The sequence below is a fragment of the Miscanthus floridulus genome, chromosome 3 (genome assembly GCF_019320115.1).
Source record: "Miscanthus floridulus cultivar M001 chromosome 3, ASM1932011v1, whole genome shotgun sequence".
Lineage (NCBI taxonomy): Eukaryota > Viridiplantae > Streptophyta > Magnoliopsida > Poales > Poaceae > Miscanthus > Miscanthus floridulus.
Genome location: NC_089582.1, coordinates 51,792,670 through 51,864,758, shown reverse-complemented (window position 1 = coordinate 51,864,758; position 72,089 = coordinate 51,792,670). Strand labels below are relative to the sequence as shown.

The window sequence follows — 72,089 nt, the reverse complement described above, 5'->3', positions numbered from 1 at the left end:
CAACATGATTTTGATGCAATAAGCTATTGCATCTCTTAGTTTTGATGCAAGAGACAATGGACAGCCGATGCAATAGCTGCTTCTCACATCAGCCACAAGAAGCCGATGCAAAAGGCTATTGCATCAAGACCACTTGCATCGGCTCGCATCAAACGAGAAATTGATGCGATATCAAGCTATCGCATCTATTTTAGACCTATAACATCAAAAATTGGCCGATGCAATAGGGTACAAATTTAGTAGTGCCATCACGAATGACGAGCGTGGATCTTGATCAGACATATCCGATAGGAGCTCCTGAAAGGTCCTTATGTGGTTTTGGTAATTGAGTGACAACCCTAGGTGGACTAATTATGTTTATATGAGATACACAGGTGATTAGCCCACAAGTACATGTGTGTGAGCAACATATGCCGTGAAGGTGAAAATGGTTTGGAGATGTTGCAAAGCTCACACATGTGATGATGAAGGAGCTTATTGCACATGAGACATGACATTGAGTCATGTGATCAAGGTGGAGAAGATCAAGACAAGACTTGGCTTGATGGACCGGTTGCAAGTGTGAAGGGCAAGTCAGAGGCTTTGGAGCGATGGACCACGTGGCGGTGAAGCTTGAGCAAGACTTGGTGCCGATGGATGAAGGCAACAGTGAAAAGCAAGTGAAGTCAAGATCGATGAACCAATATGATCATGTGATGATATAAAGTGGATCATATCATTGTTGATCATGTTGGTGCATGTGTTGCATCGATATTGGAGGAGATGGAATGAAATGTGCAAGGCAAAGGTATAACCTAGGATATTTCATTTCACCGGTCATAGGTGTGTAGAGAAGTTGATGACCGGGTTTAGGATAGATGGCCATACTATTAAGAGGGGCAAACTTGTTTGCATATCGGTCATCTAGTGCCACTCGAGTGATCTAACTTTGCATCATCGCTAGGATCGAGCGGCATGGCAAGTTGAAAAGGTTTGTGAAAAGCTAACACACATACACATGGTTGTGCACACTTGGTGGTGTTGGCACATTTGCAAAGGAGAAGAAGTTCGAGTTGTTGTGAATCAACTTAGAGAAGAGAAAAAGCTTTTTCGGTGTACTCCAAACTATAGGATGGTCCTTGGATTGGAATACTACTTTGATCCATTGTGATTTGGATCAAGTATACATGTGGGATGTGTAGCCCTCTAAGTAAGCTTTTCAAAATGTCCAAGATCATCAAAATCAGAGTTCGAAGCTAAGAGTTATAGCCGTTTTAGCGCTGAAAGGTCTGTGACCGGACGCTCAGGGTTTGCGTCCGGTCAGCACTTGTGAGTCCGGTCACAGCATTCGGTCTGTGTTTTTAGCATGTCTAGAAGCGACCGGGCGCTGGGAGAGTCCAGTCAGTGATGATCGGACGCGTTCGGTCGCTGAAAAATGGCTCTAGAACCTCTCTGTAAGTGATCGGACGCTGGGGTCCAGCGTCCAGTCAGTACGCGTTTTGCCCAGTGAAGGGGTAATGGCTATTTTAGCCCTTGGGGCTATAAAAGGAGTGTGTGGCCAGCCTTGGGCTGGTAGCTGAGCACCCTCACGCCTATGTGGCTTGTGTAGGAGTGCTTAGATGCCCTCTAACTCACTTGTGCTTGCAAGAGTGCGAATCGATTGCGAGTGAGTGTGATTCTAGTGCGTTGCATTGTGAGATTACATCAAGTGGCACTAGGTAATCGAGTTACAAGTCAGTGGTGCTTGTTACTCTTGGAGGTTACCATCTCCTAGATGGCTTGGTGGTGGTCTCTGTCGAAGCCCGCAAGAAGCTTGTGCGATGCTCTAGAGAAGAGCTTTGTGAGGGACATTGTGCTCGCCCCGCGGGAGCCGTGATGAGCAACTCTAGTAAAGCGTGTCATTGAGCTACCCTCACTTTTGGGGTAGGTTCTTATGGTGCCTGACGTGCGGGCTTGGCGGGTGATGGCAATTAGCCGCCGAACCACCAAGTGAGCGGTCGACACAACGGGGACTAGCATGTTGGCAAGCACGTGAACCTCGGGAGAAAAATCACCATGTCAACTTTATTCTTCCCGTTGGTTTACATCCTCGTTACACAAGCTTATGATTACTTTTATATACATTGTGCTTGTGTAGTTGCTCTTGTAATTAGTTAGCTTGTTTAGCTCACTAGTTACCTTCTTGCTTGTGTAGCATAGAAGTAGCTCCCTTGCATGGCTAATTTGGTTTGTGTAACCTTGTTAGTCACATTGCTTAGTTTGTGTAGCTAAGTATTTGCGCTCTCTAATTTGGCATTGGTTGCCTTGTTATTGAGCATTGCTAGTGAGCTTAGGTGGCTTTGTGCTTTTGCTTACTAGCATGTGTAGGAGCTCCCTTGTTGCTTAAAGTACTAGTGGCATAGGTTTGTGTGACCTTGCTTCTAGAATTGGTTAGGTGTGCTCTAGCTAGCCTGGCACCTTTGTTGCTTAATTAGTATCTTTGGAAGGTGCTAGAGAACATAAATAGAGGGGTGTAGTCTTGGCTAGACCGATAGTTTTAATTATGCACTTATTTCGGTTAGCCGACGTGATTAATTTTAGAAAGGACTATTCACCCCCCTCTAGTCCGCCATCTCGACTCTACAGCTCCTCAAACCCCATCACTCGAGTCATCAAGGTAACATTACCAACCCCCACTATTTCTTTATATAAACATTCATTCATCCATGCACACATTCATTCATTCCATACATCCAAAGCATTGCATATGCGGTCAAATGCATCACAACGCTCCATGTTGCGTCACGAAGCGGTAGTTGCCTCATTCAACATGAGCAACGACCGATCGGGGTTCGAAGGCCAGCCCACAAAGGGCTTGAGGCCGCCTCGCATCAAATAGAGCTAGGGGAGAAAACGCAGATAAGCCCTGAATGGCCCTCTCCCAGTCTGCCCCAAAGCAGACAGGGTCATCTCAACCTTCTCATTCGATCCTCACCTCGCCAAACTCATAGAATCTCCATCGAGGGGAGGCCAGCGGGCCACCCGGGTCGGTCTCCGAAACAATCTAGGCATCTGTCAGGTTGCAGGTTAAGGAGCAGTGGAGTGCCACATGAGGGCTATGCCGACCCCGTCAGGAATGATGGACCCAGACTTCACTCGAACGTGCCCGTTAGCGAGCTCACCGAGCACGTCACTCGAGCCATCGAGGCAAGCGACGTTAGCTCAGCCCCTCCGGTTGTGAGAAACCACGGATGGGGTAACGCACAAAACTCAAACCGACCCCAACCAAGCCTAATGGGGCTCAAGGGCTCAAGACACCCAAAAGCCTCGGCTGCGCCTAGGTCCATAGCTCTGACTTGCCCGATCCCTCGGCGCACCTGATGCCTGGATCCGCGACTCTGACTTGCCCGATCCCACGATGCGCCCGATGCCTAGATCCGTGAGTCCATCTCGTCTGATCCCTTGGCACGCCCGATGCCTGGATTCGTAAGTCCGTCTCATCCAATCCCTTGGCACGCTTGACACCTTGGTTAGTGACTCCAACTCGAATGATCCCTGGATCCGCGACTCTGATTCACCCTGTCCCTTGGCCGCAACCAAATGCCTAGGACCACACTCTTGGAAACGATGGGCTAGAAACTGAAAAGCGAGGCTACACCCACCAAAGTGCACACGCTCACGCCCGCTAACAAAACCCCCCAGGCGATTCCACCTGAATTGCCCGGGGGCTCAGGGGCTACACCTGCGGGTGCGCTCGCGTGCACCCACTGATGAAACACAAACTTCCCCTGCTGGCAAACACGAAAAAACCCCCAGACGATTCTCCTCGAATCACCCGGGGCTTGGGGGCTACACCCACGGGTGCGCTCGCGCGCACCCGCCGTTAAGACAAAAATCCCCTAGATGGTTCTATCCGAATCGCCCAGGGGCTTAGGGGCTCCTGTTGGGTTCATAAACCTAGGGTCCCTTATGGACTGACTTCCCAACAAAGGCTCGGCCCAGTAGATAATGTTGCGAACGACGCACAACTCATGGGCCGGCCCAAAAACCTAAACAACAGGCCATAAGGGCAATCCAATCTCCGATCAGAAGGCCTGGCCGAGGAGGAACGATACCTGCTTTTGACTCCGACCCGCCTCTCCGACCAGAAGGCCTCACTGAGGAGGAACATCACTCGCTTTCCAACTCTGGCCTGCCTCTGGATGGCCTCTCCGACCGGAAGGCCTGGCCTAACACCACTTTCGACTCCAACCCGAGTCTTCGACTGAGGATGCGTCGAACCCCTACTTACAACTCTTCTCCAACTGGCGCAATCAGAGCTGACTGGGACCAACCGACTGGGGATGCTCGCTCGGTGAGAACTAGGAAACGAATGGAGATAGTAAGGCAGGGCATTCAAGTCAACCGCAATACTAAGGACTGTACCCTATACACCTGCAGGACAATACCAACAAGGCATGTTAGAAAGGTGCCCTGCAACCTTCCTAACATGTCAGGACCCAAGTAGTGTTGTGGGCACCAACATTTTCAATACAGTGTTGTGGGCGCCATCAACTCCCATTCTAGACAAACACGGTAAGGCTCCCCCCACATGCCTCTGGGCATCAATAGTGTTGTGGGTGCCAGCATTTACCATACCAGGCGAACATGGTAAAACTCCCTGCATACCTCTAGGCATCAACAATATGGCAAGCACCGATGTCTGCCATACCAGAAGAAGACAATGCAACCTCCCACATGCATCTAACATTAATAGTGTTATGGGCGCCTACAATCATCTTGTATCCGATGGCGTGGGCAACAAGCCTTAGCATACGCACACTCTCTCCCTCTCGCTTGTAAGGCCATCCTCTTCATCTATAAAAGGGGGTGCGCTCTCTCCTAGCAAAAGAGATCGATCAGTCCAAAACAACTCGAACAACACACACAACAGGAGAACCACTAGGTTCAAACCGCGAGCACACGCTCAAACACTTAGCACATAGCGGACCTCCCGTCACTCTCAGACCTTTAGACCGGAGTCCGATTGGACCTCTTGTACCCCCGTCTTTCTCCCTTCCGTTTGTAACCCCACATCAAACTTCGAGCACCTAGGCTCAGGAATAAAGTCACCGACCGACTAAAACTGGACATAGGGCATGTTGCCTGAACCAGTATCAACCCTGCGTCATTAAGTGCTAGGCCACCTCCGATCGTAATGTACAGCAAAACTACAAATATTTACGTATTGGTCACTTTCTGCACCGACAAGTTCCTTAAAAGAACTAATACACAGAAGTAATAATCCTTACCTACACCGTAATGTCCATCCGACAATAAGGTAGGGCTTTCATGCAAATAAAAATAAACATCCCAATCTCATGCAAGAAGTTTCTCAAGTGTCAGAATTTCCGTCCATCACCATCTTAAAGAAACAACAGACATTATGAAAAATGTCATAATTTTTAGCTCTGAATTTCGATCTTGATTTTTTCAAAAACTTATTTCGAGGGCTATCTGTCCCAATCAAGAACAAGCCTCACAATCAACAAATGCAAGTGTTATGCCATGTGTTTCTATCATGTTAGAACTTAGGGTGGGCGGGCTACGATATTTGCCAAATTGATGTAAGTTTGTTACATATGCAATTTGTCGGGGTTGTAACCCCGGGCGTCTCAAGGCACCGACTAGTTAGCGGGCCACGTGGCCCACAACAAATTAGCTAGCAAAGGACCCAAACAACCGAGGTCTAGCTGAGTCAAGCGAACCAGTGTAGGGTCGAGATGGTGGACTAGAGGAGGGAGAATAGTCCTTTCTAAAATTAAACGCGTCGGCTAACCGAGATAAACGCGGAATTAAAACTAACAGTCTAGCCAAGACTACACCCCTCTATCTAAGTTCACAAGCCTCTTGTAAAGATCCTAATTAGGCAACAAAGGTGTCGGGCTAGTTAGAGCTCACTTAATCAATTCATGTAGCAAAAGCACAAAGCTCCTAAGCTCACTAACAATGCTCAATAACAAGGCTACACAAGCCAAATTAGAGAACTCAAATCACTTAGCTATACAAACTAAGCAAAGTGACTAATATGGTTACTCAAACCAAATTAGTCACACAAGAGAGCTACTTCTATACTACACAAGCAAGAAGATAACTAGCAAACTACACAAGTCAACTAATTACAAGACCAACTACACAAGTGAAAGGTCCTAATATGGCTAGAGGGGGGGGTGAATAGCCTATTTAAATTCTACAAATCAACTAGAGCAATTTGATTAGTATGACAAATGGTGAAATGCAAACTTGCTCTAGCTCTACAAGGGTTGCAAGCCACCTATCCAACAATTCAAGTAGCAATGATCACTTGACACACAACTTGCAATCTTACTAGCTAGATGAACTAGAGTAACAATGCAAGCTCTCAATTCTAATTACACTAAAGAGCTTGCTACAACTAGTTTGCAAGAATGTAAGTGAGTGAGTAGGATGATTATACCGCCGTGTAGAGAAATAAACCAATCACAAGATGAAGATTACGCCAATCACTAGGAGAATACAAATGACAAGAGACAACCGATTTTCTCCCGAGGTTCATATGCTTGCCAACACGCTAGTCCCCGTTGTGTCGACCAACACTTAGTGGTTCGGTGGCTAAGAGGTGTTTCACAAACCTCGTCCACACAATTGGACACCGCAAGAACCTACCCACAAGTGAGGTAACTCAATGACACGAGCAATTCACTAAAGTTACCTTTTGGCACTCTGCCAGGGAAGGTACAACTCCCCTCACAATCACCGAAGGTGGCCATGAACAATCACCAACTTGTGCCGATCCTCCACCGCTGCACCAAGCCGTCTAGGTGGTGGCAACCACCAAGAGTAACAAGTGAAATCCGTAGTGCAATACGAATACCAAGTGCCTCTAGATGCAATCACTCAAGCAATGCACTTGGATTCTCTCCCAATCTCACAAAGATGATGGATCAATGATGGAGATGAGTGGGAGTGCTTTGGCTAAGCTCATAAGGTTGTTATGTCAATGAAAATGTGCAAGAGAGTGAGCTTGAGCTGGCCATGGGGCTTAAATAGAAGCCCCCATGAAATAGAGTCGTTGTACCCCTTCACTGGGCACTGATCGGGGTGACCGGACGCTCCGGTCCTACTGACCGAACGTAGGGCTCAGCGTCCGGTCGCCTAATGGTGGCCACATGTCATCCTGTGTTCAACAGGAGCCAATGAATCTTAATGGTCATAACATGACCAGATGCTCTGGCACAGGTGATCGGATGCTGAACACCCAGAGTTCGGTCATTTCTAGTAAGCACCCAGAGAGCTTTTCTTCGACCGGACACGTCCGGTCGCACTTGACCGGACACAGCCAATGTCCAGTCAGTCACCCTGACTTCTGTGTAGCTACATCAGCTCTGACCAAACGCAGCCTTCTAGCATCTGGTCAGTCAGAGGCCCAGCGTCCGGTCGCATGACCGACACCAGGTTTTCATTGCCACGCCTGACCGGACGCACTGGCCCCCCTAAGACTAGCGTCCGGTCAGTTGTAAAATATCAAGACTGACCCTCTATCATCTCTATCTCCTTCACCCTTGCTCAAATGTGCCAACCACCAAGTGTATCACCTTGTGCACATGTGTTAGCATATTTTCACAAATATTTTCAAGGGTGTTAGCACTCCACTAGATCCTAAATGCATGTGCAATGAATTAGAGCATCTAGTGGCACTTTGATAACCGCATTTCGATACAAGTTTCACTCCTCTTAATAGTATGACTATCTATCCTAAATGTGATCACACTCACTAAGTGTCTTGATCACCAAAACAAAATAGCTCCTACAATTTATACCTTTGCCTTGAGCTTTTTGTTTTTCTCTTTCTTCTTTCCAAGTCCAAGCCCTTGAGCATCATCATGCTATGATCTTCATTTGCTTCACCACTTGGAATGTGCTACCTATCTCATGATCACTTGATAAACTAGGTTAGCACTTAGGGTTTCATCAATTCACCAAAACCAAACTAGAGCTTTCAACAAGCACAATATATGAAATGTAAATACAAGCTTATGTCGCAGAACCAACCAATTTATAAGAGTACAAGTACAATGGCAGCCCGCAAGCGGTCGCACTGTCATACTTGAACCCATATAAACCCGGTAGTCCGTCGAGTACCACGATGGGTCTTGATAAACAATTTACAACAACCAAGATCGTACAGGATTCAACATACATGCCACAATTACATAAAGTTCACAGATACATTTCATCATTAGAGTACGAATAAAAGTTATTACAAACCGAGTTTGATAAATAAAGCGGAAGCAATTAAGTTCGAAAATAAAGTTTCCAACATAGTTTGATACAGTGCCAAATCGGATCACGGTCCACAAAAGCAAGGGTAGGAATTAATAAAGAAGCCTGCCCAAGGCTTACTCCTCATCCATGGCGGGATAGAAGCAACTCTTGCAATAACCATGATACACAATGCCATCTGCAACAATGGGAAATAAAACCCTGAGTACGAGAAGGTACTCAGCTAGACTTACCCGTCATGAACCAGAAATAAAATGACTCCAAGGATTATGCAAGGCTGTATAAGTGGACGTAACTTGACAACATTTTGCGTAAAAGGCAATTGACCCATTGTACAATTATGATTCCTTTATCAAGTTAATTATAACTATCCATTTCTAGATTAGCAACTATCCTATGCCAAACATGTGGTATATCATTTAGAAGCATACAATAGTAACCATAGCAGGTATTGTAATTCCATATTCATCCGAACCATCATGTTTCATAACACAGTTACTACGATGTCGGAGCTAGTCAAGTTTCTCACTATCCGGGAGAGACAGCGATTCGAATCGATTTCAACCAGCTAGGAATTTATTCCTAACACAAACCCAGGTCTACCAGCCACGATAGCCTTAGGTCACCTTTAGTACAACTCAGGTACACATTTCGCGGTCCGTACCATGCCGCACAATCTAGAACACCAGATGCCAGGATGCTCAGGCCAAGCCTACCCTTGGGCTCAGTCTGATCGTTCCCCGGAAGGAGCGCACAACAAAATGGGTCCTGGCCTGAGTTGAATTACTCGGCTTCACGGTCAGAACGAGTTATCCGGCCAGCTAAGTGAGAGGCATGCGTTCAATCTTGTCAGAAGTTCCAACAATGGTACGGTCCTTGATTGACATAGACGGGAATAGATCCACACCCAAGACCTCCATGTCTTGTTGCTTCTCTATCGACCTCCCGTCCGGTCTTGATTTACTTTTACCTCATGGTTCTGTTCCACGATGGCAGATATAGCCAACCGTGCTCTGGTATCCACCTATATCCCGCAGGTGACAGGATATCACTCGACTTCTACCGGTCTAAGCATGGCTAAGCATATATTCGATCCTGGACCTATACTGGTTAAAGGTGTAATATCTAGACAAGGAATGTACATGCATCAAGTGGTTCCATTCAACTCTTATAACCTAATGCATCAATCATAAGTACTTAAGTAAACAGTTGTAAATTACTGGGAGACTTAGAATGCTCCGGGGCTTGCCTCGCAGAAAGGAAGTAGGGCAGTGGTCAGGACACTCCGGAAGCTCTTCAGGATTCTGCTCCACGCCTTCGGGAGCTGCGGCTTGCGGATTCTCCTGCTGGTCCTCTTCCTCTGCTTCTTCGAATACCAGCAACGTTATCTCTTCCTCCGATCCTAGATGCATGAATATGGCATAAGTATTATGAATGCATATATGTTAACAAGTGCATCATGTTTATTGAGTAGGTGCATATCTCTTCTCGATTATTTAATTATCTACTTCCATAATGCATCGATTATACCACAAAATAGCAGCTACTTGTTTCACTCATAATTAGAGTTCTACTAAACCAACTATAGTGATCCTAGACTTTCTGGAAAGCTTATCAAATTCTCTACAACTTTGTTATTAACCATTTTTACAGTACACATAATTTTCAACATGCAACTCATCAAACTACAGAATCTATCCGAAACCCTTTTAATTTTGCATTTTAAAGCAACGATACTACTACTTCATGTAATCACTCAAAATTTGACAACATAAAGCTTACCAACAGTTTAAGCATGCCAAATACATTCAAGACAATATAATGGTGAAGCCCAAACTATTTATTTAAATGCCTTTATTATTTTACTTAGATTTTTAGGTTAAATAATAAACATATACCAGATGTGCTTCATAAATTCTCAAAAATTTACAGTGCCTTACTAATGCTATCAAAGGACTACTATAAAAATTTCATGTCATTTTACTAGGTAGAACATCCTATACAAAAATGACAAGGAAGCAAGGCTTGAAAGAGCATAAATGGAAAACCCTATTGAAAAGTGTCAAGCAACAGATTTCCTATTTTTATTAGCATCCATATGGTACTAGGATAACCTCCAACAAATTTCATGAATTTTGGATTCCTAAATAATTTATAAAAATTCATGCAAGGATTAACTATTCATAAAAGAAAAATCTATAACTATAAATCTACACATGCACTGGTCCTCAAATTTTTACCAGAGTTCATATATGCTAATACTAGCTTACCACAAAAATTTCATAAATTTTGGAGCACAGGAACTCTAGATATAAAATAAACAAATTTGAATGCATTCAAAAGCACATTTCAAATCTCTATTTAAAACTCCAAAAATTTCTACTGTAAATGTCAAGACCATATTTTTCCTAAATACTACACTTCCCAAGGAGCACTACCAAATTTATTTCATAATTTTTGAAGCTACCAAACTGAAGATACAAAATTTACAAAACAACACTAGATCTGGATTTAAATGAACTAGCCTATTCTACTCCTGTCGCTGACCGGTGGGACCCGCCTGACAGGGGACCCCACATGCCAGTGAGACACGAACAGAGCAGCGGCGCTGCTCAGCACTGCATGGCTACGGCTCATCGACGGTGAGCTTTGCCGGCGATGACGTCTACACTACATGACACTCGTGACCTAGCGCACCAATTGAGATACTTGGTGGGGCCTCTCGCCGGCGCTAACTATGACGGTGGCGGCCATGGTGGCTCGGAGGAGCAGGACGGTGACGCTATGCCAGTGGAGGCCACGACGAAGTCAAGCGATGCACTCTATAGGACTACGGAGACTCTATGATGGTGGCTACGCGACCTAAACGGCTAGAGCTGCTCCGACGAAGCACAGCCACGGCAGCGGCCATGGCGGAGCTCCAGCGAGGCATCCCTGCGGTGGCGCAAGGCGAACATAGCTTACCAACGGAATTGCTATGGATGCTGCTATGAGGGAAGGATAGAGCAGAGGGAGGCGAAGCTTTAGGCGTGACTGATTAAAGAATGGGACGACGATGATCTCAGGCGGGCTCGGCGGAGCGGTGCTGTGCTCGGCTGCTGCTGCGGCGAGGAATGAGGCCGAGGAAATGAAAATGGTGAGCACGGGAGGGAGCAGGCGGACGCTAGGGAGTTGAAGGCGCGCGTCTGCCTGCCTTGGCCACGCTGGGTAGAGCGCCGGCGATGCGCGGCCAGCCTCGCGTCCACGCGGCGGCCAAGGCCTGAACCAGTCGGCCACTGAAGAATTGCGATTCAGTTTGTTCAGTCGAGCGAGTAACAGCCTGACAGCGCGTTTTCGAGTCGATCAAACTCCTAATCCGTGGACTTCTAGCCAAAACTTCCTAAACCAAAGTTGAAGCCTGAAGTACCATCTACAAATCTTGTTCAAAGAACTTGTTCTAATTCGCAACAGAAATGGAGTAAAATCATCCCAAACATCGGCTGTCAGCACGGTTAGGGTACAATACTTAGAAAAATTTCTTAAGTGTTGAAATCTTGATTTTGCTGATTTTTGTGGGACCCATTCAAGCATGCTAGGAGCTGAATCAGTCAATGACCTAAAAATAAAAGTTGTTCCTTATGTCAAATACTACAACTTTGCTTTAGTGATTTCCTCCATGCAAGGTCTCTAACACCTAGTTCAAACTTGGTCAAACAAGCTACATTCAAATGATGATACATACTCAAACTATGACTTAATGACCTAATTAGCCCTAGCCATAAATACCAAAGTTGTTCATGATGATATTCTAAACATGTTTAAGCTATTGGCAAGGTCACACAATCATCTACATGTTTACACTCATGACCATATGCACATACACATGGAAACATGAAATAATACGAATGTTGCATATGTTTCAATCAAATGTTTCAAGTGTTAAAGCTTATATATGAATGCTTTATGATCATGCTCATGCTATGCAAGTCAAGTTATGCAAGGCTAACACCCGAGGTGTTACAGCTTATGTGTAGGGGATGCAAACCAACGAGAAGATAAGGATGACAAGGTGATTTTATCCTGAGGTTCACGTGCTTGCCAACATGTTAGTCCCCATTATGTCGACCGATCACTTGGTGGTTTGGTGGCTAATTGGCAACACCTGCCAAGCCCGCACGTCGGGCACCGTACAATCTTCTTGCAATCAAGCCATCTAGAGGTGGCAACCTCCAAGAGTAACAAGCACCACCGGCTTGCAACTCGAACAGCTAGTTCCACTTGATCCAACCTCATGATGCAATCGTACTATAATCGCTCACTCACTTAATCAGATGAACACTATCAATCTAGAGTGAGTTAGAGGGCTCCCAAGCACCACCACATAAGCCACCAAGGCTCTAGTGTGCTCAGCAAATAGCCCAAGGCCGAGCACCACATCTATTTATAGCCCCAAGGGCTAAAAGAGTCGTTGCCCCTTCACTAGACAAAACACGCACTGACCAAACTCTTAGGTCATAACGACCGAACGCGCAGGTCACATAGTCCAGTCCCTAGGATGATGCCACGTGTCCTCTCCTTTCAAAACCGACCATTGGGCTCCAACGACTAGCTCCTGTGCATGTATACTTCTAACCAAACACGCCTAGGTCCAATGACCGGACGTGCTGAGGCCAAGTCCGGTTACCAACACATCTTTGCACAACTGACCAGACTCACCTTTCTCCTATGACCGAACTCGACTCTCCCAGAGTTCGGTCACTTCCAGAGAGGTTCCAGAGAGCACTTTTGATGACTAGACGCATTAGGTCATCACTGACCGGACTTTCTATGCATCTGGTCGCTCCTGGATGTGTTAAAAACACTGATCGGACACACAGGTCGGAGAGTCCGGTCATAGACTTTTCAACGCAAAAACGGCTATAACTCTTAGCTCCAAACTCCGAATTCGATGATCTTGGACATTTTGGAAAGATTACTCAGAGGGCTACACATCACAATTGCATATTTGATCCAAAGCACAATGGATCAATGTAGAATTACAATCCAAGAGCCATCACATAGTTTGGAGCACATCGAAAAACCTCTCTCTTCTCTAAGTTGATCCAATTCAACTCCAACAACTTCTCCTTAGCAATGTGTCAACACCACCAAGTGTACACCACCATGTGCATGTGTGTTAGCATTTTCATAATCATTTTTTAAAGAATTAGCCACTCAACTTGCCACGCCACTCGATCCTAGCAATGATGCAAAGTTAGATCACTCGAGTGGCACTAGATGACCGATATGCAAACAAGTTTGCCCCTCTTGATAGTATGGCCATCTATTCTAAACCTAGTCATAAACTTCTCTATACACCTATGACCGGTGAAATAAAATGCCCTATAGGTTATACCTTTGCCTTGCGCATTCCATTCTATCTCCTCTAATGTCGATGCAACACATGCACCAACATGATCAACAATGATATGATCCACTTCATATCATCATGTGACCTTATTGGTTCATCGATCTTGACCTCACTTGCTCTTCACCGTTACATCGGTCCATCGGCACCAAGTCTTTGTTCAAGCATCCCGCCGTGCGGTCCAGTGCTTCAAAGCCTCCGACTTGGCCTTCATTCTTGCAATAGGTCCATCAAGCCAAGCCTCATCTTGATCTTCTTCACCTTTGTCACATGACTCCATGTTATGTTTCATATGCAATGAGCGCCTTCATTACATATTTATCTATGGACTAATCTCCTATGTATTCTCACATAACCACATATTAGTCCACCTAGGTTGTCATTCAATTATCGAAACCAAACAAGGTCCTTTCAATCTCTCCCTTTTTGGTAATTGATGACAACTCTACAAAGATATGGAAATTAAGCTCAAATGGATTCATGTTGCTTGTCCAAGCAATTTACCATGTGTAAATGATTTTAGACAAGTACCACAAACCCGAATTGGTAGTATTAGCTCCCCCTACATATGTGCTAGAGTGTTTGGTTTGAAGCTCGCACATATGCATAGATAGGAATTGTGGGAGAGTAATTACTACCAAATGATGCTAAGGTGTAAAGAATAAATCTTTGAAGCGTGATACCAATCAGAGTTGCACTTTTAACACCATCCTTAGCACCATGGTTAGCTAGACATCACTTGGAAACAAAAACACTAGAAACCCCGTGAGATCAACATTATAAGCAAGGTTCTAGTATTACTTGAAAGTATACCAAGTGTCTAGCTATTATCCTATGCATGCTAGTTTCCATTTCATCAATCAAGTTCTATAACTACATACATCACAAAAGCTTGCATATTAAATTTAAAAACTTATGCAATGCAAGCAAGCACATGAATATGCACATATCAAATGCAAACAACCAAGTTCATGAGCTTGCTCCCCCTACTTGTGTGCTTTTCTTGTCCAAGAATTTTTGATCCTCTCACATTCCTCATTGCTCCCTCTTTGTCCATATCCATGTTCAAATCCAACTTCCCATAATATCTTTGTACTAATCTCTCCTCCTTTGTCATCAATTTTCATAAAAGGTATGCATCTCTTGATACAAAGGGTTGCAATAGGGATAGATGGTTAACACTTGAATCTTGCATTTTTTATGGACACCACCTCATATGTTGGAATGACACCATTTATATAGCTCTTGAGATACCACACATAGGATCTTTGACCTTGATACCAATTAGTGGGACACCTCCCCCTATATGATAGCATGGGTCATCCACTTGGTAATCTTGAGCTCTTGTATGAGGGATGCATTCTTCACTTGATGATCACTTAAAGTTGAGGATCACTTGTGGAACCACCATCTTGCATAATTGATACCATGTGTAGAAATGTGATACCACGTGTATGATTGATTTGTCAATAGAAACCATTTCTTGAACATTTGCTATCTTCATGAGTACCACTATGGTTGAAAACGGTCGGGATATATCCCGTTTCGTTTCGCCCTGATTTCTATATTTAACCCGATCGTATTCGTATTTTCGGACAAAAATGGAATCGGTACAGAAAACGGAACACGAAATTCAAAATCGGGACGAAATCGGTTTGGGCCCTATCCCGATCGTTTTTGCATATCCTATTTTTATTTTGGGATATCCCGTATACGCAAAGCAGACATTCTAAATTTACTTCTTACCCAGCCCAACTCGAGCAGCCAGCGGCCCAGCCCAACAAAGATAGGGTTTACTTCTTACCCAGCGGCTGCCCACCTCCCCCCCTCGACGGCTCGACGCGAGACGTGCCCCTGCCCCCACCCCCACCCCTACCCACCTTCGTCTGGCCTGGCCGGCCGCCTCCCCCTCGACATGCCCCCACCCTCGCCCCCAGCTGGCCGGCTCCCCGCAACGCAAGGCCATGCCCCCGCCTGCAGACTCTAGAGAAGTTGACAGCAACATCAAAGACAATGGCGCCCATTGGAGAAACTCCTGGATCGAGAGGCGGCAGGACCAAGACCAATAGTGTGCACAAGTTTATGGAGCCGCCGTCAGGCATGCCACCGCTTCTTCCTTGTCTAGGTACTGAGGAATTCATAGCTAGCAAATTAGTAGCTTGTAGATTCTTAGTGTTGTACATTTAGATGCAACCATGCAGGTTGATGATTTAGCAATGTTTTCCTTTTTTCTTATCAGGATCTACAAGTAAAAGGCTTGCATCTCAAAAACCTAGTGCTAGTCCTAGTTCTAGTCAAACTCCAGCACCACCATCTGCAAGGGGTTCTTCAACACCAAGTGAAACTAGCATTACAAATGTGGGCACCAGTGGCAGCAGCGCAACTCCAATTACAAATCTAGATGTCTAGATATAGGGTGATGAAGCTACAACTCCAATTACAAATCCAGATGTCCAGATACAGGGTGATGACCTAGAGGAAGATGAAGAGGATGACGAAGACCAAGGGCAAGCTCAACTAACTGGCAAGAGGAGGAAGAGGTGCACATTAGCAGTCTGGAAGTACTTTACAAAGAAAGTTGAGGTTGTAGAGGTGAATGGATAGAAGTATGAGCAGTTGTGGGGATACTGTAACTTCCCAAAGTGCAAGCAAAGGTACAGAGCTAAAGGAAACCATGGGACAACTGGGTTTAAGAACCATTTGAAGTCGCAACACAGAATTGTAAAAGGACAACAATAGCTCAAAGTTGGTAAGGACCCTGGTACTGAAATTACTCATGTTCAGCCCTACAAATATGACCAAGAAGTTAGTTTGTAGAAATTAAATTTGGCAATAACCATGCATGAATATCCTTTCAACATAGTTGAGCATGAGTATCTTGTTGATTTCATAAAGTCTCTCCATCCTAATTTTCCGATTAAGTCACATATCACTGTTAGGAAAGAAATAATGGATAAATATTTGGAAGAGAAGGAAGTTTTGTATGCGTACTTGAAAACTATGCAGTGCCGCTTTAGTGCAACCATGGATATGTGGACCTCATGCCAAAACAAAGGATACATGTGTGTCACAATTCACTGGGTAGATGATGAGTGGCGTATGCAGAAGAGAATTATTGGTTTTTTCAATGTGAAAGGAAGGCATACTGGTGCAAAGCTGTCAAAAACATTTACTGAAGTTATGGTTAATTGGTACATTGAGAAGAGATTGTTTGCCTTGACTTTAGATAATGCTAGTTCTAATGAAGTGGCTATTCATGATATAATTTCAGATCTGAAAGATAATGGTAATGGCTCTCTAGTTTGTGATGGGATCTTTTTTCATGTTAGATGTGCCTGTCATATCCTCAATTTGGTTGCTAGAGATGGGTTGAAAGCAATTTCAGCAACAATTACCAAAATCAAATCACTTGTGTTAGCTGTGAAAGGATCTCCATTACAATGGGAAATGCTTTTGAAGTGTGCCACTGAATCTGGATTAGACACAAAGAGGGGTATCTCAATGGATGTGTCGACTAGGTGGAATTCTACCTATCTCATGCTGAGAGATGCTTTGTACTACAAGCATGCTTTTGTGAGGCTGAAGTCTGCAAATCATCATAGGTATGACAAAATGTCTCCCTCACCTGCTGAATGGGACAAGGCATTTACACTTTATCAATGCTTGAAGAAATTTTATGACCTCACTGAAATTATGTCCGGTACTTCATATACTACTACAAATTTGTTTTACAAAGGTTTCTGTGATATAAAACTCATGCTTAATGAATGGTGCTTTAGTGATGGTGCCACAATTAGTGCAATGGCAATTGTAATGAATGAAAAGTTTGAGAAATATTGGCAGCAGTCCAACATTGCTCTTGCTGTAGCTTGTTTTCTTGATCCTAGATATGAGAAAAAGCTTATTGAATACTACATGAGGAAGTTCTATGGTGATGAGTATCAAGTTAAACTTGATGAGTTTGTTAGTGTGATAAAGAAGTTGTATCAGTTTTATGCTAGTTCGGCTAATGCAACATCAAAGAAGAAAACTAGCAGACCTGGACCTAGTAATGCAACAGATATATTAATGGGCGATGTAGATGAAGACCTTGAAAACTTCTTATATTCTACAAGTGAACCTGGTATGGTTGAGTCAAATGAGTTGGAGAAGTACATGGCCGAACCTCTTCAGAAAATTATTGGTGAGTTTGACATCTTAGCTTGGTGGAAGAACAAGAGGGAAGACTATCCTATCATTACACAGATTGTTTGTGATGTGATGGCCATACAAGTATCGACTGTTGCATCCGAGTCTGCTTTTAGTGCTGCTGGTCGTGTTGTTGATCCCTATTGTAATTGCCTTGACCCTGAGATTGTAGAGGCATTGATTTGCACCAAAGATTGGGTAGCTGCAGCAAGAAAAGGTGATGATCTGTACTTCTGTACATACTTTTTAGTTACAAACTTATATTTGCACTTGAAAAATGGACTGATTTCATATCTTTCTTTTTGTATTCAGATTCTAAAAATGTTGGATCAATTGTGAGTGATCTTGAAGTGGAGGCATTGTCTACTGCAATGGCTAATAAGCTTAAGCTTGAGGTATATTTTCATTTGGTCATTTTAGATTATGCATATCTTTACTGGTTGTTAGTCCTTTCATTGATCCTTACTAACTGTTATACTGCTTTTCCTCACAATGGCAACTTGCCAACTTGCAGCAGGAAGAAATCAATGAGGGGAATGAAGAGGAAACTGAGGAACTAGAAGACATGGGAAGTGCTGCTGAAATATAACCTGTTGGCTAGCCCAAATGTCTCTAAATATTTAGACATGTTGCCTATTTATCAATTGTCATGGTGAATTGGTGATTTGTGTATCAATGTATGGTTGTGTCGGTACTGGACCATGTGTGGTTGTGTCGGTACTGGACTGTTGGCATGTTGTCATGCTTAACTAGGTTCTACGGGCCGGTGTTTCCGTTTTGCTTTTCGTATTCCGACCGTGTTCGACATGTTCCCGATCAAATTAGTTCGTTTTTGATATCCCATTAGTTCGTTTTCGTGTTTGTTTCCGACCTTCCCAAATTTGATTTCGTTTTCGTATTGAAATGTAAAAGTGAAAACAGTATTGGGATTATCCCGACCGAGTTCGACCGCTTTCAACCCTAAGTACCACTTTGTCGTATATCACTTGTGAGTTAATCTAGATATCACTTGTGTATTCCACTTGATAGGTCAATTGAGTCTAGACACCACTTAAAACAACCAAACTAGATATCCATTTGCATTGTTGTCTTGTTCTTGTACTCTTGTCATCATCATGAGCTTCTAATATTTGACTTGAATTAAAATGATTTGCATAAGCTTCCAAGTCTAGTTTGAACCAATGACAAGCTTCTTTACACCTCTTTCAAGGGTTATCTTGCCAATGTTGTACTTGTCACTTGTTAGCAATCTAAATTAAATCAAGTACTTGGGTTCACTAGCTCATGAACAAACTCATATACTACCACTAGATCAATTAACCATACAAGCAATAGTGGTAGGCTATGAATTTTAAAATTTCATTTGTCATGCATGATCCGATAAGCATGTACTATAAGCACTAACCGCATACTAGTAAAGGATGAAAATGATCATGCACATTATAATGATACCTTTGCTATCTTGGAGTAGAGGATAGTCATATAGATTCTAATTCATTACTCCAATATCAATGTGAAGTCCAATTTATAGCTTGGTGAAGACCAATCATCATAGATAGAGTCCATTCTTCACCCATATGATTTAAGAACCACTAATGATCAAGTGCACTTTCTTGTTGTTGTTAGCTTGCTTCTTCATTTCATCTTTGCTTGCATGAGAGCATCAATGTGAGAATACCACTTAAAATATCATGACTAACTCTCTTTTGGGTGTTGCTTGTTTTTCTTGATCAACCCTTTTGATTGCTTTAACTAAACATCTCAAATGTTCCTCGGATCACCACTTCCATGTTAGCCTTCTAAGAACCACACTTGGTTTACCTATACATAGGCGGCAAGCCCTTACACTAGGAAGAAGTGACCTCTCTCCAAAGAACCATCCTTGATACTCACTTGAAATGACTTGATTGATTGATCCAAGTGATGGACTTAACTTGATGAATAACCTTGAATCCTTCTTTAAGTCCTTTTCTTTCTAATTGATTAAGTCCTTTTCTTTCTTCCAAATGATATCCAATCATCACTTAGAACTTAAACTTCATCTCCATCTTGAGTTTGATCTTGATCTTCCAATTTGAGTACCAAATGTGTGCCAAGTATACTCCATAATCAAATGACCTTGTACTCATTTCTTGTCATACTTCTATCTCATCTCAAAACCAAACTTAGGTACCTCAAACACTTATAAACATTATTCCAACTTGAGGACCTTTCAATCAAAGTGACTCTTGATCAATCCAATAATTGTTACTTTTCTGACATATTCTGTACCCTTCAAAGATTTACTCATAACTCACAATGTACAAATCCAAATACCACAAAATTTGGTGTAGATATGGTTCACTAAGTCATCTAGAAGCTGTAAAAATTTGGGCTTCATTTGACTTTGAGATTGCAACCAGATTTCAATTCTTCCACCACTGCTATATGCTAAAAACTGATGCACTATAGCTGACAAGATCTACTACAAAACCGAAACATTTCTTATCCAATTCTCATGAAATTTCTATAGCATCTCATACCATAAGTTTAGAGTATGCACACCAATTTTTATACCAATACAATAAGTTTTGTTCACTCAACCATGTCTAAGATCATAGCTTACTCAGATTTTATAATATAGGACAGATTTCAATTACTTGAGCTATTCTTCAACTATTGTGAATCAAACTTGAAACTAACTTGTTTGAATACTTTCACAAGACATATATCCATTCAATCCACTTACTCAAAGTCATCTCATGAATTTATCCAATACAAATCAATCCAAACTTGATTACTAAGCTATTTATGCATTCAAACATCTCATAGCAAGCAACATTGCATATTTATCCAATTCAATCAACTCATATGCACCTAAATGAAATGATCAACAAGAGATATACCTTGGTTGGCTCATGATCATTCAATTAACAAGCTTCAACTCATATCTTTGCAAACCATCAAATATATCCAATAAATCATCCACAACTTGTACATGACACTTGTATGTTGATAGCTCTTAGACTCCACTATCTTGTCATGGCATTGGGATAATGATCATTGCTTTTCAATACTTGGTTCAATCACATGATCAACATAATGAATATCACTTGAACCAAGCCTCCAATGCCCATGGTACCTACACACATTTATCCACTTTTTGATGGTACCCAAATAAGTTTGGGTCCTCTCAAGTTAGGGGCAACATACTTAGACATAGTCTTAGTATGAGTAGCGGGATGTTTTGTAATTACAACCAATGAGGTACCATTGCCATCCTTTCTAAGCACATCATGATCATCAATTGAAATAGGCTTAGAATTATTACCTAGGAGACATGAATGAGCTATGTGTCCCCTTTTTCTGGCATGAGTAGCACTTTCTCTTTGCTTGAGCCTTCTCTTCCTTGCTCATGGTGTGCTTCTCATTGCCTTGTCTCTTATGAGTTGCTTGAGCCTTCTTCTCAATCTTGGTAGGACACCTCGAGGTAAAGTGTCCCATATCTTCATACTTAAAGCACTTGATGTGAGCATAATCTTTCTTCTCATCTTCATTCCTACTCATCATCTTGGCATCTTGATCAAGCTTTAGATGCCTTGCCTTTCCACCTCTTCTTGTCTTTTTCTTTATTCCCGAATCACCACCATCTTTATGGTTGGTCTTGTCTTGCACTTGGGGCTTCTTTTCTTGCTTAACTTATGGCTTTGGTTGAGGCTCTTCTTGTTGCTTCACCACTTGCTTGGTTGGGCATATAGAGGTAATATGATCCTATGTGCGGCACTTGAAGCACTTGACATGCTTGAGTCTCTCTTCTTCTTTCTTCAACTTGAGATTTTCTTCATTTGGACACCCATTTGCAAGATGTCCCACTTCATGACATTTGTAGCACATAGAATGAGAGAGCTTCTTTTGTAGTAGCTTCTTCATCCTTCTCTCTTTTTCTCTCCCCCTTGATCTTGCTCTTGTTGAACCCAATACAACTCATATCACCATAGCTTCTTTTGTTGCTCAACATGTGCTCGAAGGTGATTTTGGTGTTGTAGAACCTCTCTAACTTGTTGCTCAATTTCTTCACTTCTCTCTTGAGCTTATTGTTCTCCTTCAAAAGGTTAGTCTCACAAGACATAGAAGAATAACAATCATCTAAATGTGAAGAGCACGACATTTCTAATAAATCATCATAAGAGGTGAATACATGCTTTTTCCCTACATCACAAGAGTTAGTCACATGTTGCAATTGATCACTTGACTCATGTGATGAGCTCTCATTATTTTTAAGTTTCTTTGAAAACACTTTAATGAGAGAAGCATGTTATTCTAATAACTCTTCATTAGATGCAAGTAGTGTCTCATGAGTCAATTTTAGCTCACCATGTGAAGATTTAAAAACATCAAGTAATTTCTTATGTTCTTCACATGAGTTCTTTAGAAATGAGTTTTCATTTTCTAGATTCAATGTTTTAGCTTTTTTATTTTCTAAAGACATGGTCATGCTAGCAAGTCTACTAACAAGCTCATCATATGAATCAACATGATCAACCATATTAGCATTTGATACCTTGGTGTCACCTTGTGACATGAAGCAGTGTGGTGTAGTGGATGGGCTTGTAGTAGCAACACAATCATGGCTCGAGCATGAACCATCATCACCATCAAGTGTGCATGGGGTAGGATCATCATACGCATCACTTGAGGCATCACCATCAACCTCGTCAAATAATTTTGTGGTAGCATCATTATCATCATCATCACTTGACCATGAGGTGGAGCAATCTTCCACAGTCACCAAATTATGGTCATGCTCAACACACTCATGTGCCTCCACCTTGTGATCATCCTCCTTCTTGAATTTGCCATCATCACTTGTGGAGGAGTCGCCGTAGAAGGCTTGGAATGCCATCCACATATCATGAGCACTCTTCAAATCCCACACATGTCTAAAAACATCATCATGTAAAGCACACGTTAGATAATAAAGAGCACGTGTATCAAGTTGTAAGCAATCCTCTTATGCTTGGGTTAGGTTGTCCTTATCTAAAGCATCACGAGAAAAACCAACAACAATGATCCACCATGCCTTAGGACCCAAATCACGGAAATGGTCAAGCATATGATGTTTCCATCGTGCATAGTGTGTGCCATCAAAAATGTGTGTCACAAACAACATCTAGCCCAGAGTTCACCATCCTCTTGGGTCGATAAAGACCACAAATGAGAGACCTAGCTCTGATACCACTTGTAGGGTCGAGATGGCAGACTAGATGGGGGGTGAATAGTCCTTTATAAATTAAACACGTTGGCTAACTGAGATAAATGTGTAATTAAAACTAACAGTCTAGCCAAGACTATACCCCTCTATCTAAGTTCACAAGCCCCTAATAAAGATCCTAATTAGGCAACAAAGGTGTCGGGCTAGTTAGAGCTCACTTAATCAATTCTTGTAGCAAAAGCACAAAGCAAAATTAGAGACCTCAAATCACTTAGCTACACAAACTAAGCAAAGTGACTAATAAGGTTACTCAAACCAAATTAGTCATGCAAGGGAGCTACTTCTATACTACATAAGTAAGAAGGTAACTAGCAAACTACATAAGTCAACTAATTACAAGACCAACTAGACAAGCACAATATATGAAATATAAATACAAGCTTGTGTGTAGGGGATGCAAACCAACGGGAAGACAAGGATGACACGGTGATTTTATCCCAAGGTTCACGTGCTTGCCAACACGCTAGTCCCCGTTGTGTTGACCGCTTACTTGGTGGTTCAGCGGCTAATTGGTATCACCCGCCAAGCCCGCATGTCGGGCACCATAAGAACCTACACCAAAAGTGAGGGTAGCTCAATGACACACTCAACTAGAGTTTCTCTTCATGATCCCCACGGGGTGAGCACAATCCCCCTCACAAATCCTCCTCCAGAGCACCACATAATCTTCTCACATGCTTCAATGGAGTCACAAGCCACCAAGCCATCTAGGAGGTGGCAACCTCCAAGACTAACAAGCACCTTCGGCTTGCAACTCGAATACCTAGTGCCACTCGATTCAACCTTATGATGCAATCATACTAGAATCACTCACTCAATCGGATGAACACTATCAAGCTAGAGTGAGTTAGAGGGCTCCCAACCACCACCACATAAGCCACCAAGGCTCTAGTGTGCTCAGCAAACAGCCCAAGGCTGGCCACCACATCTATTTATAGCCCTAAAGGCTAAAAGAGTCGTTGCCCTTCACTGGGCAAAACACGCACTGACCGAACTCGTAGGTCATAACAACAAGACACGTAGGTCACATAGTCTGGTCGCTAGGATGATGCCACGCATACCCTCCTTTTGAACTCGACCATTGGGATCCAACGGCTAGCTCCCACACACATATACTCCTAACTGAACGCGCCTAGGTCCAACGACCGGATGCGCCGAGGCCAAGTCTGGTTACCAACACATCTCTGCACAACTGATCGGACTCACCTTTCTCCTACGATTGGACTCGACTCTTCCAGAGTCCAGTCACTTCCAAAGAGGTTCTAGAGATCTCTTTTGATGACTGGACATGTCAAGTCATCACTGACCGGACTCTCCATGCGTCCGGTCGCTCCTGGACACGTTAAAAACACTTATCGGACGCGCAAGTGGCAGAGTCCGGTCATCGACTTTTCAACGCTAAAACGGCTATAACTCTTAGCTCCAAACTCTGAATTCAATGATCTTAGATATTTTGGAAAGATTACTCAGAGGGCTACACATCCCACTTGCATATTTGATCCAAAGCACAATGGATAAATGCATAATTCCAATCCAAGAGCCATCACATAATTCAGAGCACATAGAAAAACCTTTCTCTCTTCTCCAAGTTGATCCAACTCAACTCCAACAACTTCTCCTTAGCAAATGTGCCAACACCACCAAGTGTACACCACTATGTGCATGTGTGTTAGCATTTTCATAATCATTTTTCAAAGAATTAGCCACTCAACTTGCCACGCCACTCGATCCTAGCAACGATGCAAAGTTAGATCACTCGAGTGACACTAGATGACCGATATGCAAACAAGTTTGCCCCTCTTGATAGTATGACCATCTATTCTAAATCCAGTCATAATCTTCTCTACACACCTATGACCGGTGAAATGAAATACCCTATAGGTTATACCTTTGCCTTGCGCATTCCATTCCATCCTCTCTAATATCGATGCAACATATGCACCAACACGATCAACAATGATATGATTCACTTCATATCATCATGTGACCTTATTTGTTCATCGATCTTGAACTTACTTGCTCTTCACCGTTGCATCGGTCCACCGGCACCAAGTCTTTGTTCAAGCATCCCGCCATGCGGTCCAGTGCTTCAAAGCCTCCGACTTACCCTTCACTCTTGTAATGGGTCCATCAAGCCAAGCCTAATCTTGATCTTCTCCACCTTAGTCACATGACTCCATATTATGTCTTATATGCAATGAGCTCATTCATTACAAATTTACCTGTGGACTAATCTCCTATGTATTCTCACATAACCACATATTAGTCCACCTAGGTTATCATTCAATTACCAAAACCAAACAAGGTCATTTCAACTAGGCCAAACGCCAACGCTAGAGTCGGCCATGACCCCTTCCTTTTGTCTCAGCTGCATAACAAACAGAAGACCCATGACCTCCTCACCGTAGCGACCTCTAGGAGGAACAGGGAGAGGTCACACCTAGCCAAACCTGTCTGCTCTGATAAGAGTAGGCTCACTGCACTAACCCCATAAGGACCGAGGTTCATTGGCCACCTTGGTCTGGTCAGACGCCATCCCTATGCCACATAGCATGGACAAGACAACACCGCCTAAGGCGGTGACGGTTGGTACAGAGCCCACCATCCAGATATGGCCTAACAAGACGCTTGTATGATTCTACCCACTACAGAATGGGATCCATGACGAGGGCCTTGACTTAGAGGCTATTCAACCTGGCGCGAGCCATGACCCTAGCAGTTGGGACCGTGGCCCTTAGTTCCTCAAGCCCACAGGGCGATCGATGACCCAGGGCGGCTACCAACTCTTTGTAAGATGTCCCTAGAAACCAGGAGGCGATAACGAAGACCACAGTGGGGACCACATCGCATAGCATGGCTGATGAACCACCACCATGCCTATAGTGCCGCCATGGCCAGCATAGTAGCACCACGTCACACCATGCCACGACATGGCCACAAGACCATGATGACAACCATGCCCAGACATGCTCCACAAGACATCATAGCTTGCAAGCCAAGTTAGCTAGGACCTCCCTTAGGCTCATGACCCTTCAGTCGAAAAAACCTACTGCTTTGTACAAGCTCTGGCCCCAAACTCTATATAAGGGCAGTTAGGGCACCATCTTTAGGGATCTGAAACCATTCGGTCCAACTCTCATCCTCTACCATTTTACTCATTCTTCATCGTAGTAGGGCTCCTAGGGATTCCCCTCAGGCAGTCCATCTCCTACCTCTAGCTCTCCAACCTCTTCCGCCATTCTTGCGTCCCCCATTATAAGAATTTCAGAGCATTCAAGCGAGGAACACGCACTCGATCATGTCTAAGACTGGACGTAGGGCTCTAGCCTGAATCAATATAAATCCTCATGTCTTTTGGATGCTACAATCGTCTTCCTAGAGTGGCATGTCAATCGTATAAATTTACTAGTCTGGTTTATAAAACACCGACACAATTCATGCTCAATCAACAATTTAGCTATGCCAAGTCAATGGAACCTATTATGCTAGTTTAGTCGTGTGACATGCTAGTCGCCTATATAGAAGAATTATTCTGTGATAGTCATGACAATTTAATGTTTGAAAAATGCATGCATTATGAATTTATGTCAGTTTTTTTTTGAAACCATGAGTTTATGTCAGTTGTTGTGATATCTATGCTACTAGATGGAAGATGGGGAGATGGGGCCATTTTTTTAGAGGCCAAGAGCAAAAGTAATCAATGTGCCATGCTCCTTTTGTGATGTCTCAATTCTCATAGACAAATGGCCCAAAAAGCTAACCGGCCAGCTTTTTGTTTTTTTGAAAAAAAAATCCATTTTACCTTTCTAAACTATTCTCGAAGTTTAGTTTTTCTTCCTGAACTCGAAAACTGGGTAAACCACCTCCCTTAACTTTTAAAATCGTTCATTTTACTCTTAACTTTTAAAATCGTTCATTTTACCTCCCTGACTCGGTTATAGGTGGTTTTCAAAGGCAATTTTATCTTTATCTTTTTTATTTATTTTGGTTGAATATTTAAAAAATCATAATAAATCATAAAAAATCATAAAACGGAAAATTCATTTTTTTGAACTCCACATGAGTATATATACATAGTAAATATATAATATGGTATGCTTTAGTACAAAGTTTTTGTTGTAGCCTTAGATTTATGCCTTTTGTGATTAATTCATAGCTGTAGTTTCTATTGTCCAATGATGGTAAAATTTTTATAGTGGTATAATTATTTTATGATTGAACTATAGTAAAAATTTCATACTTGATTCTATTTTTACACACTTTTAACTATTTTTAAACTATTTAAATATCATAAAACTAAATAAATCTATAACTCTGTTATATATGATCTAATGAGCATGAAAATTTTGCTACAGTTCAATCATATAAAAATTATCCCACCACAAAAATTTCGCCACAATTGGACTCTAAAAACTATAGCTTTGAATTAATTACAGAAAAGCATAGATCTAAAGCTACAACAAAAAATTTATACTGAAGCATACCATATTATATATACACTGTGTAGATCTACTCATGTGGAGTCCAACAAAATTGAATTTTCTATTTTATGATTTTTTGTGATTTACTATGATTTTTTTCAAAAATTCAGATAAAATAAATAAAAAATAAAAAACAAAACCGCCTTTGAAAAACCACCCATATCCGGGTCAGGGAGGTAAAATAAACGGTTTTAAAAATTGAGGGAGGTGGTTTTCTCGATTTTAAAATTCAGGGAGGAAAACTAGACTTTGAGGATAGTTCATTTGGTAAAATGGACTTTTTTTTTTTTATCTGGGCCATCCATCGTCCGCCTTTCCTCTCTTCGTCGTTACTGGCCCACAAAAGCCCATACTCATTCACCTGCCTCTTCTTCCTCAGCCTCACGCACGCAATGGTCGCCGTTCGTCTCCTCGGCCTGCGTCCGTCGCCCGGCCGTCTGGAGAGGTGGGTGGGGAGTCTACCGGCCGCGGGTAGCTGGGGCGGTCGCCTCACCTTGCCTATACGAAGTGTCCGCTCCTACTTCATTCGGTCCATTCCGCCGCTCGAAGGAGTTGAGAGAGGAGTAAGGGCGGCGAGGTCCTCGCGCGCCATGATGGGCGGCGACCTGTACGCCCTTGACTTCGACGGCGTCTTATGCGACAGCTGCGGGGAGAGCTCCCTCTCGGCCGTCAAGGTCTCCTTCTTCCCTCCTCGGTCTTGTTTCTTCCGGGCCTGGTATGCGTGAAATATGCAACTGTGCGTTATTGGTTGACACGGTGTGCTATGGCAGGCTGCGAAGGTGAGGTGGCCGTCGCTGTTTGAGCAGGTTGATGCCGCCATGGAGGAGTGGATAGTGGAGCAGATGTACACCGTAAGACTCCTTTGTTCCCCACCCATTACTTGCTGCTGCTTGTGTACGGTGTGTACCTACCAAGTTAGCATATCAAGGCTTCATGTAGCTATGCCGTGACTTTGCAAAATTGAATTTATTAATTGGTTGGAAGCGTCTTTCATGGAGATGTGGGAATCTATAGATCCCCCTAAGTAGATTCCATGTTGCAATGCAGCTCACCACAGCAGCAGCAAACTGTCCCTAATTTGCACCTTACCATAGCATCTTTAGGCAACAAGAATGTGACAAAAAAAAAAAAAAGAATAGAAAAACTAATATAATTTGCCAAAAAAAAACAATGTGTTGGGTCATTGAGTTTAGTGGATTGGAACAGTGCGCAACATGCAGCTTGCTCATATTGCTAGTTTTGTTATGTCTTTCGGTGCCCTATCATGAACTACTGAGCCCCCCTTAGTTCAATCTAGCTTGTTGTTGCCTAGGGTTATAAAAATCAACCAAGAATCTACTTCCACCGATACTCCTTGCCAGCCAACCCCATCCATCATTGCTGCTGCAGTAGTGAAGTCCATACTCCATATCAGCCGGCCACCATGATGTATCCCCGTTTGTTAGAGCTTTGGGTGGCTTCGCCTCTGGTTCCTGCTCCTCTGTGCACTGCAGCGAGGAGACATTTCTCTCTCCTCAAAATGAACTAGGAGCCAGCGAAGCCACTATTTTCGGCTTCATCGGCTTTGGCTTTTCCGTGCACTGTAGCAAGGAGCTGGAGCTGTTTGGAGCCATGCCAAATAGGGCCTAAAGCTTTGCAGCAGCTTTGTATCTCCTCATGGTGCAGATACAGATCTGGGACCTGGTTAAACTTAGGTGCATTTTATTTCATACCCAAGATCCCTGGCATTGAAGGACAATGTCGGTATCTAAACAAATTTTGAGGTTCTTGTAAGCAGGTGGTCACTTAAGAGGATGGTGGTACAATATTGGAGTGCAAAACCTTTCTCTGTTTGTCACTTTGTTTTCCCCAAACACATGAAAGTTAACATACCCACTGTATGAAGTTATCGCAGTACTACTGCAAATGTATTGGTAGGTACTCCCTCCGTTCCAAATTGTAAGTCATTCTGGCTTTTATAGATACATAGTTTTTACTATGGATCTAGACATGATGTATACCTAAGCTATGTACCTAGAAAAGCCAGAACGACTTGCAATTTGGAATGGAGGGAGTAGTTGTTTGCTCCACACTTCACTAGATATTTGAACTTTAAATGTCTATAGTAGAACACCAATGGTAATTGAACTTCTTATTTATTTATTTTAAAGAAACTATGAATGATTCTATGAATAAATTGACCTTATTTTTCCTGGTGAAGCATAATAGAACCATGTCCTCATATTGGTTGCGTGACGAGGAGCATAGGATTTCACTTTACATTCATTACTTAGAATGTTTTGTGCTATTTCAGCTTCGTCCAGTGGTGGAAACAGGATATGAGAACCTGTTGCTTGTAAGGTTGCTTGTTGAGATCCAAATACCCTCTGTTCGAAAATCATCAGTAAGTTCTGCAGTGCTTCATCTGTAGTGTATTCATGACCAAAGTAACATCATGCCTGTCTTAGGTGGTAACAGAATAGGCAAAATGGTTATAGGCTTCTAGCTTGATCGATTTTTTATATAAGTAATATTTGCAAGGTTGCAGATGGGCTTAGCATCCAAGAAATATTGGAGAACTGGTTAAAACTGAAGCCCATTCTCATGGATGAGTGGCAAGAAGATAGAGAATCTCTTGTAAATCTCTTTGGCCATGTAAGAGATGACTGGATTGAAAATGATTTTTCTGGCTGGATAGGCGCTAACAGGTGACTGATCTATGAAATAATTGGTGTATATTTTCTTTTTGGTCTGACAAATATTTTCGGAGAAATCAGGTCAGATTTAACTAAACACTTCGTTCTCTTATACAATTACCCTCGGTTGAGGGGAACACTTCTGAACTTTCAGAAATATTTTCAGGCTGGTCATGGATGTAATATAGATTGTACATTTCTGTATAGTAGTAGTGCTAGTGCCCTTAGAGCATACAAAGATAGTTTAAGAAAGTAGTAGCAGAAACCTCATTGTATGTAAGTGGGACACTGGGACTAACTAGTAAATGACTTTCTAATTTGTATGTTTCAATGTGATATATTGATTAGTGGCTATCAAATAAGCTGGAAAGAAAATTGATCATTCATAGTTCTTGATTATTGGCTCCATGTCTGCAACCTAGACTTTTCTGTGCATGAGTGTCTCCAGGAGCACACAAATGATACGTATGTGCTTTGCTGCATGTTATTGGCTCATTGCTTGTGTGTATGATTCTGTTTCACAAGGTAACTTAAGTTTATTTCTCCATGTGAAAGTTATGTTTGACTTGAATAACTAGAATTTTGTAAGTCACTTCCAAGAGGGTGGCATCTGCACTTTTCGCACTCTCTTTTCAGTTTTAGAGATATTAAACTTTCGAAAAGTTGAATTAATGTGTTCACTCAGAAGTGTTTCATGTTCATTACACATAGAACAAAAGATGTGCAACTCATGGACGATTATGTGACTGCAGGTTTTATCCTGGGACAGCTGATGCATTGAAGCTTTCAAGCTCTGAAGCTTACATAGTCACAACAAAACAGGTCTATCTCATACATTTTCCTGCTGTGTGGTCTATCTTTTTGTGATATTCTGTGTCATGAGTTCGTGGTTTCATTTCTCTTTTATGTACATGTTTATGAACAACTCAGCTTTGTGTTTTGCCAAATGATTCTAATTTCTAACAACCATATTTAGGCTTTACAGTTTTGTTGATATTTTTTATAATAGAGATTTAGAAGTTTGTTTCCAGCTTTTAGTTAATTCAAATTTACTTTTACAGTTCTGCTCTGTAGGTAATGCAGAATGCTGATCTTCTACTGATCACTTTTTGGTTGTCTTTCAGAGTAGATTTGCTGAAGCGCTTCTCAAACAATTGGCTGGAATAGATTTTCCCTCTGAAAGGATATATGGCCTTGGCACTGGGTTAGTAGGGCACTTATTTTATGTTCCTTCACATATCAAGGGAATTATGTGATTGAATCTGTGATTCCATTCTTACAGTCCGAAGGTTAAAGTTCTCCAGCAGCTGCAGCAAATGCCACAGCACCAAGGCCTAAAACTTCAGTAAGTCCACTTTCACATGATCGAATTTTTACACCATTTACTGCGTTGTATAGCTAGTTCTGGCCAACAATTTATTGGCCAACAATATATAAATATTCCTTCCATACCTAATCAATTAGTTGGGACATCCTCTATTACTGTCAATCAAGGAATTACAGTTGTATCTTTGGTTTTGTTGCACCTGAACAGTTTCATCGAGGACCGACTTGCAACTCTGAAGAATGTGATCAAAGAACCAGCGCTGGACAAATGGAACCTCTACCTGGGTAAGTCATGGTTGATGGTTCTAACAAAACCCAATGATTGATTACTCAGTATTCAAAACTAATATGTGTCGCTGATGTTGCTGGATGCTGTTTGCTCAGTGACATGGGGATACAACACACAGAAAGAGAGGGAAGAAGCAGAGGCTATACCAAGGGTCCAACTCATTGATCTCCCAGATTTCAGTAGGCAGCTCAAATAGCTGGCTGTGACATGGCGTGGATCTTGGAACCTTTGTTTTTGTTTGATGTACGTAACTAGATATGAACAGCAGAAATACTTGAATTTTCGATCGAATAAATTGTTCACATATTTGTGGACTGATTTATTTCAAGCATTCTTCTTTTGACTTAACTAAGATCTTATAACAAACTGAAATGTCATACTGTGCGCCCAATATGGGGGCGGTTGATGCCCGGGCGTCACAGCTCTCGACGAGAATCGCTGCCTGTAAAATGTGCGCCCTCAGCCTGAGCTTCCTTTCTCTCCTCTGAGCTTCTCTCACTTCGCAAATCATCGATCTTTATTTTCCACGCATTGTATTGTAATAAATAGTTTGAAAGGCATTATCGATGACACTATATAAAGTTTTAAATGTTTGAGTAGTTTCGTCGAATGATTATTTGTTACCGGAGTTGGCGCTTTTTTATTACTTTACCAGTTTGTATGTAAATTCGTGGCCTTCTGGGCTGATCTGTGATCTCTAATGCCCTTACTTTTGTACTAAAAATTTAAAACTTTGAACCATTTGAAAATATTTTCGTAATAGTAAATAAGATGAACATACTTTAAGCGAATGAGTAATTCAAAAAGCACTGCACACAGTTACTAATAAGATTTTATAAGTAAGTTCGTAATATTTTGTGCGCTCGGTACTGGTGATGGTTGCAGTCAAAGGGTTTCATCAGAATAGAACGAGAAAGACCCTATTGGTTACTCTAGCCTTGGCATGGCACGCCAAATCCTAAATGGGGCTTTATTCGTCTTAAAAATAAGTCCTTATCTAATATAATACAAAAATTTAAACAATCTTAACTTTAACTAAGTTTATAAAAAAAATACCAATACTTACATATTTAAATAGATTTACTATGAAAATATATAACATGGTTAATCTAATGCTATTTATTTATTATTATAAATATATATTTGAATTTATTTGATTCCTTAATATGAAGACTTATTTTATTTTAAAACGGAGGGTATATTCTGTTGACCAAAATGTGTATGCCAATTGCCGAGTCTTTGATTAGTCTCACTGCCCTGCTCTGTTCGTTTCGCTGAAATTTAGATTACGTTGATTTGTTGGAAGAGAAAAATACTATTCATTCACTGCTGAAATAGTTCGACCGAAAATTTAGTTAAAAAAAAAAAGATCTCTGCGCCTGCTCCTGCGTACCATCGCGCCGCGGCAGGCGACGGCCAGGCGCCTCCACTCCTCCTGGCGATGGCCGTGCGGTCCCGGCCTCGCCGCTCCGCCGGCAACCTTTACCACCTCCGCCTCCCGCTCGCTCTCCTTCTCATCCTCTTCCTCGCGCACCTTCCCGCGCTCCTCCGCGGCGCCAACGCACACGGCCGCCAGTGCCTGCCAGCCGCTACCGACCGCCTCCTCCCCTTCCCCCACCCCGTCCGGGATCCCCGCCTCAGCCTCGCCATAGTCACCCTACGACGCCGGCAGGTCGGGCGGGCGGCGGTCCTTCCGCGGAGTGCTGGCGGCATCCGCGCGGAACAAGCGCGCCTATGCCGCGGCCCACGGGTATGGCCTCGTCGCGCTCCCGGCGTCCGCCGTCGACCCCAGCCGCCCGCCCAGCTGGAGCAAGGTCCTCGCGCTCCGCATCCACCTCCGCCAGCACCACTGGCTCTTCTGGAATGACGCGGTGGGTCGCTGCTGCTAGTTACTTACTACTGCTGAATTGAAGCTTTGATTACTATACTATCAACGTAGGAGGAATCATGTTTATTGTCTCTTGCACATAATTGGTTTGCTTAGTGACCACTAATTGCTCGTATTTTATATTCGTTGTTACAGGACACGCTGGTTGCTAACCCGGATATCCCGCTGGTGAGTCTCATGCTTGTAATTTGTCCGTCGTCGGGCTATCCACTTGAATATGAATACTTGGCATGCACAGTCCTGATATCACGACCAAACCAATGATTTTTGAAGAATTGGGCTCTATTGTAGATGCACTTGGTACAGAATCTACAGTTGGGTCCCCATGTTGGGGTGTTCTCCTGACATTGCTCATCTTGTTCACATGTTTGCAGGTGAGGATTTTATTCTCATTGATCGGACATAATGATTTTGATGAGTCACCTGATCTTGTTCTGACAGAGGATTTCGGTGGTGTGAATGCTGGTATGGGAGACTAACACTGTTAACACAGAGTATTTGTGTCTTTTGTTTATCAAAATTGCTTTGCTACCAAATTGTTGGTACACTGATTTTTAAGCATGTCCAACCCCAAGAGGCATCTCTATACTCAAATCGTCAACTCGTCTTACTGTCAATATAATGGAGTTTGAAACTACATTTATTCATCTGAGTGTTTTGCACCCACTCATGCATGTTCAGAATAATGTGATGTTCAGAAATAAACATGTTGAATGGCCATCTCTGTTATTCGGTGGCATGATTTTACATTCCTTTTCTAGTTCATCATTGACTATGATACTGTAAAATAGGCATACCACTTCTCATGCAGGAGTTTTCTTCATAAGGAGGTCAAAATGGAGTGAGAAGTTTTTGGATACATGGTGGAACCAGACATCGTTTATACAGTTTGGTTCCACGAGAAGTGGAGATAATGCAGCATTCAAGCATCTCATAGATCACTTATCAGCTGAAGAAATGCAAGAGCATGTTCGGATAGCAAAAATGCAGTGCCTCTTCAATTCCTACCCATGGACTCTTACGTTGAAATCGGTGCACCGCCTGATCTTCCACCTGCCCACTACATGGAAAGGTTCCCTCAGTCACTCTAGTACACTACATTGCATTTGTAATGAGGGTTTGCATTTGAATGTTATGACTCATTGCATTGATCTTGAGGACATAACTTCCTAGGAATTGTTCAGATTTATCTCCTGACTTATTTGATAGCTTTGGAAAATTGATTTTCTATATACAAATTGATAGTGCAACAATGGGAAGGATGGTATCACATTGATAGTGAAAACAAGAAAGGTGACATCCCTCCAGCATTCATGCACTGCATATCTTTCGTCTAGTCTTACCACACGCCAGTCACTGCCACCTTACATTATCGCCTATCCCTGCATTGATTTCCAATAGGCTGAAATTAGGTTTGATTATTGTACCGTATACCAACAGCAAGTCTCCACGTTCCTTCTGATGGAAGTTTTTACTATTATGTATGGCCTCTTTAGTCTCCATGTTTTGTTCACAGCATATTGCATTTTCAGGGGTTTATTCAGATTGAGACTTTATGGTTCATTTTGCTGGTCTGGATGACAATCAAGGTTGGACGAATAAGATTCTTAGAGAGAGAGGAAGTCAAAGATAAGCTGATTTAAATTCACAATTAGTCTAAGGAGTAATCAGAAGATTATGCAAAGGCCCTGATTTATCTGATCTATTCAGTGGTATACTTATAGACAGTACATCACGTCAGGATGCCATTGTCAATAGTCAAAACTGTGGCATCTGGAAGGTCTAACCGGGCAACCAGAAGTTTGTGTGAAGGCCTTGACTGACATGGTATTTCGTGGTTTTGTACACCAGGGCATCAGGATGCTGTGGTCAAAAGTCAAACGCCCTGTTCGTTTGGGCTTGTTTAGCTTATAAGCCATGATTGAAAGTACTGTTGGCTGGTTTTGTGAGAGAAAAATGCTGTTTGTTGGCTGATAAGCCATGGCTTATAAGCCAAATACGACCAAGCGAACAGGCTGAAAACTCGGCCATGTCAGATCTACCCAGGGTGTGTTCACTTCCTGTTGCTACTGTTAAACCATCATTATCCAAACAGAACAGAACCTGCGTATAACTGCCAAGCTTGCATGGAGGAATAATCAAGATTAGCGCATCTGCATAACAGAACTAGCTAGGCAACAGACTGGGTTTTGTGGCCACTCCCATGTTGTACATGGTTTCATGCTAATTATTGTCATTATTGATTGGTCTATAAGCAGTATGAGTGACCCACATATGTTGTATGTCCAAAACATTAACAGCTACTAAATGCCAATATTTCCATGTAATATTTGCAGAGTGCTTGTCTATTTGAGGTTTTGTATATGTGCTGGCAAGGATTTGCCCAAAGTATAAGTATAAACAGCTACTAAATGCCAATATTTCCATTTCATATCTGCAGAGTGCTTGTTAGTTTTAAGGTCTTTGTATATGTGCTGGAGAGGATTTGCCTTGCGTTGCGTTTAGGACTAGCTGCATCGTTGTTAGGGGTGTCTAGCTATGTGGTCGAAGGTGCTGTGAACATGATGCTGAGACTCATCGATCCATTATCCATAGATAGCACTGGCTGTTGTCGAGAAGACTCAAGCCTTCAAAACACGGTACCCTTAGGCCTTAGCGAAAGGGCTAAACAATCCATAGCACTGAAACTGAACAGACTCATGTTATTGTGAAACGAAATCCATATGGTTACATGATGCCGAAGCAAGTTTATTTATTTTGACAAGTGCAGCTCAACAAGTCAGCAGCAGCAGCCTGCTTCAGTTTTATCGACATGGGGTCAGTCATTTAAGGGCAGAAGACGATGTCGTAGTTGGCGCCGGTGGCGCAGGTGAAGGTGCTGCTCCCGTCGTCGAACGCGTAGCTGTAGGCCTGCGGGCACTTGCGCTTGAAGTACTGCGAGTAGCGGCTGGGCTTGCACGTGCCGGGGCTCCCGTACCGCCCTCTGCAGCAGTACTCGTCGGTGTTGAACGCCACGCACGCGCTCTTGCACCCCCCCCACCACCGTGCCGCCGCCGCCCCCCGCCTTCACCGCCAGCTCCCGCGGGCACGCCGCGTTGATGTCGGCGGCGCAGGTCACCGCCCGGCAACCAGCAGCGCCGTGCGGCGCGATCTGGAGAGGCACGTTGAAGCCGTCGACGTTGCTGATGTCGAAGAAATCCTTGCCGCCGGCGCCGCCGAGCGTGAACTCGGCAAGCGTGCTGGGCACCTGGCCGCCGGCGCCGTTGCACTCGAGCCTGCCTCCGCAGTCGCCGGACGCGCACGACAGGGCGCCCGAGGCCCCAGCGGAGCAGCGGTGGCGGGGCCAGATGCGGCCGGCCCAGGTGCCCGGGACGCCCTTGTATTGGGCTCTGCCGCCGGACTTCAGCTGGAAGCCGGTGGTCGGGAAGCCCGGCTTGCCTGGGTTCGTCTGCACGCCCGGGTAGATCGGCTCCCGGCATTTGTTGATGAACGTGAACGTTGCTGCCATTGCGCCTGAAATGGTGGAAGGACCGGAGTAGCTCGCTTAGCGAACATGGACTGATGAGGTTCAGTTGCTCGCTACCAAATATTGTATAAAAATAAGTTGAGTCTAAAAGCCAAATAGTACGACATTTTTACATTTTTTTCTGGCTACGCTTCTCCACATAGAATTCATTTGTACTAAAACGTAGAAGTTAGAATACATCAGCTTATTTTGACCGACGTTTGACCGACGTTTTTTCTTCATAGTATGTGCACCTTTTCATGAAAACACTTTTTTTATGGCTCTATTAAACAGCGCCATTGTGGCGCTCTATTTGGGACCACGATGTGCGGCCGCGCAGTAGGGTCACCGAACCGCGGCTCTACGACCACGGTACCAGAAATATTGGCTCAATCTCGACATTTTTTTATGACGTACTCCATTGGTCACAAAATAAGTGATGTTTTTGGCTTTAAGACATTTTGTTTGACCGTTCGTTTTATTCAATTTTTTTGTCAATTATAAAATAAATAAATCATTATTAAAGTATCTTTAATGATAAAATAAGTCATAACAAAATAAATAATATTTATACAAAAAAATTGAATGAGACAAACGGCCAAACAAGATATTTGAAAATAAAAAAAATCACTTATTTTAGTACGGATGGAGTATATGTTAATTAATAACTTGATTTCTTCACCCTGCATGAATCCTTAAACGTAGGACCATAGGGATTTGCATATACTCCCTTTGTAACTAAAATCTTAATTTTTTATTATTTTCAAAATAGATAAGTGTTCAATAAAAATGACATATGTACCCCCTATTTATTAAGGGTGAACCATACTAATTAAGGAATAAACCCATTATTAAAAGGAATGCAGGAAGACATGCAGATTGGGATCTCAAGCTGATATGACCCAATTTATTATCCAAGAGCTAAAACATCAAATCTTCTAGGATATTTTTTGAATCCTAAATCTTCCATAGTATAATTAAAGCTATTTTTCTATTCAAGCAATTTTTCTTAAAGGGATGTAGAAGTTTGATTTCCCATAGTATAATTAAAAGAAGAGAATTGCCCTTTCTTTAGGGAAATTGAAAACATTAAACTAGGGTGTGTGTGCTCGTTTTTGCTACAAACTTCTCACACATCATTATTGAAGTTGTATATATTTTATAATGCTTCAAAACTTCTCTGAGCCCAACTTATTTTATTTCATATTTTTTGCAAATCCAATATGTTGCTAACCGTGATGGAAGTCGTATCTAATGATGGTCACCGTATATCAAAGAAAGAACAGCTCAAAGAAGTGTTTCTTTTTTCTTTGAAGGTACAGTATATACAACTATAAAGCCACAGCTCAAAAATTGAACGTTGGAAGATCAATACCTGGCGCAAAAGTAGAGGCCGACCAGAAAAACAACAAAATGGCCCACAAGCTTCCCATGGTGGCCTTGGTAGACAAAACCGCTGAAGAACCACAGCAAGGCACCCGGAAAAATTCTAGGGAACTTGGGCATCGCAGAAATGATGAAAGCACCTATGATTTATAGGTAGAGTGTGCTTAGTATAAATGCTACTAGTAGCTTATTTTAAGCTCTTTATAAATTGAATAATAAGGACGGTTGGTGTTGGCATATCTTTTAGAGATATACTTAATTATTCATATGTTTTATACAAACTTAGTCAAACTTAAAATAGTTTGACTTGACTACATCTATAATTGTATTCTTCTTGGAAAAGAGTGAGTACAGAGTACTTTGTGTATTGGGGTGGTACGGTTGTATCAATCTTTGCTTGATAATTTCACGTGACACAGGAGAGTTTGGTAAGTTATAAAATTAGTGGGTAGCCTTTATGCTACTCCCGATAGGAAGTATGGTGCACATCTATTAAGATTTTTTTTTCTTATGTGTTAGAATTAGTATATTAAGGCTTTTTTCTCTTACGTGCCACAATTAGAATGATATAAAGCTATATATTAAGATTTTCTCCTTATGTGTCAGAATTAGAATGAATAAAAGCTATATATCCATAGAGATAAAGTTTTTGTCCTAATTTAATAATTGAGACCTACTTTATAGGCACAATCTATAGAGCAATTAATTGTTACTTTGACTATATTAGATTAATATGCATTGTGCAATGTTGTTCCTTCCTAATAGAAACTCAATACCCTCTATATGATGTCGTAGCCTTGATAGCGAAGTATTCACGCTCATTACCCATATATTTTAGTACTGATTTTTTAGTGGAAAAATGATATTTATAGTTGTAATATTTGTGCCATTTGGCGACTAACTTTAACCCTATATTCGTGTGTGTCATGCCTTTTTGAGCATTTTGATATTTTCTAGGAAACATGCAATAAAAGAGGCAGTTCAAGATATGCGCTACTACACATTGTTTTTTTACAATTGTCACCGATTTCTTACGGTTATGGTTCACACACTACTACAAATATGGCGATCCATGATGTTTAGCTTTTGTCATAGACCTATAAAAATGTGTCACAAATAACTAGCCATGACGAATCAAACAATAATCATGAAACTCATGTCATAAATTTATTGCCCCAAAAAAGAACATCACAAATCGAAAATAGCAGTGATGTTTCTATCCCTCATGGATTATTTGTCCATCTCCTATAACTGGCCTAGATTCGGCCATAGTGATGAAAAAGAACATCGCAAATTGGTGCCACATCATCACCATATGAACATGCATCACAACTCATAAGATACACCAATCATACAAACAAACATTGATTCATTCATGTATAATATATTAGCAAATCCACAACTATCACATTTTGTAAAACTACATATTGACCTGGCCCACAACCATTTAGTTTCAGGCCCTGCCCTCTCTTCTATGCCCTAGGATGCAGACGAGGCCACCGCCGTCCCCCGTCTCCACCACCGCTAGTCCCCCTCCTTTCCCCTCCGACAACTAGCCGGAGGCCAGAGGGGAGTAAGGATACATCTCTAATAAGTTTTTTTTTCAAGTAGATCGAGTCATTTAGGGTTAGGATCTCTCCATGCCAAGTTTCATGGTATTGCCTTTCAAAAAAAGTTTCTTGGTAGTGGGGATTTATCTCTTCCTCCTTCTTGGCGACGGGGAGGGGGTGGAGTGGATTTGGTTTCTCCATGGCGACTATGATGAAGATGAGGGTGAGAACTACGGCGTCAGCAACTTCCTTGGCATGATGACATGGAGACTTAGGTTTCTAAATGGCGACATCAAGGCGGAGATGATGCTGCCACCATAGAATAATTTTCTTAGGTCTCTTCTCCATTTTGTTGTGGTTAGATCTGACCATGATGAAGGACTAGCGAGAATAAATCTACCCCTCAAGCCAATTACTGGTATTGAGTTGGGAAGATTTTTTAGATCAGTTTTCCTTATTCTTCAGTGGTAGAAGGAAGAAGAAGGAAGACACAAGAAAGAAGAAGTTTTTCAACTCCGCCTGCAAGAATGTTGGCCGTCGTTTGTTGAGCATCTCTTCTCAGCCCTTTTGCCGAGTGTTTGCCTGTGCGGTCATCCATACGAATCGTCATACAAGTTTGGGATTGAGATTTGGATCTATACAAAGCATGAGTACAATATAGATGAAGAACAGTTTCTGGGTATACATATTATATTCCAGATTGCTTGTAACATGATGATGTACTTAGTTATAATTTAATATAATTCTTCTTTCATCTCAAAAAACAACCATTTAGTTTCATCTCTAGGGAGTCTAAAATATACGTTCCTGTCGATAAGATGTGCTATTTGAAAATTAATATGAATACAAGATAAGCCAGTTTTGAGGAAAGATGTCTTAGGAACCAAGCTTTAAAGTTTTAAACAACAAAACAAGTATAAAAGCTCACATAAAAATGACATATCAACTTGAACAACTAGCATTTACATAGTAAAAATTGGCCTTGTCTTTGAAGGCCCTAGTTTGGTTTTAGTAATTAAGCGACAACTAGTAGACTAATGGTTCAATTGAGATGATTGAGCTAGGTCCACATGAAGGAGTTAAGAAAGGCAAGGAGATGGTGGAGATGATGATCATGCCATATGCAAGTGTTCAACTTTGGAGGAGAATGATTTGGAGATGGAAACAAGCCCAAAGGCAAAGGTATATGCAATAGGGGTTTTGTTTCGCCAGCCAAGATGCAATGGGGTGCAGTGTCGGATTTAATATAGATAGTTGTAGTATTAAGATGGGAGCTCTAAAGTAATTGCGGTTATCTAGTTTGGTGATGACATTCTTTGGATATGGATTTGACCTAGTGACGTGGTAAGGATCGGAAGCAAGTGAAAATGTTTTGAAAATGCTAACTCAAGTGCTTAAGGTGTTAGTGTTCTTGTGGAACACATTTGGAGTTAGTGCATTTGAAAAACTTGCTGGGGAGATGGTTATTTGCAATGTTTTTTCTAGTCACCAGATTTATCCAATGCAAGGCCCTCAGGGTCACTGGAGAAAAGGCCCTAACCCTCTAACCCTTGTGTGTTACAAAAACCGCCCCTAGAAATATAACCATTTTCAAGGGCATTCTATTAACAGAACCGCCCCCTGCAAATGCAATTTCAGGGTCGATCTTATTAAGAGAACTAGTCCTAAAAATCATTTTTTTCTAGGAGCAGTTCTTTTCTAAAAAAATAATTTACATGACTGGTCCTTTTAGTGAACTGCCACTGAAAATAACTGCCTATAAATTTTTCTTCTTCCTCTCAATAAATCTATAGATCACTCTGTTGGGAGCTCATTTGGTGGCTAAAAGGTTGCAAAGATAGAGGAAGAGTCTTTGCACTTTGAAGGAGTTGCCTTTAAGAGGTAAGTTCATGCCATCAGAATTTCTTTTTAAAGGCCCACACATACATTTCTCTTGGTTAATTATGGTTTCCACCTAAAGGGAGACACGCTTGTTACTTTTACATTTTGTTATTAGTTTTGACTGATTTTTTTCCCAACTTACTTGTATGGAGTAGGTTCACATCAATCTCTAGTTATTTTGTTTCTTGCTCCTTATTGGGTTATATAATGGTGTCCATGAATGAAGATATTTGTAGATCTAAATCTATATCTATATGTAGCCATGCATGGAGAGGTGAGAGTAAGAGAGAGGCGATTGTTTTGTTTAATGAAAATAAAGTGTCTATAAATTTACAAACAATATTGTGTGTGTTGATTTTTTTGCCAAAATTTGATATCAATTTATGATGGTCTTTTAGTTAAATTTTCTCTAGTTAAATGGGAATAATATTTTGATGCAATTATATGTTTTCATTAAGACCCACACATGGATAGGGCATGGATGTACACAAAATGAAGGAACAGAGTCTCTTTTATATATCCAAGATGTGAATAAATTTATTAAACCTCCCAAAAAGCATATGTTGATTAAGCAGACAAAGGGTATATATTGTCCATATTGTGACTGCCAGAACATTAGGTGCAACCACTCATAACAAGGTTTAGGGGGAGGATCACAGTTTTTTGGTGGTCGTATCTTCCTTTTAGTTTTTTGTTAGAAAAGAACATGTGGATCTTTGTCTTTAAGGTCTTTAGCCATTAGACCTATTAGAATAATGCATAGCAGCTCCAGTCCAGCTCGCTATACCCGCGTGAGCCGCCACCACACCGGACCTAAGTCTGCTAGAGCCCAGAACAAAACAATACCTCGTGGAGTGTCTAACTCAACCTAAAGGAGTTGTTTAGTTAAAGACTTCTCCCACCTCATATGTTATGCTCCCTCAATACCAACTTTCCATGTGGTACTAAACCTAATAAGATCTTCGTGCAGGTCGTGGCAAATAAAAAACAAACTTTAGATTTATCTTGGCTATATGCACTATTGTTTGCTTTGATCACTTCACCACAAGCCCATTGGACTGCAAGTGAGTTTCAACTTTCAACATCTAGCACCCATGATAAATAATTCTTGTTAGTAATGTCAAAAGAAAGCTTGGCAACATTCCACATAGTAAAGTACAACATATAGAATAACATAGTATAAATAATTGCACAACAGTATAGTATAAATAACAAGAATCAAAATGGTTTATTACTGCATAGAAGGATATAATGATGCACAAACTTGTTTGTTACCTAGATGACAATAGTCTTTGAAGATAGTCGTCATGCTGATAATGTGTTATAGAATAACTACTAAATTGGTATGCAAGAATGCAGAGAAAAAAAAATGAGAGAGAACTGAAAAGAGATCTTCTTATTCGCATCAGTGCATACAATAAGCTCCCTATATACATGAGAGAGCGTGAAGTAAACAACAGAGTTATAGGAAATGATATATACTAGGAGAATTACAACATTGATGCCAAAGGGGTTATAGCTTTGATAGTATAGGGGTTATGGACATTTGTACTAATAATACTAATGAATAATTCATAAGAAGTATTTCAAAGAAATTTCAATCGATATCACGTACCAATTAGGTAGGCACAGCCATTAGTAAATCGATAATCTTACGTAGATTCAGAACTGTTATGATGTCTGAACTAAAATGAAATCCATTTAGTCAGAGTTCATTATGATAGGTAGATAACCTCCGATCCAACAGAACATAGGAGTATTTCATAGACAAAGCTAGGTAATTAGTACACAAAAATATTTTATTGCAACCCGGAGATTTTACTGCACTACTAGTTTTGTGCTTGTTTTTTGGAGGACTGGAGGAACTAATCAAACAATAAAGCAACCTCTAGCTAGTTTATTGCAAAAACAAGAAAAATACTGTAAAGTAGTTAAAGATTTGATGCAGCGGGGGATGAGCTTACAGAGCTAATTAACAACGAGAGGGATATTTTTTTCTACAACCTTGTTATCTCGTATTCTCCGTCTGAACTCTGATCTGGACCGGAAGTTACCATGCATAAGGGACAAAACATAAAAATTCTTCTCTTGATAGATGAAGTTTCTTAAGGGTGAGTAGCTAGTAAGTCCCTGATGGTCCAATGCATGCACACTCCACACACACACACACACATGTACATCAGCTAGCTAGCTAGGACCTCCAGGAAGTATTTGATCCTGCTACAGCGATCGCTTTTCCTCTCAATCAAGCATTCTCAAATGGCAGCAGATAGGACAATTAAGCAGGAACCAAACTACCAAATAACGAAAAATTGATCGAGCAGCGCACAAAATTAAACAAGCCTTATGTAGTAGCATGAGACTCGGTAGCTTGAATTCATACCTATTTTATATTAATCAGCAACTCATCATCAGCACATCGCTGATTAATTTCTTGGCTAGTAAGTACTGCATGTATATATATATATAGGAGATCGAAGTGTGGTAGCTAGTTATAAGGATAGCTGCCAAGCCTAAGCTCCAAATCCACATCCTCCTTCCTCCCCAGGGACAGGCCCAGGTGCACGTCCCCGCCGCCGTAGGTCCGCGAGCCGCCACCGCCAGCGTCGTCCTGCTGCGGCGGCGCGGTCTTACTGCCGCCTCCGCGGTCCTTGCGGTGGATGTTCATGTGGCCGCCGAGCGCCTGCGCGTTGGTGAACCCCCTCTTGCAGAAGGAGCACTCGTAGTAGGCCCCCGCGGGCGCCCGCCTCGAGCCTTCCGCCTCCGGTGAGCCGCTCTTGTTGAACCCACCTTCCATGGATCGGCCGGGTCGATCGGAGCAGGGGATATATTGCTAGAGCTGGCGCTATATAGTATTGCTATGGATCGGAAGAAATACCGTATCAGATAAGCTGACGAATTGAATGCCGGCCGGTGCGGTGGTCAGTGAAGTTCGTTTTTAGGGTTCTTGGAGAGGTGGGCTAGCTGTAGCTGGGGACTGGGAGGGAGACTCCAAACGCAACAAGTGCAGGTGCCTTATATAATGACAGGTGCAGCAGCAAGTTGCTAGTTTTATGTAGAGAGTAATGGACACGGCTTTGACGTCTAGTTCTGGCATTTCGATGGCGACAAGGATGAGAATTTTAAAACAAGAGAACCGCAGGAGCTCAACCTCAATGAGAACGTACACGTCGTTCCGATTAATTCTGGCCATCTGATCTTTGATCCTAGGCAGATGTTGCTTGAATCCGCTTCTGTCAGGAGCATCTTATTGTCGCTTCTGTTGCTTCTACTTCTACTCAACACCAAATATATATCTGGCTTCCGATTCACAACACACACTCCTCTCTCTCGTGCCCACCTCTCCTCCAGTCCTCCCTCTCCCTCTCTCTTGGCTAGGGTTGGCCCCGTCACGCGTGTCCCGGCGGCGGCGTGGCAGGCCCTCGGCGAGGAAGGCCCCCGGCGTGGTGGCTCGGCACGCCCCCCGCCCCCCTCCCCCCCGGGTGCGGCAGCCCTGGCATGGGCGGGCCCTGGCACGGTGGCGGCGCGGTGCCCCGGCACGGGCATGCTCCAGCGGCAGCCGCAACGCAAGGCGAGCGCGTCTGCCTCTCCCACCTCCCTCCCCCTCTCTCGTTGCTCCGGGCGTGGTGCGAGGGTGCTCCTCGGGATAAACGGGTGCTGGCCTTTGCTGGGGTCGATCCAGGGCCTCCACGACTAGATCCAGGACCTCCATGGACGGATCCGTTCGTTCCCCTACCAGATCTGGCCTGAAGGCGTCCTCTCGCAACGTCCCGCGTCGAGGGATGCGGCATGGGGGCGTCCTGCTAATGTGTGCTTGGTACATGGTGTTTATAGACTGCAGTTGCATTTACCGAATTTACGTGTGTCCTTAGGAGCCACTTTTCCTGATTTTCAGGTCACTGTGCAGAAGGGGTTATTAGTTGCTGCTTGTTGGGTTTTGTAGCTATTGCTGCCCTCTCTTATGTGCATATGCAGCAGTAGCATGTTGCCAATATAAGTTGTCTTTATCTTGCATACGTCCGGTATGGTTGTTTACTTTAGAAGTAGTAAATTTAACGAATCAAGGAATAGTCTCTAGGTCCATGTGATTTGAAAAAAAGGGGCAGATCTAGTGATGGAGGCTCCCACATGAGTGGGGTCTGGGGAAGGAAAAAACTGAGGCAAGCCTTTCCCGCAAAATCTACGGAGAGGCTACTTTGAACCCACAACCTGGTGACTCAGTGAGACAGCTCTCACCAGCTTGCACCAGGCCCATGTGATTTGAAACATCATTTTTATTGTAGTGATGTGTGCGACGTTACTTGCGACCACTGAAACAAAAAAGAGGCAGTGTGTTAAACAACTTTGAAGTGCATAGTTCATATAGAGTGAAAATGATGGCCTGTGTATTCTGGAATTTCTTTTGGGTACTTTGTAGGTCTCATGATTGATTTTTTTCATGGCCACAATGGCCATTGCTAGATTATCAATTTAGACTTACCATTATGCATGTGTGCAAGATTAGCACGATTAGCACTGCTGCGGCAAGGAGCTCCTGGCGCGCTAATCTATGCGGGTTTTGTTTTTCCTGGTAAGATTCATGTCATACCCCTATAATGTTTCTGTGAATTTCTCTTATGTCACCCATGGGAGTACCCTGTACACATCATGTTTTTTGTGCCACAATCTTTGTATTCGTCACCTAAGCTTGGCACTTATTCTTATTACTCTTTACTGTTAGTCTACAACAACTATAGTACTAAGTTATTTTCCTTTCTAAAATGATGTTGTCCTTCTTTGCTCTTACTGTTTGCTTCTGTAAATTACCAGCTGCAAGGAAAATATTCTCCTTTTTTATGCCTGATGTATATTTCAATTTTAAGTTCTTAGAGCTAGATGGGAACTGATGTATATTCAGTTGCATAGAAAACCTTCAGAATACATTACCACTTGATTGTGGTGTTTTCTAATCTGAATTGGCCAAGTTGACTCGGGTTTCTATTATGTGGTTTCTAGATGACCTAAAAAATTAGCTACCTTGGAAACTTCAATCATTCCCTGCAATTTGTTTTCTAACTTAAAAAAACTTATTTGGTGTGGGAGTGTTTCTAACTTTTCATAAATGAGTTTAGAACAATCAGCTTGTATTTTAAATTATTTCAGTTGTCCTTTTAATTTCTTTAATTCAACCAATATTTGTCATTCATTTATGGTCCAAATAACAAGTCAAAAATTATGTATGCATGCTGGTGCTAATGGATCAGGATCATACATTTGACCACATATGTAGTTACCGGATGCCTAGACCTATAACATCTTCGTTTTGTAGCCATAAGAAAGTCTTTTTTTTCTAGAACGGTTGGTTTGAGTAGACGAAAAGATGAGGTTATTCCAATTGTATCTTTTTAATGTTAATTGATGATATACCCTTAAGGTATTATCTGGTTCAGATTATAATAGTCAAGGCAACCAGCGAGCGTATTGTGCTATATCTGATTAAAAATTATATGTTCACTTATCTGAGCGAATTCCTTTATAAGTCTAAGTCTGAATTGTCAGTTGTGGTTGATAATTTTCTACTTGGCTGGTGTTCTACTAACTGCTCGATAAGTGTATATTTTTGATTGCTACCTATAGATGCATTGTTGTGTCATGCATAGATGATTATTAGTGGTTTAGTAAATATAATGCCTGGGCTAACATCTCTTTTTCTATTTCTAGTATGGAATGAAATGGTTCAATCCAATATGTTTTTGTGCATGTCGTAGGAATTTTAATGTAATACTACCCTTCGATATTGCCATTTAATGTTTCATGACATGTGGAAGTTGCTTCAGGGTTAGTTAATAATCTTATTCAAATGAAAGATTGTTAGAACTTTCATATCTAAGATAGCTCAAATATTTGTGCTATGATATTATTTTAAAATCCAGCCAGCAATGAATTGTTTTACTACTCTTTGTAGGGATACATATTTGTAATGAATTATGTAACCATAGATTTATAATGAGTTCCTTTGTTAAATCCAGTAAGGTAGATTTATATGATAATAAAACCTGAGACTCATCATTTGTTGTATGTAACTATTGAGGTCTAGAGTTCAGAGATCCGCACACTCGAGAATAAGATGGTCTGTGTCTCCAAAAACAAGAACCCTTGGTAAGTCTGCATGAAATAGAATATTGTTCTTCCCTGATTTAGGGTTGTGATAGCAAGTGTTTTTTTCCAAGGCTAAGAGGGGAAATTATGTTGGCCGCCTCTTCAGTAAGCTAACCTGGTAGAGCAGTGTTCTTTCGTCCTCTATTCTCTTCTCTATATTTCCAATTATATTTGGCCACTGCAATGGAGATACATGTATATTTGTTGCTTTGATAGTTCCTTGTAAGATACATGTCTCATAATAATTGTGAAAAAAGTTTTATGTATCTATGCTTGTATGGCAGCAAACTAAAACAATGTTGCTCAATAGTATTCTGACATGCCTTATTCTAGAGTTCACAATTAACTATGCACTTATAGAATACAGTAATGTTAATGCATCGCCTCATACCTTTCTAGATATCTAATTAGTATCGGTGATTCAATGCTTCTACTCGATGATTCAGAGATTTCAAATGGCAGAAGACGTAGACCGATCGTAATATAAGATGTGTTACCTAACTATTCTACCATTGGGTAATTATAGCTGCCTTTTGGGTTAATATCAACTCTTCTATCTCTTATTTATCGTCCTAGTTGTAAAATCTTTAGTGTTACGTTATCAGTTTATTGTACAAATTATTGCTTTATCTTCTGTTCGATGTCCTTACATACATTTTGTAGCCTGATTTCCAAACTTTTATATACCTCTCTACTTTGTAGATTGAAACTGTGTTTTCCCTTTAAAAAATATTTTAAAGTCAAACTTATTATGTTTGCAGCCTATGTGAGCCATTTGTTCCCTTTACTGACAATATATTTCATTATATGATGCCTAGGATGCCAATTTTATGATGTTTTGATTTCTGCTTGCCTTTACGGTATACTATTCTTTTAGTGGTTTAATTAGACATCTTGTGATGCCTAGGATGCCAATTATCACGCTCCACGCACCTTTTTGAAGCACCACTAGATTTCAAGGATGGCGACAAAACATCTGATAATTCTGGTTGTATGTGTTTTTTGGACACATGTAGCATCACAATATTCATGTAGATGATGCATACCATAGTTCCTAATACTTAACTCCAATGCATGCTTTTTTGACATTGATCCAATGCATGCTTTTCCTTGAATTTCTAACAGCGGACGAATTCAATGTGGATAGAGAGGCTCTTGACGAATCCAACAGACAACAACACGAAGGTGATGTCACTCAGACCCTATACACCATACCTTATAGTGTTGCTCTATTATTTTAGTTAGCCACTTAGCCCGCATATACTATCGGCTGCGCTCTCATCATATGCCTAGACACTATTCTCTCTAATATACAGCTCATAAGACATGCCAATGGCCAAGCTATTATGGTGTCGGTTTGATTCACCACCATTCAAACACTGACAATGAAATTACAAGCTACAATCCTTACTTTGAAACCAAAGGTACAGCTCCGAACCAAGCTATATTGCTCCTAATGCATTTTCATTTACAGTAGTACATATCAGATTATTGTGTAGCTAAAAAAGTAACATCTGTTGTGTTGATTTAAGCAGCCTTCTCGTCCACTCCAACATGTGAGTCTGATGGTGCTGACACATCCAACCGGAACTAGAAAAGCACCACGCCGCCATGGCTCGGTAGCATCCCCCTAGGAACTACTATTTCTCTCCCGCATGTGATGGCTACTGTGATCCCGTACGTCTAATGTAGTACCTTAGAATCAATGTATCATTGTGTACTAAGTTTGTGTCTTTGAACATTTACCTTGACTATGTTACAAGTTATGCTACTAACGTTTATTGGTTCTAATCCCAGACATCTCTCTGTCTGCAATCTTATATGATGAAATGGCAAAGGTGTTATCACAGCGCCTACGGCCGCGCACAAAGTACTAGTTGAAGAAAACAATTGGGCCGGCCGACGCTGGCCGGCGGCCCTGCCAGTGTAGCTAGGCTGCCGCCCTCACCTAGTTCCATGCCCAGCGCATAGTGCGAACGGTTCTTGTTCTCGGGTTTGGCGTCGCCTGTCGTAACAAGTCACGACTGCTGACAGCTGGTTGCAGTCGATGATGGATCCGTCATTTTCCTTTTTGCATGCACAAGCGCAAATCGAATTTTGAATTTGAATATTTGCTTAGAAGAATCCGATCGACTTGTGTATATGGTAGCGTCAAAGAAGCAGGAAAAATCATTTAGAAAAGACGACGACTTCATTACAAACTCTAGCTAATTTGTGGGCCATAACAGTATTGCATGCAGGTAGTAGTAGTATACTAATAAAACAGTATTATAAGACAGGGCAAATATACACTCTGAAAGAGCCGATCACTGTATCCATATGCTGATTATTTTTTTGCTCAGCCATTTCTCCTCCCATGTTTTTGTTTTGGAGTTTCTGTTGCTTTCACTCCGATGCTCCTCATTTCAGCAGCTGGTCCGGTCTCTATGTTACTCTCTGGATCTATCTCAACTTCAGATATTTTTCCCAATCCAACATGTGATATATCCTTGTTACATTTATGCATGATAGGAAAGTGATATCTGCTCGTGTGCACACGATAAATAATAAAGTTAATTATATGTACAAATTACCAATTTCCTGTCAAAACTTATATTAGACCGATAGATGATGATGCGGATTGTGCCGTTTTCATTTTGGACATTAGTTAGTTATCATGCATTAGCAAAGCTCCGGTGGCTTCAGAGGGATCTCAACTATATTAAAACGAACTGAAAACGAATTTCTCTTTCTAATACTGCTAGTGCTACGTAAACTATGTGAATTATGACTTATTAACTTTAATTTTCCCTTCCACTTAGCTTGTTACTGAATCAACAAGACAAAAAAAAGTCACATCAGTGAAGAGTTTACTTTGATTGTCCCTGAGGACTATGAAAAATTATAAAAATGATGATATTATTTGTTACGCGCTGCGCGTAGAAGATTTTGTTTTCCCGAGGAATTATCTTCAGGTCTTGATTCAGTCAAATGGCCGTGATAGCTTACTAACTTAGTTTGTCTGATCCTTTTGTCTCAAATGACTTTCATTAATAACACAAACGCCTTGTTTACATATGAACATGCAATTTTTTCTTACGAGTGTCGTCCTTGTGATTCAGTCAATATTTTGATAGCCAGTTGAACATACCTCTTTCCTGTTGTTGTGGGAAAAATAAACTGTTAAATAATTTGAAACGACGGGGTATGAATGTATCAGACATGCAGCCTTTGTTATCTCATATTTATGTGCCTTAGATCCAGATCATAATAACCAGCTAAAATAATCTGATAGAGATCAAAGGGGGTAGATTGTTATAATCAAAACACCATATTACAACAATCCTGCAATCCACCTAAGATCAGGTCATTGGAGATTATGGCTACTAGAAATTAAAGACCAAGTTTTCCCTCCACCTTCTCCTCTTTTGGTCAAAAAATTGCAGCATGCAACTATATTAATCATTTATGATCTAACCAACAATAATCCCCGCTATAATCCAGGGGTCCAAGCAGTCTAGATTATTAGAACCCATAATATTATTATAATCACATATATAACAATCTAGATTACTATAATCCAGTTGGGATCCAAATAAACCCTTAATTTAACTATAATCTATAACTAGAAACATTGATTCTAAATTTCAATCCATTCTTTAATTTTCTCAAATAAAGTAACGTATACATACATGGATGACGACATATATCATGGGAAAATATAAGTACTGTCCATGGACACAACATTCGAATGGGTTTCAGAAAAATTGAATGTAAGAAACATTCACTTAAGCAATATATATAAACATAAAATAAAATGCATCGACTTTTCCGCATGAAGGGGCTCACCAAATGTGTGGTATATGTATTGCTCATGAGATATTATTGACGTTGGTTGAGATCCAAATCACACACCAGCAAGAAGACATTATTGGTCGTTAACAGATATAAAATAATAATAATTACTTGTTGGTAACTATACGCCGGTGTGAGACCAAGACTGACCAGGCCGGGCTATATGATTCTTACTACCTCGGATAAAAAACTGAACCGTTTGGCTCACTCAGTAAGCGAAGACTTGGCCAAGAGCCCAAGAGTGACCATATAATCGGACAAAAGAATCATACGGCAAAGGTCTAGTCACCGTCACCAAGCTAGTCTGCAGATCCAAGGTTTCAAACATAGAGAGAAGAACGAAGATAAATCATATAGAAATAGAGACGGACGGCAGCGAATTGTTCTTGTGCGGGGCAGTTGCGTAATGAGTTGGACAGAAGTGGCAAGACAGCACTTGCTTTACATGTGTTCACATCTCCTCTGATATCGAGGGTCGTCTTATAGCTGCTGACCTCTTCATTCTTCAAGACTACCAACTTAGTTCAGTACGAGGAGTTTTGTTGTATATAGTACAACTCTTTATTATACGACATATATATTGTGATAGGAGTTATGGTTAAGATAATAATAATTAACCAAAAGATTGCGCAAAAAGAAGTTCACCTTGCCCATGGGACTTCGAACAGGGATGTGTTGATGCAAAATGTGATCACGCATCAAAGTGACAGAACGCGCAGATCGTAAAGCAAAAAAAAAAAAAAAACTTGTAGTATTGTCTGCCAAAACAGGATGATCTGGTTTTCTCAGGTTGCTCTTAAGAAGGGATAAATTTTACCGTTATGTGGTGATGGACGGCTAGGTTTATGAGTAAACCAGTAAAAGGTAAATATCATGCTTACGTGATGGAGAACTATTACTTTACAAGCGAACTATAGCAAAGGCCGTCGAATCTCTGGCCCAAGAGGGACCCGTCAGGGCGTAGACATCACCGTGTGCCCTATGTCAGCTAGCAAGCCTAGGACATCATCTATAAATGTGGGGATCGGTAAACGAACAACAATAGAGGTTTGGAAGAAATTAGGGTTTAGAGGTAAAAAGGTAAATGTATAGCACATAGATTAGATTGGGTATATTTTAATCGACCTTGGCCCTTTAAATTTATAGGTTGTGGAGGCTTAGCCTATGGAGGTCCACTACGCTAGATTCTCACACTAGAAACGGGGGCATTTTTACTGTAGGGGCGGCTGGGGTTGGGGGCGCCCCTACAGTGGGCGTCCTCGGGCCCCAGCAGCCCAGCCGCCCCTACAGATGACACTGTAGGGGTGGCTGGTAACCTAAGCCGCTCCTACAGTTGGGGCTGATCTGTAGGGGCGGCTCAATCACCAGCCGCCCCTGCAGTGCCCATTTGTAGGGGCGGCTGCCACCAGCCGCCCCTGCTGTTCGACTGTAGGGGCGGCTGAATCACCAGCCGCCCCTACTGATGGCGCACGAATAAATAGCAGCCACCCCCTTCTTCCACCTCGGGACACACTCTTCTACACACAAAAAAGGTTGAGAGGCCTTAGGGTCCTCCTAAAAATTGCTCTACTAAGGGGGAGGTTTTGATCTCAAATCCTTTGGTGGAGAGGCTCTAAAAGGTAAGGAAATGCTTCTCCAACTCTTTATTTGAAGTTTAATTCGTTGGTTAGTGAGTAATTTGATTTTTGGTTTTCTCTCTCTTCCATGGAGCTTGAGCTAGTTATAAGTGAAATTGGACCCTAATTTTCAATATACTAGGGTAAATTAGGTAGGGAAGTAAGATTGCACCCTTTGTTAGTACATCTTTGTTGATTTTAGTGTAGTATTAGTAAAGTTTGGTGCATATGTCATAAAACCCTATATCTAGATCTAGATCTAGGATTTTGTTTTTTTTTCTTTTTCAATTTTTTCTTTATGTGACTAGGGTTTGCATGTAGGTGAATGTGTAAGATTTTAATTGTTGCTAATGTGTAAAATATCCTCTACCATGGCTACTAATTATCATTTAATATTTATTTTGATTTCTTTCTATAATGTGTGTTTTTAATTAGTTATGGATAAATAGACCATTAATTAATTATCCTCTACCATGAAATTGGAATGGAGTTTGCATGAAAGGTAGTGGATGAAATATTAATTGTTGCTAATTGTTTTCTTTGAAATTGTTTATTTGAACCAATTAATTTATATTTTAAAATATTTATGCATTAATAGTCAATTAATTAACTATCCTCTACTACCATGGTGCGTGTCTCAGGTATATACAATTATTCTCGAGTAATATTCTTTCTTTGGTTGTTTTGTTTCTATAAGATGGACTACATGAACTCTTGGATGTATGGTTTGTTAACACATGACGCTCTTTTCCGTGATGAGGTGGACAAATTTATCAAAGCCGCAGAGAAGCATGCAGCGACGTTGAAAGAGAATAGTGACACGATTATTTGTCCCTGCAAAGATTGCAAGAACCTTATTGCATTTCGAGATGTGAGTACCATCAAAGAACATCTGATTAGGAGAGGATTTGTTCCGGACTACACAGTGTGGATTCATCATGGTGAAACAGTGGTTGATGATGACAGCGACGATGATCTAGCTGATGAAGCTGAAACCCAAGCATACTTGTCCCGATTCACAGACGATCTTGAGCAACAAATGGATCGTGACTATGGCAATCAACAAGGTGGTGGCTTTGGCAATGAACAAGGTGGTGATGATGCTGGTGGTGCCAGCAATGATGGCGAAGCACATGAGGGGGATGCAGATGACGGTGACAACTTGGACGAAATGCTTGGGGCCTTTGGACCAGAAATATTAGAAAAGAGTAAGAGAGGTCTAGAAAATCTTGAGAGGGTGACAAAAGCATCGAAGAATACTGTGTATGATGCTAAGAAGGGCTGTCCGACATACTTCACATGGCTAGGTTTTGTGCTTGAGCTACTCATCCTGAAGGCTAAGTACGGCTGGTCGAACTGCAGTTTCAATGATCTGTTGTGCCTCATGTCACGGTTGCTCCCACGGCCGAACACAGTTCTCGCCAATACATACCAAGCGAAGAAGGTTATAAGTCCACTCACATTGGGAGTTGAAAAAATCCATGCATGCCCCAACCACTGTATCCTTTTTCGGCGTGGCACATCGTTCGAGACTTTAGATACATGTCCTAGGTGTGGGGCTAGTCGGTACAAGAACAATGACCTTCAAAGTGGGGTGGAAGCCTCCACAGGAAAGAGGAAGAAGGGTGGGAAGAAGGTGGTGCAAGAATCTCAGCCCTAAGAGGAAACTCCATTAGGCAACGATGCAAATAAGAGAAGAATTCATGCCATGGTTATGTGGTACTTGCCAGTGACCGACCGCTTGAGGCGTATGTTCCTAAACCCTAAGGAAGCTGCACTGATGACATGGTGGGATGATGAGCGCAAGGTGGATGATGATACGATCGCACACCCGGCCGATTGTAGCCAGTGACAAGCGTTCGATGCCAAGTACAAAGTAGAATTCAGTGATGACCCACAAAATGTACGGTTTGGCTTGAGCACCGATGGAATGAATCCCTTCAATGAGAGGATGACCGACCACAGCACATGCCCAGTCATCTTGACCATGTACAACCTCCCAACGTATTTGTGTCAGAAGAGGAAGTACCTTCTCCTCACCATTCTTATCTCCGGCCCCAAACAACCAGGCATTGATATAGATGTGTTCTTGGAGCCTCTGATGCAAGAAATGGAGAGGCTATGAAGGTATGGGGAGCCGATGTACGATACATTCCGGCGGGAGGACTTCATATGCAAAGCAATAATATTTGTTACTACCAATGATTACCCCACGCTGTTTGCCCTGTCTGGACAGTTCAAAGGCAAGACTGGATGCTTAGTCTGTTTGGATGGTACTAAATGGGTGTTCCTAGATGGATCTAGGAAGATAGTTTACATAAGGAACCAACGCTTCTTAAAGACAGGTCACAAGTACCGCGGCAAATTGTACCTAAGATACTATAGCAACATCCTGGAGGATGAACCCCCTCTAGAGAGACGTCGTAATGGAGAACATGTGTTCAGAATGGTCCAAAACATACACGTCGTCTATGGAAAGAAGAATCCGGATGGAACGATCAGAGATAGAAGCACACCTCCCATCGAAGGCGTACCATTCAAGAAGCAATCGATCTTCTTTTAGTACCTGCCTTATTGGCCAAACTTGGAGGTCCCCCATGCCATTGATGCGATGCACGTGCAGAAGAATGTCTTTGAGAGTCTCATGGCTACCTTGATGGACACGGGCAAGTCAAAGGATGGTCTTAGATCACGGAAAGACATTGTGCAGCTGAACGTGATGCGGGAGCTTTGGCTGGTACAGCAGGATAATGGCAAGTACAGTCTTCCCGCGGCTAGCTTCAACCTAACCCTAGAGGAGAGGAGAGCTATATGCAATTTCCTTAGGGGGGTCAGAGTGCCGACTGGGTTTTTGGCGAACCCGAAGAAGCCAGTGTCGATGAAGGACCTATCATTAACATACTGCAAGGCTCACGATTGTCATGTGATGCTGATAGTGTTCCTACCAATTGCAATCAGGGCTATAAAGCCAGAGTTCCTAAAGATGACCATCACCCGCATGTGCTACTTCTTTTCGAAGATCTCACAGAAGATGATTCACAGGCAAGAGCTGAGTGACCTACATGAATTCATGGCGAAGACCCAGAACCAGCTAGAGATGTGTTTACCTCCTGCTTTTTTTGATATAATGGTACATCTCATGATTCACCTGGTTCATTAGATTGAGGCGTTGGGCCCTAGCTTCTTGCATGAAATGTGGTCCTATGAGCGGTTCATGTCGGTTCTAAGCCGATACGTGCATAACCGAACACACCCAGAGGGCTCCATGATAGAGGTTTATAATTCCAAAGAAGTCGTTGAGTGCTTCCAAGAGTGGCTAAAAGTACAGAGAGGGATTGGTAATCCCGATTCTCATCACAAGGGAAGGCTAGCTAGGAAGGGCACAAGTGGTAGGAAAGTGTTCCTCGACAATGATTACAGAGAGGTGAGTCGGGCGCATTACAGTGTCTTGCAGAGTATGGCAGTGATGCAACCGTACATTGATGAACACATGGCTATCATTATGGCCGAGAGGAATGGCCGTTCAGATGATTGGGTCATGAAACAGCATAAGCAATGCCTGACATCATGGTTGAAGGACCAGAACATACAGCCTAGAGAAACGATAGATTCTATTACCATCAGTCAGTTGGCGGCCGGGCCATCGAAACAGGTGACGTCTTGGAATGCTTATGACATCAATGGGTACACATACTATACCGACACAAAAGACAGGAAATCTGTGAATTAGAATAGCGGCGTCCGAATAGAGGCTCTCAACGGAGTGGGGCAAAAGGTCCTGTACTTTGGCATAATTGAAGATATATGGGAACTTGACTATGGAAGGGATATAAAGGTGGCCCTATTTCGATGCCGCTGGATCAAGCAACATCAATTCAATGAGATCGGATAGAGAGTCGTTGACCTCCAGAATGTAGGCTATCAGGATGACCCTTGGGTGCTCGCTGAATGTGTCGCGCAAGTCTTCTATATGCCCGACCCGCAAAGTAACCTCCCCCCAAAGAAGAAGACAAATCACGTGGTGGCCTCTGTAAAACAACATATCATCGGAGTTGATGGCGTGGACGATGTTGAAGCTTACAATAAGTGCGATGAGATGCCGCTATTCACGGACTTTTGTAAGAAGATCGAGGCTGTGGAAAAGAACCTGCCCAAAGATGTATTGCCATGGGAACGAAAAGGTATCAAGGGGAAAGTTGTCACGGTGGGCTAGCTAGTTTATGTAAGTGTGTCAGTGTTCGTAAGACTACATTCATGTATGTGTGTGTGAGACTACATTTATGTATGTGTGTGTGAGACTACATTCATGTATGTGTATGTGAGACTATATTTATGTATGTGTGTTTGAGACTACATTTATGTGTGTGTTTGAGACTACATTCACGTATGTTTGTGTGAACAATGTGTACTAAGAATTTATCAAATTATGAAATTACCAAAATAAAAGTTGTAGATCTCCATGAGTTATTCAACTTTGGTATTCATTACTTTTTCAGTTGAAATGATTTGGGGGTCCAAATTATGGTTTCAACTTGTCTTTTTTCAAATTTCAAAATCTGAAAGGTTCAAATTTAGTCAAATGACAAGATAACCAAACTAAAAGTTGTAGATCTTGATGAGTTGAACAACTTTTGTATTCATCACTTTTATATCTAAAATCATTTAGGGTTTGAAAATTTGGTTTGAACTTGTCAAATTTCAAATTTTAAAATGTGTAAAACATTGTCACATCCAAGTTTGATCAAACTTAAATGCTGAAGCATGATTTTAGAAATTTTTAGGAATAAAAACCATCACATTTGGAGTTAGTATGAGGGAGAACAACTAGTTACAAAGTTTACCCACAGATTAAAAAAAGAAATCACACTGTTCTAAATAATCCTTGCATGATCATAGTGAATAGTGTGATTTCTTTTTTAATCTGTGGGTCAACTTTGTAACTAGTTTTTCTTCCTCATACTAACTCCAAATCTGATGATTTTTTTCCTAAAATTTTCTAAAATCATTCTCTATCAATTTATTTTGTTGGTTTTGTCAATATATACATATGAAAAGTTTGAGCAATTTAAATTTTGAATTTCAAAAAAATTTAACTTTAGACAAGATTTTGGTACCCCAAATGATTTCAGCTGAAAAAAGTGATAAATACCAAAGTTGAATAACTCATCAAGATCTACAACTTTTGTATTGGTCATTTCTTCATATGACAAAGTGGTAATGACATTGTTCACAAATGTGACACATCTCTCATAAGGTTTTATAAACTATATGAGATATGTGTAAGATTAGTGAACAATGTGCTAAGAATTTGTCAAATGAAGAAATGACCAAAATAAAAGTTGTAGATATTCATGAGTTGAACAACTTTGGTATTCATCACTTTTTATGTTGAAATCAATTTGGGTCTCAAATTTTGGTTCGAACTTGTTGTTTATCAAAATTTCAAATTTGAAAGGTCAAATTTTGTCAAATGACAAGATGAGTAAAATAAAAGTTGTAGATATTAATGAGTTGAACAACTTTGGTATTCATCACTTTTTATATTAAAATCATTTTGGGTCTCAAATTTTGGTTCGAACTTGTTATTTTTTAAAATTTCAAATTTGAAAGGTTCAAATTTTGTTAAATGACAAGATGACCAATATAAAAGTTGTAGATCTTCATGACCTCTACAACTTTGATGTTTATCAAATTTTCATTTGAGATCATTTGATGTCTCAAAATTATTTTAGTAGTTTTGATTTTAATTTTTTAAAATTTAAAATTTTTTCCCCATTTTTAAAGGTTCAATTTTGCAATTCGAAACTGTTGTAGTTGTTTTAGTTATTGTATATGTAAATATATCTATAAAAAATAATTATAAAAGTTTGTACTGTATTATTTATTATTTACATGTGAATAATTCATTTTGATTTAGAATTTTGAAAAAAAATTCAACGGTAGGGGCGGCTTATAACCTCAGCCGCCCCTACAGTGCCTCTGAGGTATATTACAGTGACCGTCGCTGTGGGCGCTAAGTGTTTGGCGAAATCGGGCTCCTCCACCGTCAGGCTGCCCAATTTCGCCGCCGACGCCGCCTGCACCGCCACACCTGCACCACCGTCGCCTGCCCTCTCTGACCCCTCCACCGCCTCCTCCACCGTCTCCCTGACCCCAACCGCCGCCCCCGCCCCATCCACCGCCGTTCCCCAGGCCGCGACGCCCGTCTCTGCATCCGCAAGCCCCTCTCCGCATCCGCAAGCCGGGGCCAGCACGCCTGACCACCCACGCCATCCGTGCCTTGCCGCGCCTTACCCGCCGAACCAGCGTGCATCGACGAGCGCTGCCCGCCTATGGCCATGACCTGCCCGACGCCAAGCTCCCCCCCTAATCCGCTGAGGACCATCCCCTGGATCTCCCCCTAATCCGCTGAGTGGCCTACGGCGTCGAAGCTTGAGGAGCTCCTCGTGGAGGAGACGTGGGCGGAGGCGCTCCACGGGAAGCTGCGCAAGCCATACGCGCTCGAGCTCTGCCGCTTCGTCGCCCACGAGGGGCTCCATGGCCCGCTGCCCGTGTACCCGCCGCCGCACCTCGTGTTCCATGCGCTCAACGCCACCCCATTCGACCGTGTCAAGGCAGTCATCATCGGTCAGTATAGCTTGCCTGCTGCTACCGTATATCATCTCTAGTGACCATCAGTTGTTTGTGCTGATTTTGTGATACTAGATATCAGCACTGTCAAACCTCGATTTTCTCCTCATAGAAAACAAAGCAGGGAGCACCACTTTTCTTTCTCCAGAGTAGTCTTGATATTTAGTTCTGTTTAATAAGAATTCAGCACCACCTGGATCCCACAATATCACCTGTTGATCCTTGATGATGCTAGTCCATAGCATGCCACTGAACATCTGCTGCAGCCACACTAGAAGTTTCTGAAACTGAAACACAATTCTCTGACAAGTGACAAATGAATTGCTTGATTAGTGCCAAGTAGCTGCTTGATTAACACACATTTCCTTCTTTCTCCAAATGAAGACCTTTGATTCAGATCCGCCTTCTTGTTCTTCAGTAGGATATCAGTTGCATGAATGATTAACAATCTGCACTTAGCACTGGACTTGAAAACTTCACCATTTCCGGCAGGGGCTGTGATGCGATTCTAGTAGTAACTTTGTCTGTAATGAGGTTCCTGACAAGACAACAATTAACATGGTTTCTGCACACGAACAATAGCCTTGGGGTTTCCATTGTGTTAGCTCTTCATAATCATAGTTTGCAACAAAAAGCTCTTCTGTTTTTCTCTGCTGAACAATTGCTCACAGCCCAAGTGCAGAACAATATATTGATAGTTCTTCAAATCCTTTTGTGGTGGTCGTGGTGTCCATTTATGTATACATTGTAGTCCACTTTGGCAGCACCAAAACATTAGCAATGCATAGATGACCAAATCAGAGTATTCATGAAAATTAAGCTCAACATAGTAGCTGATAGTTGGAGGTTCAAAAATATACATTATGCATTCCCAATTTTCCTCTTGATTAAAACACTTTCCCATACACACTTCAACATATTGACTGAACTTGAAAGATGACCATAGTCTTGGCCACTCTTCTCCACTATTCTGCAATGGTCACTGCAACTAACACAACAATGCTAATCTGTGCACAGCTCAAATTTTCAGCTAACAGACTCAGTTTCCAATTCTCTTCCTTGTGAGAGCATATAACTGTACCAACACCAACAATAAGGATATACCTTGCAATTTCAATGCAACCACACTTGCTCTTGTAATTATTGTAGTTGACACTTCTATCCATCGTCAACATGTCTAGCCATTTAACTATCATATCTCCTATGTCAGACAGTGACCACACTTGCTCTTGTGATTTTGTGATACTAGATTTTTTTTTCTAGTCTACTTTCATTATCATTGGCACATCAAGTGATTACAAGGGCATATTCTTTTTTATTTATTTTGTATCCTTCTATGACGGATATTAAGCACCACATTCTGACTTTTGTCCAATATACCAGCCCTTCTTATTGTGCAGTGGTAATGTGTCACAGTTCTGGTAGTGTAACGCCATTTTTTATTTGATTATCCGATATGTAAATGGGGCTCAGTTTGTCTGACTGTTACCCAATGTTGGTTTTGTCTGACTCGCAATAAACCAAAACATGGATGGACTAATCTCACATGTTGCAAATATAACTTATTGCTTTTGTGTTGTCTTTTACCATGCAACACGATTTGTTAGTTCCTGGTAATTGATTTGAGCATATGCTGATTAGTGGTAAAGACTAAAAACCCAAGTTTCATTTTATAACATATTGAGGTGTCATATCGATTAAATGAAATGGAGTTGCCATTTCATACCACAAATTTATAACATCCTCTGGGCTTATCATTTTATAACATATTAATGTCTTGTGTGCTGGTGTTATCAGCAGATGATATTATGTTGTGTCAGTTTAATGTGATAATGGTTCTATGCTGTGAGCTAGTTCATGATTGTTAGAACCAGAAACTATGTTGCTTAGAGCCAATATTTTGTTTTAGCATCCTCTGGGCTTATCATGTTTCAGGCTCGCTATCTCAGGTCAGTCCCGTTGAGGTTTATTTTGATTGTTAGTTCGTCGGCTGAGTTTTGTCTCGCGTTTCTGAAGAAAGACTCGTGAGGCGGTGATTTCTGTTGTGGATGGATGGTCAATCACATCATCACATACTAAAATCGAGTGATGTATTCCTTGACCATGCTATTTTACTTAACGTCAAAAGGTTAAACGTATGTCGCCGATGTGTAACTAGAGATTGTAGCAGTCACTATTGCGATAACGCGTTTGGTTGTGGTGTCGTTCCCTTGTAGCTAGGCTCAGCTCGTGTGTGCTAAACCCATTGATCGCTGCTGTCAATCACATCATCACATACTACATGGAAATGCTCTAAAACCTTTCAAAACATAATTGTTTAATGAGGTAGCGACGTAGTGTATCCTATCCTGCATATGAAATTTCCATTGGAAATATCAGCACTTCCCACAAATAGTACATTCGATGTAAAGGACATTGCTCCTCTCTGTGAACTGTAATTCTATTCGATGTAAAGGGCATGGTTTTCTTGGAGATTTTTCTGGAGGTACCTAACAAGTCCATACAAGTCAAAGAAAAAAGCATAGAAACTTAAATATGGACCCCATATCAGGACGATCAGAGAACAATCACCAATCTACTAACAAAAATGACTTCCCAAGTCAACCTGAATTTACCACAATGATCACTAGAATTAGAAACCCAAGAAACACAGAGAATCAGAGATAACCAAATATGAGCAGTAACTTTATTTACTGGACAATAGAATTTTGAGTAACCAAAAGTAGTCACCCATGCAAGGACACTGTAGATCCTCATTATCTTTTCTTCTGTCCATCTTGTTTGAGTCATACAGCATATGCAGTGGGCTAGTCCTGCTTTCTCTTTGTTTGACTACTACTACTACAAGTACTACTACTACTACTAGTACTACTGCTAGTACTAGTACTACTACTTGTACTACTAGTACTACTACTTCTACCACTAGTACTACTACTTCTACTACTTATACTACTTTTTTTCTTGCATCTCTTAGAACAAGGCACGAAATGTCGCGAACATCAAAGAGTGCATCCCGATGCCCCGTGAATGATGAGCAGTCATCCCATGGAGAGCAAGAACTAGATGACCAGCTTACTCAGGAGCAGTTCGATAACGAGTTAGAAAAAGGTCTAGAAGTGATGCTTACTCAGGAGGACCTTGTCGATGATGAGGATCCAGTGGGGGGAGCCCAGGGAAGAGAAGGCGGAGAGGATGCCCAAGGCGAAGAAGGGGATGATGATGAGGATGAGGATGAGGATGACGACACCTCATCACGAGGATATGTAAGTCCTAAGGATCCTTTCCCACGAGAACCCAGACGGAGGCCAACGGAGGACGAGTTGGACAAGGATTTTGATCCAAACGACGAGGTACGGATAAAGCCTTAGTAGCTTGTAAATTTGGCTAATGCTATGGCTATATGTTACCTCTGCTAACACTTTTGACCTGCCGTATACACAGGTCGTCCCTACTCAACCTCTGAAAAGACGACGTCGGCCTCCGGCTCGTCTTGTCGGACAATACGTAGCGGGGCAAAGGAGATCAGAGGAAGGAGCCACAGATACTCACAATGAGGCCTCCGCTCCACAACCTTAGGACACAACCATGACTGAGACTGCCCAGCCAAAGAGTAAACGAGGGGGGATTAGAAAGCCAAACCAATATCACGACAAGGCATGCTATGTGATAACGGAGGTCGGGCCAGACGGGTAGATCCTTGAGCCATATACATACAGGGCGAAATTCCTTAATCACATTGGGTTTGTAGTTAGAGATAAGTTGAACCCAGCTATCCGTGGATGGAATCTTGTACCTATGAGCCAAAAGGTAGACCTATGGGAGAAGATGAAGCAGAACTTCAGGTTTTCGGAGGGAATGCACGAGTTGGTACAAGAAAATGCTTTTAAGATAATGGGGCAGAGCTTCCGACGTTGACGGTCAGATCTGTAACAACCCAAAAATCCACATACCAAAAATCACAACTACAAAATTTTTGTTTAAACCCTATGTGATGTTGAGTGACACATGTAGAAGCCAAACCCTAGTTAAAATCATAAGCATAGTTTGGTTTTATGCCACATGTGTAATTAAATTCCTAAATAAATAAATCATGCATGCATCCTTAAACCCACTTGTGATTTGGATTCTTTTGCCCTATGTGATGTTTAACTAACTTACTTAATATTTATGATAAACCCTAAATAATGAATTATTTGTTGGAAGAACAAAACACCCCTATATAAAAACTTCAACTATTTTCGAGCACGCCAACACAAGCCACACATGCGATGCCCTACACGCACGCACACGCCCTGCACCACCACACGCCGCACGCAATGTCAAGCCGAATCGGCACGAGAACGCGTTGCAGCACGCACACGAGCACGCACGTGAGCACGCACGGGCGCGCGCACCGCAGCCACGAACACGGCTGTGGCGAAGCCACCACGGCCGCATCACCGTGGTAGAGGTGACGCCACCACCTTGGCTGGCTCCTCCTCGCCGTGGAACACGCCACGCTCGCGATCGAGGTAGACGAAGGCCACCGGAGGACCCCCGTTTGACCACACCGCGCCGTGGCCGGAGTGCCGCTGCAACCGCTTCGACTCCACCGTGGCCAGGACCGCTGGGAGCGCCTGGCGCCTCCTTGTCTCACCCGCCCTGTTCACTGGAGCCACGGGAAGCTCACGCGCACCGCCAAGCATGCTCCCAGCCACCACATCGCCCTGCCGCCATCGACACGCCACAGCCGAACCTCCACCGCCGTGGCCAGCCCCATGGGGAACCCTACTCGTCACTTCGACCTCACCATCATGTTTGCCATAGCTGGGCGATGCTTTTGCCCACCTAAATTGAACACCAGCGCCGCGGGTGAGGCTCACCGGGGAGCTCACCACCGGCGGGAGCACGTCGGGGAAGAAGATGGGGAAATTTCCCCTCGTCGGCCACACTCACATGCACCCGGTGCACGTAGACCATGCCAAAGGAAAAAGGGATGGACTCGGTCCACCAAAGACCCAGCCTACGGTCCATGGACCGTGAACACAAGTCTACCATGAGCCATGTTGTGTGGGCCGATCTATGGACCGAAGCCCAGTGGAGGCCCTAGGCTGCGACATGGCTGCGCCACAGCATGCCACGTGGCGGGCCAAGCCCGGCCCGAATCCAAGCCCGTATCCAGGCCCAACCGGCCCAGTTTGGACCCGGCCTGGTTGATCGTTGACTGGTCAACGTTGACCATTGACCGGGGCCCACATGTCAACCACTGTGGTACGTTGACCGTTGACTTGACGCTGACTTTGACCTGGACCCACCTGTCAGTGACCGTTTGACCCCGGACCCACCTGTCAGTGACCAACCGCGATGATGACGTCATGCTGACGTCAGCGGGACCCACCTGTCAACCACGGTTTAGCTCTGATGACGCCATGCTGACGTCAGCATGCCACGTGAACCGGTCACAGTGTGGCACGTGTTAGCCCTGAATTAATCAGCCTTTATTATTTTCAGAAATGGATTTAATATTCGGAAATTCATAACTAATTCATACGACCTCAGAAAAATATGAAACCAGGACCAAAATTCAACTAAAATCGAGCTCTACGCAATGAACCCATGTTTGAGTGCATTTGGCTCTTTTGAATTTTCATTGCTTCTTTGTGCTATTCTATGGACGTCGCTAACGCGACTATAATTCGATCGTATGCAGACTCGGAGGAGAACCAGACGGATGAGGATCATGAGTACCGTGAGGAGTGCGGGGACAACTTCATTGAAGGTGCCACATCCCACCCAACCTCGTAGCACCTATTACGCATGGCTAAAATAGAACTGCTATTGCTTTACTTTATTGTTATATTCACACTATGATAGGACTTGCATGGTAGTATGCTTACTTGATGGCCTTTACCTTGACGCAACCTTACCCCTGCTTACCCTGCTATTAGGCTAGACACACGCTTGCTGCTATATTTCATTGCTTATTACTTCTACTATGCTTGTACTATATTGATGCGTGGTGGAAACTGGTGTTATCTGGACTATGGGAAGAGTGCTGCGTGTGTGACTTGGGTGCGTGGAGGGTGAGGGTTGTGTTGACCAAGTTGGAATATACGACGAGCCTAGGGCAAGTCTTGCCGCGGGGTGCTACCTGGGCACCCCTAGAAGTGGATACATGTGGTGGGTAAATGGTATATGAGGTGGCCCTGGGTGTGAACCTATGATGGGAGGAGCCCGAGGTGGAGGTGCTGTGGTGGCACAGTAAATGGAAACCCTGATGAAGACATTCTGGCTTGGTCATCCCTAAGGACTTACTAGTACTCAGATTCACCGGGAAGCCTTGCGTACCACTCGCCCTATATGGTGCGGGACGGCTAGACTACTTGGTAGGATATTGCCACTACTACTAGGTTGATAGCGGACAGTGCGAGGAGGTACGGGGCGCGGAGGATTCCCCCACACCCTTTCAAGACTTCATGTTAACCTTGTGGACCCGGCTCATGACTCATAGTTTCAGCCACCCCAGACTAGACTTGGGGTGTACCAGGGCTGAAGGCGGTCAGCGAGGAAGGCGGATCTTGTGGTTATGTAAAACCTCTGCAGAGTGTATGGTTGATCGATCGATATATATGCCGACTTGTCGGCTATGGACCTTTCCTGGGTTTCGCTTAAACTAGATAGTGAGATGAGTCCTTCTCTTCTTCCCCCTGTGAGTGAGTGTTCGGTCGTAGCCAGGGGCTATGGGCCATGAAACAGTGCCAAGAGGGAGTTGGCTTATCGACTGAGCGATGGTATGGTGGTGATGTGGTGATGATGTGGAGATGGTGGTATATCGATCCCAGGATCGAAACCTGGCTCTGAACAGAAATGGGGTGGAATGGGTGTGGGAATGGTGTTAAAACTTGACCAACTATTATTATATACTTGATATGCTAATACATAGGAAACCCCAGCCTTATAGGTTCATTTTGATTATATCCAACTTGCATCCAATTTCCACAAAGCAATGCTCATAGGATGGGAGTGGCCAGTACAAATCATACTGATAAACTTTGGCACACAGGTTCTGCTGAGGAGTATAGCTCTGAGGAGTTTGACGGTTGAGGGGTTCGTTCCTACGCTCAAGTTTGGCGATCTTATCTTCAAGCTGTTCTGAATGAATGCTACTTTTGATTCCGCCAATACGGCGATGTAATAATTTATGTAATTCCGCACTATTTGTACTCTGATATTACGTTGTATGGATGTGATATTCGACTGAAATTTGGGTAATATGATCTACAACGGTCTTATTACACTTCGACTCTGTGGATTTTCCATCGTGGAAATCAGGTCGTTTCAGGATCTGAACAAGAACTTTATCCAACAGAAGTTAACTCCTTTCCATGAGTATGGTAACATAACTCCTAGTCAATGGGAGGAGCTCGTGGCTGAGAAGACTTCAGAGGCATCATCAGCCCTCAGTGCCCGTAACAGCGAGCAGGTGAAGAAGAACCAACACTACCCTCGTCTAGGCCCCGGTGGCTACGCTGGCCAGCAAGAGGTCTTTAGGAAGATGGACGCAGAGGCCGAAGCTGTCGGGAATACGGAAGTGCCGAAGTTGAAGCCATGCCTCAAACAGTGGATATACGCGAGGAGTGTGGATTCATCCGGTAGTAGCCTCAAGTTTGCTAAGCCGGAGACCGGAGAGGTAGTATCAAAGATACTGAAACTTGCTGAAGACAAGGAGAAGGGCGCATTCAACCCTTCTAGAGAGAGGGACAAGCTTACCGTTGCCTTGGGAAACCCCGAGCACACAGGACGCACCAGGGGGCTAGGGAAGAGGATGTCCTAGAAGCACGGATTCGTAGAGGAGAGGCACACGTACAAGAAACATGGCAGAGACCGAGAGTCTAATCTTGAGCACCAAGTGAAGGCTCTAGTTGAAATGATGTTGGTGGAGAAAGGACTGTCTACGATGGAGCCACAGACACTAATGGGGCCGCCCGGAAAACTAGCGGTAGTTGGCAGCCTCCGGATGTTCCCAGCAGTCAAGGTTCCAATGCAACCGGAACCCCCATCGATCGCATACGGACGCCAACCAGTTGCAAATTGGTGGTTCCGATGGGTAGGAAAAAACATGATCATTGAGGTGGCAACGGGCGTGGTACATCCTCCGGGTGGCACATGGCATAATAGGGACATCCCGCAGGACTACACTCGGGTCGAGGTGCATACTGTGAAGCCCGAGTTCATGACTTGGAAGATAGAACACCCTACTCCCGAGGGGCTCATGTTACTCGGAAACGTCATGAACCAGTTCATCCTCTGGCACAGACGGGACATTGTATTGATCGGGTCTTCACCAACTCCGACTGAAGTTCATCCTCTAGAGCAACCCGTCGAGGATGGGGAGGTATACTCACCGGCCCATGACCATGACCACCACACGCTAGAGACTTCTCCACCTCATACCGAGCAAGGGCATGATGACATGCCACGTCCTTCTCCACCTCGTACCAAGCATGGGCATGATGACATGCCATGTCCTTCTCCAGCTCGTACCAAGCAAAGGCATGATGAGATGCAACATCCTTCTCAACAAGCGTAGCCGATACATGAACAACAAGTGTCTCATGAACAGCAATTGCCTCGTGAACAGCCAATACGTGAATCACAAGTGGCCCCTGGAGCAGGTGATGCACAAGTTGACAAGGACATGCCTGAATGGGAAGCTCGAAACAAAATCCCAATCAAGATAAGGCCATCGTATGTGGGCATTAATGATGTCTCGTCGATGCACAAGTGGATGGCCCATGACCAGTTCAAGCCTAAGAACCAAGTAAAAGAATTCAGAGCACCAGCTTCTGAGGAGGGCACCACTAGCAAACTGCACAAAGGGTTTAACAAGTATCCAGCTGTTGATAACCTCAAATGGTCAAATGACTGCCCGGATAAATATGAAAAAGGAAAGAACTTCGTACGAAACCGAGTCATACAGTGCTTGCCACGTGGAATGAGAAAGTTCCATGATTGGTACTTGTGTGCTCAGATAACAGAACTAGAAATCTTACAAGCATGGATCCCTGCCGGCACATTTGGAGCCCCAGGTGGGCAAATTGCCGTTGAGTTTAAGGATATCCAGGCATGCTTCCACCTCGGACGAATGGAAATGAATCTAATTCGCATGTGGTGCCTGTAAGTCCTTGCCCTCTCGATATGATATGAATGTAATCTTTTGATTTTGTTGTAACTAACTCGTGTCATGATTTGTAGAATGCAAGAGGACTTTGTGAGAAAGAGGCTAGCTCTGAAACACGGGTATATAGACCCTTCACCTATAGCATCAACAAATTTTAATTACCCTAAAGAGGGGAAACTAGATTGCAAAGAACTAGGAGGTGGAAAGACACTTAAGGAGAAAGAGGACATCAGGAACAAGAAAATATTGGAAGAGTCCCTCAAGGTTGCGGCATACATTGCCCAATGTTTTAAAAATCTCCAACAACACGATAATATATGGATACCATACCACTTCAAGTAAGTTCGACTGTATAGTTAGCTTTGTTCAATATACTTTGTTCGATGCAAAAGAGCTTATGTGTTCCTTCTATGACTAAATTCATGCAACGATCACTGGATTTGCATAGGCGTCTGGCTCTCACATAGCATGGCATGGGTCTTTGATTCAGCGGATTTCCCAGTCGAGACATACAAAGACTTCATAGCGATTGTCAAGACGTATACATATCGACAATCCTCATTTTAGCTACTATGTTTGTATACATACTTGTAAGGTTCAATGTGGGATACTAACAAGTTGCATTTGCTAAAACCATTGGAACAGGGCATTTAGGCACTATGTCCAGGAACATAAGGGGAGGCATCATCCAAATAGGAAGGAAAAGTTGTATGTCAAAACTCTATGTGCGATAAGTGTCATTTACTTTGGTACTCCATATATTACGTGTCTGTCAATAGCATTACTTAACATCTCCATATGCAAAACACACAGTGCCCCAAGCAAAAGCCTGGGAGTCTACATTGTGGATACTACACATGTATTATGATGAGTACCATCGGTGGCTACAACAGAAACCCCAATCTGGTAAGTTTGAACCTCTTCGCTCGTAGTATGAAAAGTTCACATATGTTGTGATATAGTAAACCTAAACTTGTTCTCTTGTAGTTGGAGAAAGATAAAGACATGAGAAGGAACCCATACAAGGATGATGAGCTCTTAGAGATGGTCGGCGACCTTTGCAACTTCATAATGGACCAGATTGTGTACCATAAAGGCACTTACCATCATCTTCTTTCTGACTTAGGTAGTAATCCTCTATACCAACACCTTCATGAGACTGATAGGCTAGCCCTAGGCCATTGATGACAATGTGGACTTGTGGTATGGTTTGGATCAGACTTTGGAACAGTTTGAACTTTGTTTTGCATGTGGACTTGTGGATTTCTCAAATGGACTATGTTATAATGATGGACTTCATAATGAACTATGTTGTAATGATGGACTTTTGTGAATTATGACTTGTGATGATGTTCTAAATAATGGTCTTGTGTTTGTGGATGTATATATGTATATTTGTGGCGGTCAGATTCGAATTTGAATTATATATATATATGTGGTCAGATTTGAATTTGAATTTGAATTATTTATTTTTTTGCTGGAAAATCCACTGTAGGGACAGTTCTTGATTGAACCGCCCTTACAAATACACACAGCAGGGGCGGCTGCTGATACATCCGCCCTTACAGAAGTCCACTACGGGGGCGGCTGATATTACCAGCCACCCCTACAGAGGGCACTGTAGGGGTGGCTGAAAACACCAGCCTACAGAGGGCACTGCAGGGGCGGTCAGGAAACCGCCCCTACAGAGGCACCCTCTATAGGAACACCCTGGGAAGGGTGGCTAGCGCACCCGCCCCTACAGAGGCTCTACAGCCGCCCCTACAGTTAACTTCTGTAGTAGTGGTCCAAATCATGTCCAAAGCATCTTATAAATTGACCTATAATAGATCTGTGCAACTTTTCTCCTGGACTTCAAAATCGGCTGTCCTAGTCTTGAGATCTTTGAGCACCAGAACCTCATCATTCGAACTTCAAATTAGGTGATCCATATGTCTATTTCGATTCTCAACTAGAGCCATGTCATGAGCGACTTGGCAGCATCAATATGCAGCAACTAACTCGAAAAGCAGAGCCAGTACGTCCCTCTAAATAAGATCTAAAAAACCAGGACAACATTTATGACATCTTTATTGAGAGCCAAAAAAGACCAAGAGACAATTGCCACCTTGTTAGTAATAAAAATTGGAAAACATCTTCATAACCTCCTCAGCTTTAGCATTGTGGCTAATCCATCCATTGAACTTAGCAACCATTTAATGAGCACTCTCTAAAGTTTATCATACCATTAATGAACCCCTTGTAGTGGTTTTGGCGCTCGGTTTCACCTACATGGCGCTCCAAACTAGAAGCCAATGACACGCTGGCGCCCAACTCCCCCTGTCAGACCCCTTTGGCCCAAATACTGAATTGTTCCCTATCTCCCCCCTCCACCCACTCATAGGCCATAGCTGTACACATCGGTGAGGGACCATGGTGGTGAGAAGGGCAGAGGTGAAGCTTGAAGCGGCTCCGAAGGTTGAGTTGAAGGTTGACTGTGCAGTGACGTTTGAGTGGAAGGGCTCATGGCTGAATCAAGTGTGCGTTCCTCTCAGGGGTCCACCTCAACCAACCATGGTGGTTGTGTCATCGACGACAAGGGCTCTTTCCACTACTAGAAATATCCACTTATATGATAAAAATTTTAATGACAGACCCAAAGCCATC

General features: G+C 42.5%; 4 protein-coding genes and 3 pseudogenes across 4 annotated transcripts; 5 read left to right on the top strand and 2 right to left on the bottom strand.

The window, feature by feature from the left end:
- The first annotated feature begins 27,897 nt into the window (after window positions 1–27,897).
- On the top strand, window positions 27,898–32,205 carry LOC136545723 (uncharacterized). Its single transcript, XM_066537708.1, has 9 exons — window positions 27,898–28,239; window positions 28,336–28,416; window positions 29,859–29,948; window positions 30,086–30,252; window positions 30,993–31,062; window positions 31,365–31,444; window positions 31,523–31,585; window positions 31,775–31,851; window positions 31,951–32,205. Exons 1-9 carry the CDS (start codon window positions 27,958–27,960, stop codon window positions 32,049–32,051), a joined length of 1,011 nt encoding a protein of 336 aa, XP_066393805.1. The 5' UTR covers window positions 27,898–27,957; the 3' UTR covers window positions 32,052–32,205.
- A 1,058-nt stretch (window positions 32,206–33,263) lies between these two features.
- On the top strand, window positions 33,264–36,152 carry LOC136545722 (probable alpha-1,6-mannosyltransferase MNN10; annotated as a pseudogene).
- Window positions 36,153–36,569: 417 nt separating this feature from the next.
- Window positions 36,570–38,681, bottom strand: LOC136545719 (thaumatin-like protein 1; annotated as a pseudogene).
- Window positions 38,682–44,553: 5,872 nt separating this feature from the next.
- Window positions 44,554–44,862, bottom strand: LOC136545720 (zinc finger protein JAGGED-like). The gene has a single exon (XM_066537707.1). It carries the CDS (start codon window positions 44,860–44,862, stop codon window positions 44,554–44,556), a length of 309 nt encoding a protein of 102 aa, XP_066393804.1.
- A 9,509-nt stretch (window positions 44,863–54,371) lies between these two features.
- On the top strand, window positions 54,372–57,545 carry LOC136543738 (uncharacterized; annotated as a pseudogene).
- A 34-nt stretch (window positions 57,546–57,579) lies between these two features.
- LOC136543737 (uracil-DNA glycosylase, mitochondrial-like) lies at window positions 57,580–60,321 on the top strand. Its single transcript, XM_066536106.1, has 3 exons — window positions 57,580–57,639; window positions 59,597–59,869; window positions 60,085–60,321. The coding sequence occupies exons 1-3, from the start codon at window positions 57,580–57,582 to the stop codon at window positions 60,319–60,321; spliced, it is 570 nt and encodes a 189-aa protein (XP_066392203.1).
- LOC136545718 (uncharacterized) lies at window positions 60,062–70,754 on the top strand. Its single transcript, XM_066537706.1, has 5 exons — window positions 60,062–60,280; window positions 65,973–66,041; window positions 70,089–70,168; window positions 70,257–70,349; window positions 70,431–70,754. Exons 3-5 carry the CDS (start codon window positions 70,103–70,105, stop codon window positions 70,626–70,628), a joined length of 357 nt encoding a protein of 118 aa, XP_066393803.1. The 5' UTR covers window positions 60,062–60,280; window positions 65,973–66,041; window positions 70,089–70,102; the 3' UTR covers window positions 70,629–70,754.
- Window positions 70,755–72,089: the final 1,335 nt, after the last annotated feature.

Coding starts and splice junctions, on each gene's coding strand:
- LOC136545718 (XM_066537706.1), top strand. CDS start 70,103: ATGTCCAGGAACATAAGGGGAGGCATCATCCAAATAGGAAGGAAAAGT. Junction 70,169..70,256: donor GTTGTATGTCAAAACTCTAT/GTGCGATAAGTG, acceptor CAAAACACACAG/TGCCCCAAGCAAAAGCCTGG. Junction 70,350..70,430: donor ACAACAGAAACCCCAATCTG/GTAAGTTTGAAC, acceptor GTTCTCTTGTAG/TTGGAGAAAGATAAAGACAT.
- LOC136545720 (XM_066537707.1), bottom strand. CDS start 44,862: ATGGAAGGTGGGTTCAACAAGAGCGGCTCACCGGAGGCGGAAGGCTCG.
- LOC136545723 (XM_066537708.1), top strand. CDS start 27,958: ATGGTCGCCGTTCGTCTCCTCGGCCTGCGTCCGTCGCCCGGCCGTCTG. Junction 30,253..30,992: donor GGCTGGATAGGCGCTAACAG/GTGACTGATCTA, acceptor ATGTGACTGCAG/GTTTTATCCTGGGACAGCTG. Junction 31,586..31,774: donor CACCAAGGCCTAAAACTTCA/GTAAGTCCACTT, acceptor GCACCTGAACAG/TTTCATCGAGGACCGACTTG.
- LOC136543737 (XM_066536106.1), top strand. CDS start 57,580: ATGACCCTTGGGTGCTCGCTGAATGTGTCGCGCAAGTCTTCTATATGC. Junction 57,640..59,596: donor CTATATGCCCGACCCGCAAA/GTAACCTCCCCC, acceptor ATTCAACGGTAG/GGGCGGCTTATAACCTCAGC. Junction 59,870..60,084: donor CGACGCCCGTCTCTGCATCC/GCAAGCCCCTCT, acceptor ACGGCGTCGAAG/CTTGAGGAGCTCCTCGTGGA.